At 41.9% G+C, this 72089-nt stretch overlaps 2 protein-coding genes and 1 pseudogene across 3 annotated transcripts in view; all 3 read left to right on the top strand.

The window, feature by feature from the left end:
• ccdc50 (coiled-coil domain containing 50) overlaps positions 1–9174 on the top strand; it is a 77421-nt gene extending 68247 nt beyond the window's left edge. The window contains 2 exon segments of the mRNA XM_034179892.1: positions 2009–2112; positions 7197–9174. Of these exon segments, the coding sequence (XP_034035783.1) occupies positions 2009–2112; positions 7197–7216 (124 nt within the window). The 3' untranslated portion in view covers positions 7217–9174.
• A 26119-nt stretch (positions 9175–35293) lies between these two features.
• On the top strand, positions 35294–44955 carry LOC117518093 (annotated as a pseudogene).
• A 4802-nt stretch (positions 44956–49757) lies between these two features.
• tab3 (TGF-beta activated kinase 1 (MAP3K7) binding protein 3) lies at positions 49758–69721 on the top strand. 2 transcript variants are annotated; one of them, XM_034179888.1, is made up of 7 exons: positions 49763–49920; positions 50433–50613; positions 53147–54377; positions 55558–55718; positions 57669–57762; positions 68228–68311; positions 68781–69721. In XM_034179888.1, exons 2-7 carry the CDS (start codon positions 50512–50514, stop codon positions 68924–68926), a joined length of 1818 nt encoding a protein of 605 aa, XP_034035779.1. In that variant the 5' UTR covers positions 49763–49920; positions 50433–50511; the 3' UTR covers positions 68927–69721. The 2 variants fall into 2 exon arrangements, with proteins under 2 accessions (XP_034035780.1, XP_034035779.1); XM_034179889.1 differs by lacking the exons at positions 57669–57762; positions 68228–68311; positions 68781–69721 and adding an exon at positions 56827–57071 and having other exon boundaries at positions 49758–49920.
• Positions 69722–72089: the final 2368 nt, after the last annotated feature.

The following is a 72089-nucleotide window of genomic DNA, read 5'->3' as shown; positions in this document are numbered from 1 at the left end:
ATTAGGCCCAACAGATCCTCCTTGAAACAGTCACCGTTGAAAAACCGCACATACAAACAAAGTTGTGCTGTATCAGAGCTGTCAGTTGACTCATCCACAGCCAGTGACATGAATTCAACTTTCTTCAACTGACTTAGAAAACGTCTGTGACTAAAACATCCAGTCATCTTGCAGCTGTTGTATCTGTACATTCTTTCACTGTTTTGGAGTCAGTCTGCATTTTCTTTTTAGCAAGAACCTGCAACACGCAGGGATGCTGCTGTTGTCTTCTGTTGCAGAGTGCAGCTACAGGAGAAGATTGCAGTGCTTCGCTTGTAGTTCATATTAAGTCCTTTTATTGTTATTTGATGAGCATCAGAACCCGGTGGATATTCATTGTCAAAACGGGAGTGAGCTGTAATGAAGTGCCTCTGCACGTTATATTCCATATTCACCGCACAACAGTCACAACACAGCAAACACATAGGATTACCTTCGGCATTTTCTACATGCACATATTCATCAGTCCAGTCATTATTAAATCTTCTATTTTTGTTGTCAACTTTACGTCTCTTCTCCGTTGAATGCGCCCGGTTGTCGTCGTCTTCTTCGTTTGAGTTTATTGGCGGTTTGCAAACCAATACGGTACATTACCGCCACCAACTGTTCAAGTGCCCGTAATGCCTTCACGTGAGGTGGGACTGTTTAGAAACAGTGCTGACATGCCATAAAGGATTCAACGTGCCGCAAAGCGCCACAAAGTGGCGTAAAATGCCGAAAATTGGCGAATGCGCTTTGTAGCGGCTTTTGATCGTGTATTTATTAATATTTATGGGTAAATGGGCCGCGGGCCGGTCCAAACTTATTAAAGAGCCGGTTCTGGCCTGCGGGCCACCAGTTGAATAGCCCTGGTTTAGAGTGTTATTTAGATGACAATAAACTTTGGAGGAAAACCATCAGTCTGACAACCGTGACGATGGGCAGATTTCAAAACACAAATGTTGATTATGCAGCCAATTTCGGCATGGGTGGAGGTGAAAAACAGTTTTTTCCAAGCTCTTTGGTCGTAATCAGCTGATATATATATATTTCTTTTTTTTTTTACTATCTGTGATGAGTTGGAAAAAAAAAGTGATGAGGAAGTGTGGATTTTTTTTTTTTCCTTAGAAACAATTTCAGATCTGAAAAATGACACAAGGGACTGAAAATATCAGCTATTTTAAATATTGTTTCCTTCTTGAATACAGTACTGTACATTAGTAGTATAACACATTATTATTAAATATTAAAACCATTCACACAAGAAGAAAATATATAGTCTTATCTGTCCATTTTAGTGAGATCATCTTTAAACTTATCCACCTTTACAAAACAACACATCTGAAAATAATTAATTCCTTCTTTCGTGGTTGAAGAAAACACCATTTGTGACGGGACTTTGGTGCCAGGTTCCGTTCTTGCAGCTGTTGTTAGCGAGCAAAAGCCGCTCATTAACGAGCCACTTTGTGTTGTAAGAAAAAGACTCGGAGCGCCTCGTGCTGATAACGTCTGAGTGCACGTGGTGACATTATCCCATGACCCAGAATACAATAAAATAATCTATATTAATCTAAAAAAAAAATCTGAAAATACTGTTTTGTCTCAATGTCAAGTGGAGCAGCCACGAACACTGTGCAAGTGCGCGCGTGTCAATATAAGTGTTCCACCTGCCATTCTGCCAGCAAAAATGAACCGTTCTGAGACCGATAACATGGTGCAGCTCCGACTGGAACCACAAGGCTGTTAGTAGCCTGTAAAAATCCATAAATTAATGGGACTATTAAAATAATGGTTCTCGTGCTGACGCCACTTCCTCCTTCTTCTCCATTGTCAGCACTCACCGGGAAGAACTGCGCACCAGGAAAGGATAAATTTCAAACTGTTGTTTAATTTTAGTCATAAATATTCATGAAAACATGGCATTATGTGTCACCTACACTTTAATGCCTAATGCATAATTAATTTATGTCCTGTCTGTTTTTCTTCTCAGGCCTCAGCACCCTCGTACACATGAGTATGAGAATGTGAGTTACAGCTACTCAGACCACCATGTTGCTCCCCGTGGCCCATCCAGACCCGAGGCTTATAGTAAAGGTACCAGAACTGCAAGATTTATCTTAGTGTTATCAGGGGAGGCTTGTTCATAAGAGCGATTTGGCCGATGCACTGCCAAATGGGAAAAGGGATTTTTTTTTTTTTTCCCTGTCTGAGTCTATCCCTGTTAACCCCCCCCCCACCCCACACACACACACACACACACAACACCCCTTGATTAAAGGTCAACTTTTGAAGACATTTTTCATTCTTCTGCTACTTACTATTATTATTGTTATACTTATAACAACTAAAATGTTTAAATCTGTATTAATCTGTACCCACGTTTTACTATAGTTCTGGGATAAGTTTAATTGATGAGCCATATTAAAATATAGTGCATTCGGAAAGTATTCACAGGGCTTCACTTTTTCCACATTTTATGTTACAGCCTTATTCCAAAATTGAGTACATTCATTTTTTTTTTTTATAAATTCCTCACAAACCACTCTCCCCCCCATAATGACAACAAGAAAAAAAGTTTTTTTGTTGTTGTTGGTTTTTTTTTTTTTTTTTTGCACATTTATTAAAAATAAAAAAACTAAGAAATAACATGTACATAAGTATTCACCTTTGGCAGCAATTACAGCCTCAAGTCTTCTTGAATATGATGCCACAAGCTTGGTGCACCTATCTTCTTTTGGCAGTTTTGTCCATTCCTCTTTGCAGCATCTCTCAAGCTCCATCAGGTTGGATGTGGAGCGTTGGTGCACAGCCATTTTCAGATCTCTCCAGAGATGTTCAATCGGATTCAGGTCTGGGCTCTGGCTGGGCCACTCAAGGATATTCACAGAGTTGTCCTGAAGCCACTCCTTTGATAACTTGGCTGTGTGCTTAGGTTCATTGTCCTGCTGAAAGATGAACCGTCCCCCCAGTCTGAGGTCAAGAGCACTCTGGAGCAGGTTTTCATCCAGGATGTCTCTGTACATTGCTGCATTCATCTTCCCTCAATCCTGATTTGTCTCCCAGTTCTTAGTCACCTCCCTAACTAAGGCCCTTTTCCCCTGATTGCTCAGTGTGGACGGGTGGCCAGCTCTAGGAAAAGTCCTGGTGGATTTGAACTTCTTCCATTTTCGAATGATAGAGGTCACTGTGCTCATTGGGACCTTCAAAGCAGCAGAAATGTTTCTGTACCCTTCCCCAGATTTGTGCCTCAGGACAGTCCTGTCTAAGAGGTTTATAGACAGTTCCTTTGACTTCATGCTTGGTTTGTGCTCTGACATGCGCTGTCAACTGTGGGACCTTGTATGTAGACAGGTGTGTGCCTTTCCAGATCATATCCAATTAATTGAATTTACCCTAGGTGGACTCCAGTTAAGCTGTAGAAACATCTCAAGGATGATCAGATGAGTTTAAATACCTGGGGTCAGCTGTCCAAAGTAATGGAGTGTGTGGCAGAGAGGTAAAGAAGAGTGTGCAGGCAGGGTGAAGTGGGTAGAGAAAGGTCACACGACTGACTTGTGGCTGAAGAATATCTGCAAGTGTGAAGGGAAACGTTTACAAGACAGTGGTGAGACCAGCTATGTTGTGTGGCTTAGAGATGGTGGCGTTAACAAGAAGTCTGGAGGCAAAGGTAGAGGTGGCAGAGCTGAAGATGTTTCCATTCTTTTTGGGAGTGACAAGAATGGACAGGATTAAGAATGAACATATCAGAGGGAAAGCTCAGGTGGGACAGTTTGGAGACAGAAAGGTGAAATTGAAATGGTTTGGACATGTGCAGAGGAAGGACCCAGTTTATACAGTGAGAAGGATGCTGAGGATGGAGCCACCAGGCAGGAGGAGAAGAGGGAGGCCACAGAGGAGGTTTATGGATGTGGTGGGAGAGAGCATGCAAGTGGTTGGTGTGACAGAGGAAGTTACAGAGGACAAAAGCGCCTTGGGGCAACTGTTTGTTGTGATTTGGCGCTATATAAAAATAAATTGATTGATTGATTGATTGACAAGGTGAGATAGAAACAATTGATCTGCTGTGGCGACCCCTAATGGGAGCAGTCGAAAGAAGAGGGAGTGGCAAGAAAATGATGCGATCAGCACAGCCACAGCGCACGGATTAGTTTACGTGGTTAAAACAGCCTCGTTAATATTTCCTCCTGCTGAACGAGCCATGGAGGTAAAATACACGTTAAATACTTTTCATCCCAAAGTTAACTTGCTTTAATAAATGTCATTGTTTTATCTCAAATGTGGGAGTTTGTTTGTTTACCAACACATTTGGCTTTAACAATCATTAACAGCCACACTGAGCTCTGACAGGCTAAAAACAGTTTAGAATGTTTGATTCGTGGTGCTTTTCATCCAGATTTTCATTTTCAATGGACAGATTTCAAATTTAAATTGTCTTGGAGTCAATAGGATCATTATTAAAGGGGTCACATTGTACAAAATCACCTTTTACATAACATTACTAAAGCCCCACAATTCTGAGTGTTTTCACAGATGTTCTCCTGATTAAAGATGAATTTATGTCATAGCTTGTGTAACACCACTGTGACATGTGTAACAGAAATGACCCAGATTCTCTCATTTTTCCTGAGAATATTACACACACGTCTATGCAGTGCTTTTCCATCGGAAAGTCACTATGGGCCCTTGGGCAAGGCCCTTAATCCCCAGTCCCTTCCAGTTTGAATAAGTGGGTTAACTTATTGTCGGGCCACTTCGTATTGATTAACATTTTGCTTGTGAACGTTCCTGGATACAGCTTTCGTCCTTAGTTTTCCACCTGTAATTTATGTAGCTCGGGGGAAATCTTTCTGTTGTATCCTGCTTTCTAGTAGAGGTATTGCTGTATGAGTTAATCAGCTAACAAATAATTGATGCGATTGTCTTGCATAATGTATTCACTAAATGGGTCGCCTATTATCATAAATATATTGTATATAAATATATATCGTAATTATTATCATAAAAATGGCCCCTCCTGGGAAATTTCTCCGGAGCCGTCACTGCGTGTGGTTGAATTTTAACTGATTTTTCTCAGTCACTTTGTCCTTTGATGACCTTCAACGCACACATATGCGCACACACACAGAGGGCCAAAAGCAAAACCCCCACACGTTCCTGCACACAATTTGTGATCACAAAGATGAGACTGAAAAAAGTAAGTTTAAAAAAGAATATTTGCGGAAAAATAAACTAAAATCTTGCATTTATTTAAAAAGAGCTATTTCCTTGGTAGGCACAACACAGTTGTTTAAAGATCATTAAGGCGGGGTAGTTGGAAAGACAACATTAATTCTTTCCAGACACGCCCTGTTCACAGTAACGTTGTTGGACGTTTTTACTTGGAAGAAGTCCAGTACACGCGGTGTGTCATATTTAGCTGTCTGATCAACATATCAAACGGGCAACCCTCAAGTCACAAGCCTGCTCATTGATCTTTTAGGTTGCCACTTGTAGTGTGTGTGTGTGTGTGTGTGTGTGTGTGTGTGTGTGTGTGTGTGTGTGTGTGTGTGTGTGTGTGTGTGTGTGTGTGTGTGTGTGTGTGTGTGTGTAAAAAAAAAAAAAGAAAGTAGCAAAACTTGGCAAGAATGTAAAGTTCATACGGTGCATCCCGAAAGTATTCACAGCGCTTCACTTTTCCACATTTTATGTTACAGCCTTATTCAAAAATGGAGTAAATTATTTTTCCCATCAAAATCCTACTTACAATACCCCATAATGACAACATGGAGGAATTTTTTTTTAATTTTTGAAAATTTATTAAAAATAAACTAATACGTCACTTGTACTTAAGTATTCACACCCATTGCTCAGTACTTTGTTGATACACCTTTGGCAGCAATTACAGCCTCAAGTCTTCTTGAATATGATGCCCCAAGCTTGGTGCACCTATCTTTGGGCAGTTTTGCCCATTCCTCTTTGCAGCACCTCTCAAGCTCCATCACATCGCTGCACAGCCATTTTCAGATCTCTCCAGAGATGTTTAATCGGATTCAGGGGGAAAAAAAAGAATTTCATCCACTTTTTTGTTTTTTTTTTCTCCCTGTCTGCATATACAGTAATGGTAAGTGCCGCACTAGCAGAACCATTTATAAACATTAATACCCATATATGCAATTTATTCTTGCAAGACAGAAGGTATGTAGTGCGTGAGTGAACGTGGTGTGTGTGTGTGTGTGTGACCCCCATCCACCCTTCCCAATCAGTCTACAACATCCTACTCAAAGCTAACCGACAACTTCTGTGAGGAAGGGCCGACCACCAAAACGACACAAAGACAGACAAGAACGAGAGACAAGTGGTGAAGGCAATAACTGTGACATGAGACACCGAGGAGACGGGGCTCCAACCATACAACATACCATGACAAACAACCACACATGAACAAACAGTGACAGCAACAGTCTGTTTTATAATTAGTGAGCATCCATACCCTAATCTAGGACACCAGAGTGTTAATCCCCTTAAGAGCACCCAAAAACCGAATTGTGGTGACGGCCACAAACACGCAACCATCCACACACAGAGACCCAGATCACAGCTAAAGATCAGATCACAGCCACTACTGTGGCTGGTGTGTTGGGCCAAGACAAGAGTAGAAAACCTTACCATATGACATGGACCACTCTGGCACGTCAGAAGCCATGCGGCTGGCCATGAACACGGACGGAAGTGGGTCCAGGACGCAGGGCCTCGGGGAACCAGGAGAAAAGGAGCCGCGGAAGGGCACAGGGGCCCAGAAAGGCAGCCCCCAGAGCCACCGGGCAGGACGGCAAACCAACAGGGGAGCAGCCCGACAGCGCTTTCATCCACTTTGTAATAAGGCTATAACATAACAAAATGTGGAAAAAGTGAAGCGCTGTGAATACTTTCCGGCTGCACTGTATGGCTTTCATTCAAGCACTAAACATGCAGGACAGACTGGTCTGGTTTGTCCAGTTGCAGTCATCTTGTTTGATACTTTTGGCAGGGTGTATCCAGGAAATAGGACTGTCCTTAAAGCAGATTTATGTTGAGGATATGTTGATTCTGCTCCTTCACACTTCCATAACTTCAGTATTTAGTGAGCTTGCTCACACAGATTTCTAGGTTTGTCTGTGACGTATCAAACAACTGAATGTTTCGTACATCTGTCTTTCCAGGTGCCTATTACAAGCGGTGACTCAGGCTGCCAACAGTGTCTGCGTGCTTTTTTTTTTTTTTTTTTTTTTTGGAACACCCCCTCCCCCAGCCATTGACCAAAGGCCTTGGGATTGGGACAATCTACTGAATTGGTAATGGGACTTCTCTGTTTTTTTTGTTTTTTTTGTTTTATTGTCCCCTTCGTAGTTTATGTAGGAGGTGGCACTGAGTGCTGAAACCACACTTTTTACTTTTTTAATTTAATGTTTATTTTATCTGACCCATCATCAAGACAAGCCCTGCTTTCTGACAGACTCCCATGATTCTTAGTTGTTAGTGTAGAGGAGCGCCATCCTTGTTAGCTGTGGTCATCGTGTGCTGATGTTTGTCACCTCTGTGAACCGTGCTGTCACAAGGGCTTAAAGCCGCCGCTGGACAGAACTGTGAATCTGCATTCCTTGCAACTCTTCACAGGATGTGCCTGTCTCCTCCAACACGGCTGCCACAGTGTCTTAGTTGCGCACACTCACATGGCAGCAGCTTTGCACCTCAAAGATATGCAGGTCCTCGCTGTACCACACCGTGTGAAGTGGGGGGGCTGGCTCTTCCTCCTTTATCCAGATGCTGGTTGCTTTGGCGCGTTCACCACCTGCCTCCAGCGCAGAAGAGGTGGAGCTTTTTTGATGACTCGCCAACTTTTAACTGGCTGCAGGCTGTGACTATTTCTGCTTGCAAGGGACGTTTTAATCTCATTACTCATAAAAGGACGATGAAGGGATGTTTGACTGTCCATGTATGACTTGCTGTTTCTATGTGCATGCTTACTGAAAGTGTACAACTGTGTACATGCATTTCAGCTTTATCGTAGATTGTCCTGCTTTCTCTGGCAACAGCAGAAGCCACAAAGAAATAAAACTTTGGGAAACAAGGAAACTGCTGTAAAACATTATTACTCCCATCCTATATCAAATCATTATTTGTGAACTAAAATGGTTGTGTGCCAAACCTGTTTTTATGGTAACAAAATGGAATGCATGTGCATTGCTTGTCTATATGAAAACTGAATTCATGCGTTTGCTGACGCCACAGATGTTTGTGTGATTTTTTTTTTTTTTTTATTTAAGTGTATATATCTGCTTTTTTTTTAAGTATTTTTATCATTTATACGATATTGTATTACTCATCATGGAAGTTACAGGAATTTCTTTGGTCTCTCTATCTTGTCATAGCATGTTAAAACATTAGTTTGCACAATATCAACTGATTATCTTAGTTTCTGTTCCCTTCAGCTTCCCTACTGTCCTCTGTCCAAAAATGTGGGCATCATTTCCTGCCTGTGGTAAAGGCAAACTTTCCTAGTGCAAAGCCAGACATGGCATCAGTTGGGAAAACTGGCATGAAAAACATTTCTGTTGAAAGGGAAAACTCTAACACTGTTGCCAGATTGGTGGAACAGATATCAATTTTACAGTAAAATCATGCAAATGCTGGTACAAGCACCAAATTTGGCATCATGAATCCCAAGATAGTACTTAGTAAATCTGGGCGATTAGCCACTTGAAAACCCAAGATGTTGGCCCTTTTCCAAGATGACCACCAAAATGTCACTTATTACAATGAAATCCAAGATGGCACCTAATTTCATGATGGCTGCCAAATATACCACAAAATCTTTTTTTCCCCCTCACAAAATTGTCATTACTTGTTTTGTGTGATCTTTCTGTGAAATTGTAGTTTTTTGGGGGGCATGCTTGATTTAATTTTTAATGTTGAAACAATTATATGACCTCTTAGTGGCATAAATTGCTATTTGTCTGTTGTGCCTGCAGATATTAAAAACTACAGTTATATTCAACACTTTACAGCTTTTAATAGGCCTACATCCAATAGTTTGAAGAGATGAGAGTGTTCCAAATGTGGCGGGTGGAACCCATTAATACTAAATGTAATAAACTTCACTCTATTATGTCTGTGTGCCAAATTAAATATTAGAAATGGCAATCTATCAAATAAGCATTTCTATGCAAAATGTCCATCTTGGGAAATGACCACCATCTTGAATTTTCAAGTGGCCAGTCGAGCAGATATGCAGAGTAATACAGTAGTGTTCAGAATAATAGTAGTGCTATGTGACTAAAAAGTATAATCCAGGTTTTGAGTATATTTCTCATTGTTACATGGGAAACAAGGTACCAGTAGATTCCGTAGATTCTCACAAATCCAACAAGACCAAGCATTCATGATATGCACACTCTTAAGGTTATGAAATTGGGCTATTAGTAAAAAAAAAAAAAAAAAAAAAGTAGAAAAGAGGGTTTTCACAATAATAGTAGTGTGGCATTCAGTCAGTGAGTTCGTCAATTTTGTGGAACAAACAGATGTGTATCAGGTGTCCCCTATTGAAGGATGAAGCCAGCACCTGTTGAACATGCTTTTCTCTTTCAAAGCCTGAGGAAAATGGGACATTCAAGACATTGTTCAGAAGAACAGCGTAGTTTGATTAAAAAGTTGATTGGAGAGGGGAAAACTTATACGCAGGTGCAAAAAATTATAGGCTGTTCATCTACAATGATCTCCAGTGCTTTAAAATGAACAAAAAAAAACAGAGACGCATGGAAGAAAACGGAAAACAACCATCAAAATGGATAGAAGAATAACCAGAATGGCAAAGGCTCACCCATTGATCAGCTCCAGGATGATCAAAGACAGTCTGGAGTTACCTGTAAGTGCTGTGAGTGTGTGTGAAGCTAATTTATGTGCAAGAATCCCCCGCAAAGACCCTCTGTTAAATAAAAGAAGAGGTTACAATTTGCCAAAGAACACATCAACTGGCTTAAAGAGAAATGGAGGGATATTTTGTGGACTGATGAGAGTAAAATTGTTCTTTTTGAGTCCAAGGGCCGCAGACGGTTTGTAAGACGACCCCAAACTCTGAATTCAAGCCACAGTTCTAGAAGAAAAAAGAAATCATGAAAAACTGTGGTTATACAACTAAATACTGGTTTAGTGATTCACATGATTACTAAAAAAGCAGTTTGAACATAATAGTTTTGAGTTTGTAGCGTCAACAGCAGACGCTACTATTATTGTGAACACCCCCTTTTCTACTTTTTTTTTTTTTTACTAATAGCCCACTTTCATAGCCTTAAGAGTGTGCATATCATGAATGCTTGGTCTTGTTGGATTTGTGAGAATCTACTGATACCTTGTTTCCCATGAAACAATAAGAAATATACTCAAAATCTGGATTCATCTTTTTAGTCACACTGCTATTATTCTGAACACTACTGTATAATGAGAATCACTATGACAAATTTGGTGTGTGTACCACCACATACATGCATGATTTTTTGCAGTATCTGCTACAATAGATCGGCCATTTTCTGTTCAGTATGAGTTGTTTGTGTGTAGTGGCAAATAAAGAGCAGACTCTAACTTTGAGTTAGCTTTTTGAGGTGAGCTCAGACTAATCAAATCTAGCATCAGTTCAAAGCTGGAGTTAAGAATGTTGCTCAATCCCTAAAGTTCCATCTTAGAATATTGGCGTGTCACACGTGTGACATGTTTGTGTGTTTATGTGCTGCATGGGATTTGAGATTTGTGCCATATCTATTTTGTCTTCAGGGATTTAAAGCTGCAGAAGCTTTTAAAAAACAATAATGCAATTGCCACACCTCAAGTGGCACAACCAGTATCCTCTACAGTGACAGCACCACCTTGTGGACCAGGAGAGAAACATGGCAAACTTATCCCAAATAAGAAATATTGATCAGGAGGAACCATCTTGTTTATTTGTGGATGTTGTGCATCATACATGATTTTGGGATTTGCTGTCTATGTCAAACACTGTTATAAAATTGTATTTATTTAATCTGGAGTTTGTATGAAATTGGCCAATCATAATTCATCAAAAGGATGACCACTTTATTTTTGAGGGGGTGGAAAACATCTCAAAAGTTAATAAAAGTATTTGCAAGGATTTTCGAATGGTTGGTTTATTTATTAATTTATAGAGATGTACTGAAACACATTCCACATCAGTTACTGTGCTGGGACAGGAATACTTTGAGGAATTTAATTTGTTTGGATTATTAGGACCTGGACAGGCTGACAACACTTTAATGACTTCCAATGTGGGTTTTTACACATTCTAAAGGCCAAAAAGGAGAATGATCCAATGACAGGATTTAAAGTACTCCTTCCTGATTGTGAACAGAAAATGTGTCGGCATCCAGGTCTTTGCGGGAATACTGTATGAAGCTGCGTGAGATCTAATAACTACTGTACACAGTCTTTTAAAAAAAAATATTTATTTGTGAAGGGACATATACAAAAACATTGAATACAGAGCTTGACTGTGTTCTCAGCTTGTGTGATGTCAAATAGCTTCCTGATGAGAGGTACTCTGATCGATGGGCTGTATTGTCTACCTTTCTAATAAATCATGCCACTGTTGGGGAAAGAACAGTCACACCCATCATGAGGTGAAGCACAGCAGGATGAGAGTGGCCGATTGGAGCTGGTTCACCAACATACCTCACATACTTCCTATGCATGTGGTAATACCACAGCCGTACCCAGCTATGAGTAGTGGTTAGTGGATCGAGAAGATCTGAAAACAAAATGCTCTACCCCAAAATGCTGATTGGGTGTTTGACATGCAGTGATGATAGCTGGATTATACCTAAAGCTCACCAGGGTTTGGTTGGCAGTGCGTCACTTACACTCTTGCTGGTTTCACTGGTCTACAGGGATGTTGCAAAAACTTGGTTTCTGGTCTCATAAGCAGCGTTACTGTTGCAAGTCCAAGCAGTAATTCCCAAGTGTAAATCCAAATATCGGATCTATACGTAGAGTAGCTCAACTCAAATCCAGTTCCTCTTTTTGGTGCACGTTACGCACACTACCAGAAACAATGACTGAAATTCTCAAGCACAGAACATTCCCAGGCAAAGTTTCCAGCTGTGCGGGCAACGCAATAACGGCTCCAAACACAAACCTACGAAGAACACAAAGTGTGGTTACCACCGTTGGCAGGTGGAAATGGGTCGCTGCCACGTGTGATCGTGGACCAACATCTGCTGTGTTACAGAACAAATACTACTTCGTAACTGCAAGCAAATATTTATTCATGTTGAGGCTGAAACTCGTTTGATGGTGTTGGACGGATTGTTTGACTGCTGACAAGAGTTGAGGCCCAGGAGGCTGCAGCAGGTGTTTTGCAAGGGCGAGACTGAAAACTGGAAAGAACATGCAGCAAAATCAGCAGCTTTCACATTGAGTGCAGTGCTTATCCGCACAGAAGAGTCCTCCCAACAAAGGCAGGAATTACATGTAAATTTTCAAAAAAAAACTAGTTTGGAGTTATTTCAACTCACCTGTCATGCCTGATGTCGTCTGATCGTGCAGGTAGCCCGACGGTGCTGCTGCATTCACTCAGTGTGACGACTCAGATTCACTGAGGACTAAACACTCGGTGTCTCACCTGGCAGGTAAAAAAACGAGTGCGGCTGTCTTATCAACTGGAGCACGCCGTGTTGAAACATGAAGACACACCCACTTAGAGAGAGACAGAGAGAGACTCGATTGCCCACAACTTTTTGTACACTTGTGCTTGAATCCTATTATGTAACATGACGATGAAACATTTAAAAAAAAAAACTCCAAACTTTTATATCTGTCTGGGACAGTTAAAACACGCTTGGTTTTCTTTAATCCACTATATTTGCATGTTTTGTTATTTTTCTTTGACCTTAGAAGGCCTGGGGCGCATCTGCAGGAAAAACCGGTAGAGGTAGTCTCAGAACTATTTTGTCAGAGGCTGAACTGATCCAGCCTTCAAACGCAGGGAAGCAGAGCTGTTGGTTTTATAAGGGAGGAGATCAGAACAGCCAATTACAGATTCTGTGTCAAAACGAAATTGTGAAATCGGATAATGAAGCTGATCGCAGTCAGAGGGACACCCAGACGGGTCCAAATACATTGCATTTCCAGGTTTGGTTTGTAGATTGCGAGGATTTTATGCCCTCGCTTAATGAAGGTTTTTTGGTGGGGGGGGGGGTATGTTTTCACCCTGTCTGTGTACCATGTGTAACCTTTTCCTTTCAGCACAATAAAGAACACCTGGTCTGATTGAATCCATTTTATGGTGGTGTATTGGGGTAGGCTAGAGGAAGGTTCCTTTTTATAATGGGTGTCATCTCTCTTCCATTATGTCCACTACAAATGCCATCTTGATTTCAATTTCAGTACAGTAACTAAAGGACATCTTGTCTGATTGAAACCAATTCTACCAGGGGACTTAAGGGGATAAAGAAAAATGATGTATTGCATACATGAGTACAGAGACATAAACTGATTTGGCCACTGACCCCGTCATGGCAGTGGGATGAGCCGAGGTGATCTTGAATCCTGCCGATGGAGGAGGCAGAGGGTAGAACCCATTCCCTGCAACAGACAGACACTGTGGCAGTGGATGGAGCGTCGGGCGGGGAACTGAAAAACACAAGAGGTGAGTGAGACACTGATGCTTTTAAAGGACATGACTGCATCCGATTGGTTTATGGTGATTGTTAACAGTGGCATGTGTTTAGGATCGTGGCGAAAGTCAATTAGCTGATTGTAAGAGATGCTGAATTGTGAGTCTTTTGATAGAATTTACACTGCGCTGCATTTCTTGGTGGTGTATTGGGAGAGGCTAGAGGAAGGATCTCAGGTATGGCCACTACAAACGCCATCTTGATTTTAATTTCAGTGCAATAAGTAAAGAATGCCTCATCTGATTGAAACCGTTTCTCTGAGGTGTGTTGGGGGAGGCTAGAGGAAGGCTCCTTTTGCAAATGGGAGTCGCCCATTATCTGATATGACGACTATGAACTCCACCTTGATTGCAGTGTCGGTACGGTAACTAAGAACACTTCATCTGATTGAAAACATTGCTTGGTGGGTGTATTGGGGAGGTTAGAAGAAGGCTTTTTTGAATGACAGTTAACACACCACATACCAATTGTAAGACTACAATCTTTCATCATACAAATAGACCATTTTCTATGTTTAAAGTGCCAGTCTTTAACAACTGAATTTAACAACACCTCTACTATAAGCTCACACACTAACTTACATACAAGCGGGGACATATAATTGCGTAGATGATTGCGTTGCATCCCTTTTTACTGCAGTAAAGTAAATGTCATCTGGTAGAGCTGATGCGACTGTGTTACATTAGCAGAGCTGCTTTTTGGCACCATAACTACAACCACTGCTGTTTATGCCCAACAAACAGGGATGTTGTGAAGATAAACTCACCCGACTCCCAACACTTTCCACATGGGAATCTGAATCTAAAGTCAGATCTCTTTTGAGGAAACCTGGACCATGTGAGGATTGTCAGTGAATTTTGGATCAGGGTTCTGACCCCGATAAGCGCTTAACCTGTGTAAAATGTTTCTCACAGCCTCTGCGGAGTTTGCAGGGTGGAGCTGACATTCGCCGCTCCTGGATTCTGTTGTGTAGACTAAAGCAAATGTTTCTCATCAAGGGGTGTAAAGAGGCAGCAGGCGGTTTGGCCCGGGGCGCTGTGAGCTGTGCCTGGTGCAGGAATGACATCGGACTGGTTTGGAGCAGCACCTTGGCCCACCTATGTAGGGAGTCACCCGAGTGTGCAAGCCAAGACAGTCCTCAGGTGCTTTGTTTAAGCTTGCACAAAAGGACGGAGTATCACTCAAGTTATTTTGAAATGACATTCGGAGCACTGCCACAGGTCTAGATCAAAGCAAAGTGATAAAAAAGTATCTACAGTAACCTACAGTGGCCAAAAATGTGTCCAGAAGGTGCTCAGCTGATACTTTAAAATCATTTCAACCTTTTCACTTTAACAAAAGTAAAATGTTAACATTTTCTATGTGATGACATGGATCCAAACAAAATCAAACCTTATGAGGACAACAATTAGTATAAAAATGTCATAGCACTGGAGGTTTCACAGAGTACATTTCACTGAAGTGCAGATCTTTTTACACATGCTGCTTTTTTGCACTTTCTAAATCAGTTCTTTTGTTTGCATCATTATCTGGCCTGTGGTGCTTTCTTCTGTGTTTTGTAGTCTTTAACTATGCAAATGATAAATAAATAAATACCAACAATGGATACTTTAATTCACTTGGACTGACTCATGAAGGCACTGGACAGACGTTTGGCAATGCTGATATCTTTGCAGGAGAAGGAAGGTCCAAGTCCTTACGGTCCAAGATGAAGCTAAATCCTCCACACTGTAGCTTTAACAAATACAAACAGTATTGCATTGTAAGGTAATATATATATATATATATATATATATATATATATATATATATATATATATATATATATATATATATGTATGTATGTATCTGTTTGGTACGACTGCATTTTAGGGCCACATAGAATTTTTTTTAGACTTCGAGAATAAAGTTGTAATTTTACGAGAAAGAAGTCATAATATTATGAGAATAAATTCGGAATTTTACGAGAATAAAGTCATAATATTACGAGAATAAAGTCATAATATTTCGACTTTTTTCTTGTAAAATTACAACTTTATTTTCGTAATATTATGACTTTTTTCTTGTAATATTATTATGACTTTTTTCTTGTAATATTACGACTTTATTCTCGTAATATTATGACTTTTTTCTTGTAATATTACGACTTTATTCTCCCCCCCCCCCAAAAAAAACCAAACAAAAAAAAAATTCAGTGTGGACCTAAAACTCCATTGTAGGTTTGGTGTAAGTAGTCCTCGAAACTAAGTGACTTTGAAACAGGACATACTGTAGTGCAGTTGTCCACCAGCTTCATTGTGGAGTGGAACAGTGAAGAAGTTTCTGAAAATGAAGATGTGAAATTTCAGCTACAGTTTGCCAGAAGGTACATGGGAGACTTTAGCCTAGATTTGATCAGTTTTCTTATATCAAAGTTGTTGCTCCACACAATCTTGAAGCTGTGACGGGTGATGCAACAGACAAATGTTGGGTTTCTCCGATCACAGCCAGTTGAGCCAGTAACTGCTTCAGAGTTGTGTTGTGGTAGCTTCCCTCACTTGTCTCTTCTTGCACAGTCATAGTTTTGTACCTCTGTGCTCACTGTGGCAAAACTTACGCAATACACATTCACCATACCTACATTTACAATCGCCCAACAAAGTCACAACAGTGAAACAAGCAGAAACTACTGAGGAAAAAACACAAACAGTTTTCCCAGACGTCTTTGCCCAGCTGTAGCTGCCCATAGTGAATGCTTCCACTGGTCGCCACATGCTGTGCATGTATGTGTTTTAGTTGGCTCAAAGCGTTTGTAGTTCAACCCAACCACCAGAGGGTGGCAGTATATGTGCAGAGGTACTCTTGTTCCTCGTTTTAACATGACCTACTTCACAAATATTGCTGTTTAATGTGATTAGAAGAAAACATGACTATTTCTGTTTTCAAGGGGTTTAAAAAATGATCAGTGACTACGATGGGTCGTCCGATGAAAACGAGAGTTCCTCAATTAAGGGACTCTAGTGAAAACAAGCTCGGGCTGCATTATTGTCTACTGAAATCAGCTCATTTTGTTTTGTCTCTATAACTTGCTTCTAACAGCCAGGTAACAGCTCTCATTGCTTGGAAAGGTGAGATTTATAAACCAAGCTGACCTAAAATTAACCATTGTACATTAAATTGACTTTATTGACGAGTCTGGCCCCTTTGAAAAGTGGTCAAAGCTGTTTTCATCGGCCAAAAATGGCCACCGGAGGGCGCTCGGTGTAAAGTCGGCGGCAACCACTGCAGTTTGTACAAACTGCTGTCGCGATACAGCATTTGTTTCTCCTTTTGTCTAGAAATATAACATGAGAGAGTGTGTGTGTGTGTGTGTACGCGCGCGCTTATTTAACCATATAATTAATTTATTACAGTGTTTTTGTACATCTGCAGTTGTTGCTTTTACATTGGAGCCGAGCATACTTACTGAGGGTCTGGATTCTGATTCAATATAAATGTTATTGAGGCGGACTGTCTTTCATTTTACTGTATTTATCTTATTTCTGTCTTAATCCTTGGCGACAGTCGTCGCTGGCGGTTCGTCAGTATTTTTTATTTTTCAAAGTAGCCACGAGGTGGCACTGTCTCCACATCACTTCTCCACACTCTCACGAGCGACACTAGCTTAGTTTATGACAAGCTATAAAAGTGGACACTCTCGTTTTGGCCGGGCAACTTTCCACAGTTTCTGGAAATTCTGTGTTAGTACGCGCCCGCGGCCGATGTGCTTGATGAATTCCTGCGCAAAAAGTAGTTCCTAGATAATTGTGATAATTCCTGTGAGATAATGAGTATAATTCTAAAATTTACCAGTAATAAAATTATAGAGAGAACTTAAGTTTTAAGAGTGGCTGTAATGGATGTAAACATTGACATTGAGTTTGATGTGGAAGAGTTCAAATCATTTTAAAAGATGTTGAAAACACTAACGGTTCATTCAGTAGTTCAGCGCAGTCCGAACCAAAATGGCGCCATGTTCTGTGTTGACGCCACTCAGTTAAGGCACTCTAACATTTATAACAGTGGGAGGTTTAAAAGTGTTCAGTTTGGTCAGGATGAATAGATATTTCTCCTGGGTGATGTTAGGAGAGTCTGTCATAAACAGTTGGTTAAAAATCAGTGAAATATGTCCTGCATTTATTTGAACCTGATTTCAATGATAACTATGTTGTTGTGTTCCAGGTAAGTGAGCACTTTTTAGGGCTCACTAATAACTGCAAATATAATTATACCGTAATTGTTCTTAAATTTTTAATTGTGTATACCTACTGTAGTCCAAGAGAGGCTTTGTATTTGAGGCTTTGTATTTCATCTTGACTCAGTGTCAAGATGAAATACAATTGCTTTCAATTCTGTGATGAGACTGAGTGAGTCAGAATGCGGTTTTAAGACCTGTCTCTAGACCAAGAACAGACTTGAGTACTACAACATTAGGTAAATGCAGTGTGGTCTCCCTGTTTCTAACCACAGGTGGAAAATATTGAGCTATCTACTTGATACATGCTGATTTTAGTCATCAATTTAATCAATAACTGATGGACAGGCTGACGTGTAAAGAGAAATAATGTTGGAAATAGTTAGCTAGATGCAGTTGGGCTAAACAGTATCATAGCCTAGCTTGTTAGCTGCAACATTGGCAAGAGCAAAATATGGCCCATATCAATAGACGTACATATTGTTACATTATACAGTCGTATTGTAACCTGTTTGGGCATGCTAATTTTAAGGTGGACACGTTAAAATAGACACCTTCAGAGTCCCATGGTCCTTTGCACATGTGGAGTGGTTCTGGTCGCGCGATAACATTGCATCGCACAGAGATTTGTTTCCTCGCAATTATCGAGAAATTAAGGACCTTCTGGAACAGGAATGAATGGCACATCACCTGGGTGTGATTCATCCTGGGATTTGGAAAAAAAAATTTAAATCTACGCATTATCTTACATTTGAATGCTTTTGGTGATTGCATGTCATGCTGGTTTATGTTTCTTTTCCTCATACGTGATAAGCGGTGATGCTATTTTCGTTATTTGCAAACAGTGTGTTGGGAAGGTGTCGTAGCACGGACTCACAACAGGGGGCGCAAATGAACGGACAATGAGTAAGCCAAAAGGTAACAATTTAATGTTGTGATATTACACAACGAAACGTGTCTTAATCTCACAGTCAATAAACACCAGGTGAAGTGTGGGCAGGCTCGAAGATAGAAGACGCCCGACGAGAGAGAAGCCGCGTCCCACACGGCTTGCACCACCAACGGCCTGAAGAACACCGGAGCCGCCAAGTCCCGAGTCCCCAGGTGGCCTCTGTCTTCGACTGTCGACCCTGGTACTGCTGGCAGAAAGCAGAAATATGATGTGTGAGTGTGAGTCCGCACACTCAGTAATATATAGTCCAGATACCGTTAGGAGGGAGCACCTCCACCTCCAAATCACACACACTCATGCAGCTCCTGTTTGTCCTTCTTCTGGGTCTTCACAGGATTACGGCTGCAAACAGACGTAAGTCACAGTTTAAATTCAGCAGAGAAATTACCTTGGTTCTGGTAGTCGATTTCTCGGCGGGGAGGTGGAGTTGCAGTCCGGCTTATATAGTAGTGTAGATGAGTGACAGCTGGAGTGATGAGTGACAGCTGTCACTTCCTCTGGGTCTGGCGCCCTCTCGTGCTTGGAGCCCGCACTCCAAGCAGGGCGCCCTCTGGTGGTAGTGGGCCAGCAGTACCTCCTCTTCAGCGGCCCACACAACAGGACCCCCCCCCAACGGCGCCTCCTGGCGCCCGACCGGGCTTGTCCGGGTGTCGTCTGTAGAAATTGGCCAGGAGGGCCGGGTCCAGGATGAAGCTCCTCTTCACCCAGGAGCGTTCCTCAGGACCATACCCCTCCCAGTCCACCAGATATTGGAACCCCCGGCCCTTACGACGGACGTCCAGGAGCCTGCGGACCGTCCAAGCAGGCTCCCCGTCGATGAGCCGGGCAGGAGGCGGCGTAGGTCCAGGTGCACAGAGGGGCGAGGTGTGGTGTGGCTTGATACGGGACACGTGGAAGACAGGGATGGATCCGCAGTGAAGCCGGGAGTCGGAGCTTCACTGCGGCCGGGTTGATGATCTTGAGGATGGGGAATGGTCCGATGTACCTGTCCTTTAATTTGGGTGAGTCCACACAGAGGGGGATGTCCTTTGTTGACAGCCACACCTCCTGCCCGGGCTGGTATGTGGGGGCCGGGGAACGTCGGCGGTCCGCATGGGTCTTGGCCCTCGTCCGGGCCTTTAACAGGGCAGAGCGGGCGGTCCGCCACACCCGGCGGCACCTCCTGAGGTGGGCCTGGACCGAGGGCACACCGACCTCTCCCTCCACCAGCGGGAACAATGGGGGCTGGAACCCCAAACATGCCTCAAAAGGGGAGAGGCCGGTAGCAGACGAGACTTGGCTGTTATGGGCATACTCGATCCAGGCCAGATGGTGACTCCAGGCCGCCGGGTGCGCGGAGGTGACGCAGCGAAGGGCCTGTTCCAACTCCTGGTTAGCCCGCTCTGCCTGGCCGTTGGTCTGGGGGTGGTACCCGGACGAGAGACTCACGGTGGCCCCCAGCTCCTTACAGAAACTCTTCCACACCTGCGAAGAGAACTGGGGACCACGATCTGATACAATGTCCGATGGTATCCCATGCAGCCGCATGACGTGGTGGACCAGGAGGTCTGCCGTCTCCTGGGCTGTCGGGAGCTTCGGGAGGGCCACGAAGTGGGCCGCCTTGGAGAACCGGTCCACTATCGTGAGAATAACGGTGTTGCCCTGGGACGGCGGGAGGCCCGTGATGAAGTCCAGGCCGATGTGAGACCAGGGGCGATGAGGCACTGGCAGGGGTTGGAGGAGTCCCGTCATCCTCCGATGGTCTGCCTTGCCCCTGGCGCAGATGGTACAGGCCTGGACGTAGTCCCGGACGTCGGTTTCCAGGGACGCCCACCAGAAGCGCTGCTGGACTACTGCCACGGTCCTACGCACTCCGGGATGACAGGAGAGCTTGGACCCGTGACAGAAGTCCAATACGGCAGCTATTGCCTCTGGTGGGACGTACAGTTTGTTCTTGGGGCCAGTCCCCGGGTCCGGGCTCCTTGTCAGGGCCTCCCGGACGGTCTCCTCCACGTCCCAGGTGAGGGTGGCCACGACAGTGGACTCGGGGATGATGGTCTCGGTGGGGTTCGACAGCCCCGCTTTGGCTTCTTCTTCGTGCACCCGGGACAATGCATCTGGTTTTTGGTTCTTGGTCCCGGGGCGATACGTGATCTGGAAGTCAAAGCGCCCGAAGAACAGAGACCAGCGGGCTTGCCTGGGGTTCAGCCGCTTGGCGGTCCGGATGTACTCCAGGTTCCGATGGTCCGTGAAAACCGTGAAGGGCAACGATGCCCCCTCCAGCAGGTGTCTCCACTCTTCAAGAGCCTCCTTCACCGCAAGAAGTTCCCGATTGCCGACGTCATAGTTCCGTTCAGCTGGGGTCAACCTGCGGGAATAAAAGGCACAAGGATGGAGGACTTTATTAGCCTCCACACTCTGGGACAGCACGGCTCCTATCCCTGAGTCAGAGGCGTCCACCTCTACTATGTACTGGCGATCAGGATCAGGCTGCACCAGAACTGGTGCAGTCGAGAACCGGCGTTTCAACTCCTGGAACGCGGCTTCGCACCGATCCGACCAGGCGAAGGGGACCTTGGTGGAGGTCAGGGCAGTCAGGGGGCTAACTACCTGACTGTAACCTTTAATGAACCTCCTGTAGAAATTTGCAAAGCCTAGGAACTGCTGTAGTTTCCTGCGGCTTGTTGGTTGGGGCCAATCTCTCACCGCCGCAACCTTAGCCGGATCAGGGGCGACGGAGTTGGAGGAGATGATGAACCCCAGGAAGGACAAAGAAGTGCGGTGGAACTCGCACTTCTCGCCCTTCACAAACAGCCGGTTCTCCAACAACCGCTGTAGGACCTGACGTACATGCTGGACATGGGTCTCAGGGTCCGGGGAAAAGATGAGTATATCGTCCAGATATACGAAGACGAACCGATGCAGGAAGTCCCGCAAGACGTCATTTACCAAAGCTTGGAATGTCGCGGGGGGCGTTAGTGAGGCCGAACGGCATGACCAGGTACTCAAAATGACCTAACGGGGTGTTGAATGCCGTCTTCCATTCGTCTCCCTTCCGGATCCGAACCAGGTGGTACGCGTTTCTAAGATCCAATTTTGTGAAAATTTGGGCTCCATGCAGGGGCGTGAACACTGAATCTAACAGAGGTAACGGGTATCGGTTGCGAACCGTGATCTCGTTCAGCCCTCTGTAATCAATGCATGGACGGAGTCCGCCGTCTTTCTTGCCCACAAAAAAGAAACCAGCACCCATCGGGGAGGTGGAGTTCCGGATCAGCCCGGCAGCTAAGGAGTCCCGGATGTAGGTCTCCATTGATTCGCGTTCCGGACGTGAGAGGTTGTACAGCCTGCTGGACGGGTACTCAGCGCCCGGGACCAAATCGATGGCACAATCATACGGTCGGTGCGGGGGAAGAGTGAGTGCCAGATCTTTGCTGAAAACGTCAGCAAGATCGTGGTACTCCTTTGGCACCGCCGATAGATTGGGGGGAACTTTGACCTCCTCATTAGCCGTAGTGCCGGGAGGAACCGAGGATCCTAAGCACTCCCGGTGGCAGGTTTCGCTCCACTGCGTCACAACCCCAGACGGCCAATCAATCCGGGGATTGTGCTTCACCATCCATGGAAAGCCCAAAATCACTCGGGAGGTAGAAGGTGTTACATGGAACACTATCTCCTCCCTGTGATTCCCAGACACAACCAAAGTCACTGGTTGTGTCTGATGTGTGATTAATGGAAGCAGGGTGCCATCTAGTGCTCGCACCTGCAATGGTGCCGGCAGAGCCACCAGAGGGAGCCCTACTTCCTTTACCCATCTGCTGTCCAGCAGATTCCCTTCAGACCCTGTGTCTATCAGTGCTGGGGCATGAAGGGTTAAATCCCCACAAAGGATTGTTACTGGGATTCGTGCAGATTTGCGGGGTTTTCCCGCGTGCGTGTTATGACCCACCCTTAGCCCAGTTTCTAAGGACGGGCGTTGTTGTTTGACCGTTTTAGGGCAGTCCTTCTGCATGTGCTCGCAAGAGCCGCAGACGAAACACTCCCCGTGGGCCAGCCTCCTTTGTCTGATGTTTGACTTTAATTTGGCCCTACTCGTGTCCCTAGCCTCCTCAGCAGGGGGAGCTGTAGCCACACGGAGCTCTCTGGCAGTGAAGCGTGGGGACGACGTCACCTTGTCGGAACCGGAAGGGGGAGGGACGACTAGTGCCCGGTCATGCCTCCCGGCCTGCTCCCGACGATGCTCGCTTAAACGGTTGTCTAAACATATAACCAAATCGATCAGCCTGTCAAATTCCCGCGGTTCCTCCTTGGCCAGTAGGTGCTCCTTGAGGACCGGGGACAGTCCATTTACAAAGGCGGCGCGGAGCGCAACGTTATTCCAGCCGGACCTCGCTGCCACGATGCGGAAGCCGACTGCATACTCGGCTGCGCTACGGCGCCCCTGTCTCATCGACAGCAGCACGTTCGAAGCGGTCTCGCCTCTGTTGGGATGATCAAACACTTGTTTGAATTCCCGTACAAACCCAGCATAAGACGTTAGGAGCCGTGAATTCTGCTCCCAAAGCACCGTAGCCCATGCGCGTGCCTCTCCTCGAAGCAAATTAATAACATAAGCCACCCGGCTAGCGTCCGATGCGTACATGACGGGGCGCTGTGAAAAGACGAGCGAACACTGCATGAGGAAGTCCGCGCACGTCTCGACACAGCCCCCGTACGGTTCCGGAGGGCTTATGTATGCTTCAGGGGACGGTGGGGGGGTTCGTTGAACGACCAGTGGAACGTCTGATACAGGCCCAGGACCAGCCAGAGGAGTGGCTGCAGCAGCGCCCTGATCGCGCGCTTCCACCCTGGCGGTGAGAGCCTCCACCCTCCGATTAAGGAGGACTCTCTGCTCGGTCACTAATTCTAACCGGGCCTTGAAGGCGGTTAAGATCTACTGCAGCTCACTCAACCCGCCTCCCGCTGACGCCTGCGCTCCTGGCTCTTCCATTGGCCGTTCAAGCTGGAGTTGACGCCCCTCGGAGTCCATGACGATGGCTGAGAAATCCTGTTGGGAAGGTGTCGTAGCACGGACCCACAACAGGGGGCGCAAATGAACGGACAATGAGTAAGCCAAAAGGTAACAATTTAATGTTGTGATAATACACAACGAAACGTGTCTTAATCTCACAGTCAATAAACACCAGGTGAAGTGTGGGCAGGCTCGAAGATAGAAGACGCCCGACGAGAGAGAAGCCGCGTCCCACACGGCTTCCACCACCAACGGCCTGAAGAACACCGGAGCCGCCAAGTCCCGAGTCCCCAGGTGGCCTCTGTCTTCGACTGTCGACCCTGGTACTGCTGGCAGAAAGCAGAAATATGATGTGTGAGTGTGAGTCCGCACACTCAGTAATATATAGTCCAGATACCGTTAGGAGGGAGCACCTCCACCTCCAAATCACACACACTCGTGCAGCTCCTGTTTGTCCCTCTTCTGGGTCTTCACAGGATTACGGCTGCAAACAGACGTAAGTCACAGTTTAAATTCAGCAGAGAAATTACCTTGGTTCTGGTAGTCGATTTCTCGGCGGGGAGGTGGAGTTGCAGTCCGGCTTATATAGTAGTGTAGATGAGTGACAGCTGGAGTGATGAGTGACAGCTGTCACTTCCTCTGGGTCTGGCGCCCTCTCGTGCTTGGAGCCCGCACTCCAAGCAGGGCGCCCTCTGGTGGTAGTGGGCCAGCAGTACCTCCTCTTCCGCGGCCCACACAACACAGTGAGTCAATCTGGAACCAGTCCAGGTGTGCAGGGGATGATGGGACCCTGAAAGACTCTATACAGATTCTGCTTGAAAATAAATTATTGAGGGAAAAAGCCATGGTTTAGTTCTCAAAGGGGATTATATTGAAAAATGAGCCACACATGATCTCATCTCACAGGAGCATCATGGTTAGCCTTGTAACTTTTCACCTAACCCACATTCTGTAAGCCTAGAATTTTTTGACTACAGTCCTTTTTGTTTATTTTTCTGTCATATAAACTGGGTACATTTGTAAAAATGAGCACATGACTTTCAAATCAGTAGCTGAAGTAAATGTAAATTTTGGCTTAATTAATGTTAATGACACGCCTTGTCCCAGTTTCCTGATGATTAAAGTAGAATGTGCTTCCTCTTAGTTTGTGATGACGGACGTCATTAGTGCAGTAACTGTATGAAGCTATTCAGGAAATATGGGCCCTCATCCTGTTCCCCTGGGAGGAAAACTCATTGTAGCCATGAATCATGACAATAACCTGCATTTATTGTAAAGGTGCAGCTGGGCTGTTTCCTTTAAATTGCTGATAACTACTCCCTTCTTTAACAGTTGCACAAGGCACTTTCATTTTTATTATCAGTCAGATCTGCTGTAAATAATCAAACCGGCATTCTGGAAGTACTTTGGCACCGCCTTCACAAGCTAAAGTTAGAAATTGTTGTCCAGAAAATCTTGCTCCAGTTTCCAGGGTAATGGCTTTGCATAAGATGTCACGATCAGAGATGGGAATTGAGAACCGGTTCCACTTGAGAATCAGCCCCATATTTTTCAATCCATCAGAATTGTAAGCATCAGACATGATCAATTCCTGTTATTAGTGCAGCAGATGTATGCATACATCATAAGAATCTGTCATTTTGTGATACAAGAACCAAGTTTGGCACAATGGTACTTCTAGCTCTACTTTTTGGGAATAAAAAAGCCACTTCAGTTTTCAGTATGGCGGCCTTTTTTATTTTCTCAAGATGGTGCCCAGAAATATGTATTTTCTTCATATACAGAAAAACTCGCCTAAACCGTCATTGTATAAACCGGATACTCACACTCACCGGACAAAAGCAAAGGTCCCAGTGTTTTTGTATGGTTTTCTGTGTAATAAACACAATATATACTGGATTTCGTATAACAGATAAAACAACCCATCCCATCGCAATGTATTTCCATTAAAAACCCCTCGCATGTACCAGACAGAGTAGTGTGGATGTGCCTAGTTGCTAGAGGAAAGTGGGTACCGTATTTCCTTGATTAAAAGTCAGGGTGTATATTTTTTCAAACCATGCTCAGACCCAGCACCTAAATGAGGCCAGCCGTAATTCAAGGCTGGTGATTATCAACAAAATGCTGCTTGCTGTCTGCACTATAATATTGTGTTAAGTTTCACACATATCCCTAGGTGTGGCAAACCAAAGACAACGGCTTTAGATCAGAGCCCTCTGCATGGCTGTGAACCCTCTCCGTAGCGTGGCATGCACCTGCTAAACAACAGAGACCACAAAGGCTGTGCTTGGTTACTTTATAATTTTCACTCATTCCTTTCCCATAGCTGATCTGCTCTGTGTAAGCCTGATCCTGTCAGATCTCAGAAGCTAAGCAGAGCAGGATCTGGTTAGTACTTGGATGGGAGACCTCTTTGAAACACCAAGCGGCTGTGTGTGTTTCTCCGGGTAAAACTGGAGTTGCGTCAGGAAGGGCATCCGGCGTAAAACTTGTGCCAATTACCAATGCAGATCTGGTTGTATCCGATGTGGCGACCCCGAACAAAACCAGGAGTAGCCCAGTGAACAACAACAACAACTCTTTCCTCTCCCATCATATTTTAAACGTTTTTGCAGTGCGCACACTGATTACATTTCAATCATGGATCAAATAGAGGAAAGTTTGGCAGAAAAGTCTGCAAATATGACCAACTTTACGACATGGATACAAAGATGCTCAAATGACCCACAATTTATGGAGGAAATTGCATATACCGTACTGTTGGTTTGGAGGTTGATGGTTGTATAAAGAAGTGGAACTCGTTGAGGGACAAATTGATCCAGAAAAACCCACTGTTCCTGCAATAAATTGCATTATAACACCCACCAACATGATGGAGAACTTTAAAAGGGTCATGCATGCATCGATGTCATTGCATGGCCATGGAGTTACAGAGTTGTAGAAGCATAAATCAGGCTTTAGGATTTTAAGGTACCACTCTGCTGTGGACTTGGAAAAAAGAGTGACTCGACCAAATGTAATCCTTTTAATGCAAGGTCAGCCTTTTTTGATAAAGGCTGTCTAGCTCTGTTGTGGAGTAGGTAGCTCAGTGGACAAGGTAACCTACGAATATGTAGACCTGGGTTCAAATCTGGGTGTGTCCTTGGCCAAGACACTTAATCTGCATTGGCAAAAGTCTAAGCAGTCGAATACTTTTTACTAATCAGGAATCAGGAATCACATCATCAATCTGGAATCTTGACTTTAATTTGACCACCTCACATACCACATGCACCATGTGACCTCTTCCCATTTTGTTGAGATCATGTTTTTCACACACACACACACACACACACACACACACGTTCCCCTGAGTATGAAAAGAAATGTATGTTTCTATTCATACATAAAATATAATAAGAATTTTTTAGGGAGTATTTTCCCCTGTCCAGGCGTGTGACGGGTGGTTACACAAGAACCAGGAAGTCTGGAGCATAAGAAGGAAAGAAAGTACAATTCTAATGAACATTTCCTGATATCAAGTGTTGAACACAGCTTAAAAAGACAATTTCTTAAAGATATTGCCTGCACCACCCAATGGAAAACGTTGGTGAAAAGAGTTCTGAAGTGAAACCTGTGACATTAACTGCAGGGATGTGTTTTGATTGAGGGCTATTTCAGGAAAGGGTGGACACTGATCCCATCTAACTGCTGAATGCAATGTGTTTACAAGCTGGCATCCCTTTGACCAAGTATGGTCAAACCATTTGTTAATTGTCTGGACAGAAATGAAGATGACATTTGTTTCACGTAAACACAAAGTTTTGTGCTGTATATTGTTGAGGAAAGGAACGACATTGAGCATGTTAGCGTTCACGTGTTTGGGTGTTGTGAAAGTGTAGGTACACGGACCCACAACAGGGGGCGTAATGAACGGACAATGGAGAAAGGTGAATAACAAGTTTTACTGTTGTGAAACGAGCACAACTAATACAACAATCAATAATTTGGGGTTTAAGCCGAAATCTGCTGGTGTCGTGTGGGCAGGCTCGAAGGTAGGAGACGTCCGTCCCAGTCGAACCGGAACCACCCAGATCTCCTCTGCCACCGAACCCCAGAAGTACTGGAACCGCCAAGTCCCGAATTCCCAGGTGGCCACTGCCTCCGCTCGTCGGATCCGGTACTGCTGGCGGGAGAGAGCAACAAACACACAGGTGTGGATGCGACAGCACCCAGTAAACGGAGAGGGGAGAAGCCGCCTCCACCTCTTGTCACAATAAAGCAGGAAGGTGAGTACTTATCCAAGTTATTAGCTTTCAGTAGTCAGCTGTCCTGAAAAGGTTTAACAAGTTTTATCAGATTATACAGAATATACTTGCAGAGAAGGTTACCTCAATCTTAAGGCGATATCTCGGCACCGAGGTGGAGACGACGTCCTGCTGATATACCCCCGTGCTGAGTGGAACAGCTGTGTCCAGTGATGGGTGACAGCTGTCAACCTTGGCTGCTCCCGTAAGGCGGCAGCGCCCTCTGGTGCCTGGAGCCCGCACTCCAGGCAGGGCGCCCTCTGGTGGTGGTGGGCCAGCAGTACCTCCTCTTCAGCGGCCCACACAACATTGGGTCGAAGATGTGCTGAGAAGATTAAAGCCTAACATGTGTTACACTCAAAAAAGTAATTTAGTGGCTTTATATATATCACAGAAAGAACCAGCTATACTGACTTAATAAAATCTCTGAAACACATTGTGTACCAAATGAAATGCCTAAAAAAAATTAAGTTAATTTTATCTTAACTTTAGTTTTATTATTTGAGTTTATTTCACTGAAATAAATTTGCATTTGCTTAACAAATTATATTTTATTAAATATACTTAATTTGTTTGGTAAATTTCATTCAGAATATTTGGAAAGGATTAATATACTTAATATTTTTACATAGATTTACCAAGATCATCAAGTACGATATATTTAAATGATTTCACAGCTTTTTAATTTACTCAATATTTTTAAGTGTAAAATGTTTCACCAAAAACTGAATAGAACACAGCAACAGTTTTTGGAGTGATACTGTCAATTTTATAAAATCACATTCACATTACAGACCAGCTAAAGCTACAGTGTGTTAGGATTTAGGTGTGTTATTAGAATAAATGACGAATAGCATTCATAAACATCTGTTCTTAGTGCATACAATGAATCGTGTTTTCATCATTTTAGAACGATGCCTTCATACCTACATGTGACCAGGCCCCCTCATGGAGGCCACCATGTTGATACAGGAGCCCAAAAGGGACATATTTACTCTGTCTTTCACATTTTGCAGCAATGGTCAGTGTTGTTGTTGTTGCTGCAAAATGATGCAAAATACATGATGCAAAAAAATAAAAAATCTGTGGTTGCTTCACTATATACGAGTACTGTCGTACTGTCTGCCGGTTGCTTGTGCAGACTAACATGTCTGAGAACCTTCATTTTTGTGGAATGGAGGATCATACATATTGCTTATCACAAGAGAGGGCAAAGGAGCGTGAATCCCTGTCGACAAAGGCGCAAAAATATGAAGGGAAACAAAATCATCACCGGTGACAGCATAATGCAATCTGTAACCTCACCACTTGATGACACTAAACCCTAAACGGTGTAGCTTTCACATATTATTTTAAGGTTTTCCACCTTACTTCTGGTCAGATCAGTTTCATTCATCACTCACACACTCACTCACTCATCTGCAATCAGAATTCAGCTTTCTCTGTCAGTGATTTGTGATGCCATAATGAAAGAATGATTGAATAAAGAGATGTTTTTGTTTTTTTTTGGGCGGGGGGGGTTGCCATCCAAATTTTTATCATAACTTAGCTTCCCTTGAGACAGAGGTGTGTCTGAACCTTTGCCTGGCAATTTGTACACCTCCGAAGCATTTGTGATGATGTGATGCTCTATTTAGTTTGTATATTTATCAGAGTCAATAGTATATAAAAGAATCAGTGATTAGGTTAACACCCCCCCCCCCCCCCCCCAACATAACAACACAGTACACAGTAAATTTTGCAGAGTAAAATATACTCAGGATAACATTTGGTCCCAGTCTAAATAGAGTAAAATACACTCTATTATAGAGTGAAATCAGCTCTACTGTCTTGTCAAATCAAGTGTTTCTATTCCAATAAGAGTTGATTTTACATTGTGATAGAGTTGATTTAGCACTGTAATAGAGTATATTTAACTCTCTTTAGACTGGGACCAAATGTTATCCCAGCAGAGTATATTTTACTGTGCAAAATTTACTGTGTAACAGCTGCAGAATTGCAGTTGGTCACTCAGTAATAAAATTAGTGTTAAAATCTAATTAACCACAGGCTGTTTTTCTTATAAATTGCATGAGTCCCCCCCCCCCCCAAAAAAAATTATACCTTTGCAAAACTGAAATGTCATCAAATATTTTTTCTATTTATAATTACTGCCAATGTAGTCGGGGTTGTCTTCCCAAGATATTCAATTTATTTTTTCAATTTATTTTATTTATATAGTAACAAATCAGAACAATACTGCCTGAAGATGCTTCGCAGGAGTAAGGTCAAACCTTACCAACCCCCCAAGCAAGCACACAGGTGACAGTGGTAAGGAAAAACTCTCTGTGGTGATAATGAGGAAGAAACCTCAAGCAGATCTCAAGATATCTCAAAATATATCAAGAAGGCCTACTCTGAGTCAGATCCAACTTGGTGATCGAGGTCAGAGTTCAAGGTCAAATTTCGGAACCAGAGTGAACTGTTTGAAAGTCCATAACATTTTGAAGCTTCGTTTAGTCAAGGCAACTGGGCTTCTTGTTTAGCTGGGAAACCTTTCGCCAATCATCCAAGTGGCTTCGTAAGTCTGGGATGGTTAGGGAATACCCACTTTCAGGGACACCATCCCAAGGTTTACAGAAATCTTTCTGTTAATCCAGCCTTTGGGGAAGTTATTTGCTGGTTGGATTTTGGAGTGCCGCTCCTTGATGGTTGCTATGGTAACTGTGGGCGCACCTGATTTCTTTTGGATCTTTGCAATCAGCTCACCTGGAGTGTGAAGTGGTGGATACAAAAAGGGGTTTTGTAGCGTGAGGGGGGGGACTTCATTTCATTCCACTTCACTTCACGGAGAGGAAAGGATTCGGTGGCGGAAGGCATGAAGAGCAGCTGGTGAGGAGAGCGACTGGATAACGGGAGTCGTGTTGACGTTGATGTTACTGGTTCCAGCTGAATGCTCGCGCCGGAGAAACGCCATAAACGTGGATTATCCGCAGCGGCAGGGGAGAACCCTGCCGTGTCTGTGAGTACGCTCTCATGTGTTTGTGAGGTGGTGCTTTTAAGCAGAAAGTTGGAGTTTCCCGCGGGGACAGAGGTGTGTGTGTGTGTGTGTGTGTGTGTGTGTGTGTGTGTGTGTGTGTGTGTGTGTGTGTGTGTGTGTGTGTGTGTGTGTGTGTGTGTGTGTGTGTGTGTGTGTGTGCGCGTGTGTGTACGGAAGGCGAGGTGACGGAGAGAGACGTCAGGAGGAGAGACGAGCGACGAGGGGCGTTACGTGCCACAGCCGGGGAGGAGCCTTCCCTCGGCTGAGAGTGCGTCGTGCCACGTCGGAGGAGAGGAGGACACGCCCCTAAGGTGACAGTGGGAAAACGTCCGTGGATTAGTGGATGTTTGGTCGGGTCCGGATTGGTTGTCTCTGCTCGTTGACTGTTCGGCTCTGCTGGAAGTTGTGGTGTTTTTTTCTTTTAAGAATTGTATTTTAAGATTTCTCTTTTTTACTCTGTAAAATTGGTAATAAATTAATATAAGGTTTGCCTTGTTTGGTCACTCCAGCTCTATTTGACAATAACTAGTAAATTGGACATTTTGTGCTTTAACTCATTATTCAAAACTTACAATAATACATAAACCTTGCTTACATGTAGGTTTCAGTCATCCAGGCGAAGAGCTGAATCTTCCAATAGTTTAGTCAAGGTTGAAGCTTCAGCTCTTCACCTGGGAAACTGAGAACCTACAGAGTTATTGCCATAACATTTTCTGTACATACCTGATGAGATTTAGGTTTTGGAATCACATGCTCACTGAACTTTCTTTAAATCTCATTTGTAAAAGATATTTATCTGCTTCTCATTATTTGCTTTTAAACAAAAATCTTACATTTATTTATATATATATATATATATATATATATATATATATAGTGAGGAAAAATAAGTATTTGAACACCCTGCAGTTTTGCAAGTTCTCCCACTTAGAAATCATGGAGGGGTCTGAAATTTTCATCTTAGGTGCCTGTCCACTGTGAGAGACATAATCTAAAAAAAAAAATCCGGAAATCACAATGTATGATTTTTTTATTTATTTATTTGTATGTTACTGCTGCAAATAAGTGTTTTAACACCTGTGAAAAATCAATGTTAATATTTGGTACAGTAGCCTTTGTTTGCACTTACAGAGGTCAAGCGTTTCCTGTAGTCTTTCACCAGGTTTGCACACACTGCAGCAGGGATTTTGGTCCACTCCTCCACACAGATCTTCTCTTGATCAGCCAGGTTACTGGGCTGTCACTGAGAAACACGGAGTTTGAACTCCCTCCAAAGATTTTTCTATTGGGTTTAGGTCTGGAGACTGGGTAGGCCACTCCAGAACCTTGATATGCTTCTTACGGAGCCACTCCTTGGTTATCCTGGCTGTGTGCTTCGGGTCATTGTCATGTTGGAAGACCCATCTTCAATGCTCTAACTGAGGGAAGGAGGTTGTTCCCCAAAATCTAGCAATACATGGCCCCGGTCATCCTCTCCTTAATACAGTGCGGTTGTCCTGTCCCATGTGCAGAAAAACATCCCCAAAGTATGATGCTTACACCCCCATGCTTCATAGTAGGGACGGTGTTTTTGGGATGGTACTCAGCATTCTTCTTCCTCCAAACACGACGAGTGGAATTAAGACCAAAAAGTTTTCTTTTGGTCTCATCTGACCACAACTTTCTCCCATGACTCCTCCAGATCATCCAAATGGTCATGGGCAAACTTAAGACGGGCCTGGACGTGTGCTGATTTAAGCAGGGGAACCTTCCGTGCCATGCATGATTTTAACCCATGATGTCTTAGTGTATTACCCACAGTAACCTTGGAAACAGTGGTGCCAGCTCTCTTCAGGTCATTGACCAGCTCCTCCCGTGCAGTTCTGGGCTGATTCCTCACCTTTCTTAGGATCATTGATACGCCACGAGGTGGGATCTTGCATGGAGCCCCAGTCTGAGGGAGATTGACAGTCATGTTTAGCTTCTTCCATTTTCTAATAATTGCTCCAACAGTTGATCTTTTTTCACCAAGCTGCTTGGCAATTGCCCAGTAGCCCTTTCCAGCCTTGTGGAGGTCTACAATTTTGTCTCTGGTGTCTTGGGACAGTTCTTTGGTCTTAGCTGTTAGTAGTTGGAGTCTTACTGATTGTGTGGGGTGGACAGGTGTCTTTATGCAGCTAACGACCTCAAATAGGTGCTTCTAATTTGGAATAAGTGGAGTGGAGGTGGACTTTTTTGTTTTTCGATTATGTCTCTCACAGTGGACATGAGATGAAAATTTCAGACCCCTCCATGATTTCTAGGTGGGAGAACTTGCAAAATCGCAGGTTGTTCAAATACTTATTTTCCTCACTATATATTAAACACAACACTTGTTTTTACTCGCATTTTTCATGAGCAAAACTCAAAGATCTAAAATATTTTCTATATACACAAAATATGTCTCTCAAATATTGTTCGAGTCTGTCTAAATCTGTGTTAGTGAGCATTTCTCCTTTGCTGAGATAATCATCTCACCTCACAGGGGCGGTATATCAAGATACTAATTAGACAGCAGGATTATTGCACAGGTGTGCCTTAGGCTGGGGACAATTAAAGGCCACTCTGAAATGTGCAGTTTTGCTTTCCTGGGGGGGGGGCTAGAAAACCAGTCCGTATCTAGTGTGACTTCTATCTGCCTCATGCAGTGCAACACATCTCCTTCGCATAGAGTAGATCAGGTTGTCAGTTGTGGCCTGTGGAATGTTGGTCCACTCCTCTTCAATGACTGTGTGAAGTTGTTTGATATGGGCAGGAACTGGAACACGCTGTTGTATATGCTGATTCAGAGCATCCCAAACATGCTCAATGACATGTCCGGTGAGTATGCTGGCCATGCAAGAACTGGGATGTTTTCAGCTTCCAGGGATGGTGTACAGATCCTTGCATTATGCTGCAACATGTGGTAATGGTTATGGATGAATGGCACAACAAGCGGCCTCAGGATCTCATAATGGTATCTCTCAATTCAAAATGCCATCAAGAAAATACACCTGTGTTCGTTGTCCATAACATGTCTGCTCATAACATGTCTGCTCATACCATAACCCCACTGCCACTATGGGCCACTTGATCCACAGCGTTGATATCAGCAAACTGCTCACTCACACAACACCACACACGTTGTCTGCCATCTGGCCTGAACACTGAAAACCAGGATTCATTCATGAAGAGAACACCTCTCCAGTGTGCCAGATGCCATCGAATGTGAGCATTTGCCTACTCATATCGGTTACAATGACAAACTGCAGACAGGTCGAGACCTTGATGAGGATGATGAGCATGCAGATGAGCTTCCCTTAGACGGCTTCTGACAATTTGTAGAGAAATGCTTTGGTTCTGCAAACCGATTGTTGTAGCAGCTGCCTGGGTGGCTGGTCTCAGATCACCTTGGAGGTGAACATGCTGGATGTGGAGGTGCTGGACTGGTGTGGTTACATGTGGTCTGAGGTTGTGAGGCTGGTTGGATGTACTGTCAAATTCTCTGAAATGCCTTTGGAGACGGCTTATGGTAGAGAAATGAACATTCATTTCACGGGCAACAGCTGTGGTGGACATTCCTGTTGTCAACATGCCAATCACATGCTCCCTCAAAACTTGCAACATCTGTGGCATTGTGCTCTGATAAAACTGTACATTTTAGAGTGGTCTTTTATTGTGGCCAGCCTAAGGCACACCTGTGAGGTGGGATGGATTATCTCAGCAAAGGAAAGTGCTCACTAACACAGATTTGTAAACAATATTTGAGAGAAAGAGGTCTTTTGTGTATATAACAAATGTTTCAGATCTTTGCGTTCAGCTCATGAAAAATGAGAGCAAAAACAAAAGTGTTGTGTTTCTATTTTTGTTCAAAGTACAATGTTGAGAACAGCCCAAACAGCCCCTTCTGGGAATCATTTCTGTGTGGTTGGCAGGATGTAATTTATAAATTGCTCTGGTAGCAGCTTGGACCTGCAGGTGGAGTGGAGACTTGGTGTGTCATGCGCCCTGAACTTAAATAGCCACTGCAGCGCAGAGCGCACTACTGTAACTGTCCCAACAACTGCTGCAGACAATTAAATCAACATCATTAAAAAAAAGAAAACAAACAATCTGAGGGGTTAAACGACTCAGCCACACCTTTTTCCTCCTTAATCTCTGAGCTCCACCGCTCTGCTGGATGTGATGGCCAGCTCTGGGCTGCAGCTGCTTGGGTTCCTGCTCTCTCTGGCCGGGATCAGTGCCACACTTACGGCTATTTTTATGGTGGAATGGAAGAAGCAGCATCAGGGGAAAGCATACCGAAACTACGAGGGTTTGTGGATGAGCTGCAGCGGTGGCGAGAGACTAACCTGTGAACTGTACAAGTCTCTTCTAAAGATACCAGGTAGGTCTGCCAGAAGCTGCTCGTGGAGAAACCAGAAGCTGCGCCTGCTTTGAAAGCATGGCATTATGCACGCAACAGTGTTCACTGCATATTATTATTACATTTCGTATTCATATATAAATATATCATTTCATAACATAAGCACAATATTGTATTTACTGTCAAATTCACAAGTATTTGGACAATTACACAATTTTTCTGAGTTTGCCTAGCTGTGCACGACCACAGGAGTTGAAATGAAATAAACCAGTGTGTTTAGTTTACCAAAAAATACCAGTCAAACATCAGGATTTTCTTTCACCAAAACATCAAATCTAGGCTTGCATCTCAGATGTATCTTCTGGAAAATTGTAGCTGAACTTTCAGGTCATCTTTTTAAGAAAATTCTCCTTTAAACCACTTCATCATGACGCTGTATAAGTGGTGATACAAAATGCAAAACATGCACCATGCACAAGTTCCCCAATCACAGCCACAGAAGCCTATAACATTCTCTGGGTGTCTTGGTGTCTTTCCTCACTCTTCTCTTCTTGCACAGTCACTCAGTTTTTGAGAACTCTCTACTCCATACAGATTTACCATAGAGTGCCGTACTGTTTGTATTTCTTAATTGATGAAAATAAAATCCAAGGCATATTCAGTGACTTGGAAATGTTCATGTAGGAGGTGACCAAGAACACGATGTTCACTCTGTAAGAGCTCCAGCATTCCTCTGTGGAGAGAGGAGAACCTTTCAGGACAATCATCTCTGCAGCAATCCACCAATCAGGCCTGTATAGTGGAGTGGCCAGACAGAAGCCACTCCTTAGTAAAAGGCACATGACAGCCCACCTGGAGTTTGCCAAAAGGCACCTGAAGGACTCTGAAAACCATGAGAAACAAAATTCTCTGATCTGATAAGACAAAGTCCCCTCATTACCCCATCCCCGTAGAGATGGTGCCTGCTCCCAGACCACCAATAACCAGCAAAAATCTATTTAAGCATAAAAATTCAAAAAGAAAAATAATATAGCACCTTCAACTGCACCACAGACTAAAACAGTTAAATGTGGTCTATTAAACATTAGGTCTCTCTCTTCTAAGTCCCTGTTAGTAAATGATATAATAATTGATCAACATATTGATTTATTCTGCCTAACAGAAACCTGGTTACAGCAGGATGAATATGTTAGTTTAAATGAGTCAACACCCCCGAGTCACACTAACTGCCAGAATGCTCGTACCACGGGCCGAGGCGAAGGATTAGCAGCAATCTTCCATTCCATCTTATTAATTAATCCAAAACCCAGACAGAGCTTTAATTCATTTGAAAGCTTGACTCTTAGTCTTGTCCATCCAAATTGGAAGTCCCAAAAACCAGTTTTATTTGTTGTTATCTATCGTGCACCTGGTCGTTACTGTGAGTTTCTCTGTGAATTTTCAGACCTTTTGTCTGACTTAGTGCTTAACTCAGATAAGATAATTATAGTGGGCGATTTTAATATCCACACAGATGCTGAGAATGACAGCCTCAACACTGCATTTAATCTATTATTAGACTCAATTGGCTTTGCTCAAAATGTAAATGAGTCCACCCACCACTTTAATCATATCTTAGATCTTGTTCTGACTTATGGTATGGAAATTGAAGACTTAACAGTATTCCCTGAAAACTCCCTTCTGTCTGATCATTTCTTAATAACATTTACATTTACTCTGATGGACTACCCAGCAGTGGGGAATAAGTTTCATTACAGTAGAAGTCTTTCAGAAAGCGCTGTAACTAGGTTTAAGGATTTGATTCCTTCTTTACGTTCTCTAATGCCATATACCAACACAGTGCAGAGTAGCTACCTAAACTCTGTAAGTGAGATAGAGTATCTCGTCAATAGTTTTACATCCTCATTGAAGACAACTTTGGATGCTGTAGCTCCTCTGAAAAAGAGAGCCTTAAATCAGAAGTGCTTGACTCCGTGGTATAACTCACAAACTCACAGCTTAAAGCAGATAACCCGTAAGTTGGAGAGGAAATGGCGTCTCACTAATTTAGAAGATCTTCACTTAGCCTGGAAAAAAGTCTGATGCTCTATAAAAAAGCCCTCCGTAAAGCTAGGACATCTTACTACTCATCACTAATTGAAGAAAATAAGAACAACCCCAGGTTTCTTTTCAGCACTGTAGCCAGGCTGACAAAGAGTCAGAGCTCTATTGAGCCGAGTATTCCTTTAACTTTAACTAGTAATGACTTCATGACTTTCTTTGCTAATAAAATTCTAACTATTAGAGAAAAAATTACTCATAACCATCCCAAAGACGTATCGTTATCTTTGGCTGCTTTCAGTGATGCCGGTATTTGGTTAGACTCTTTCTCTCCAATTGTTCTGTCTGAGTTATTTTCATTAGTTACTTCCTCCAAACCATCAACATGTCTATTAGACCCCATTCCTAAAAAGCTGCTCAAGGAAGCCCTACCATTAATTAATGCTTCAATCTTAAATATGATCAATCTATCTTTATTAGTTGGCTATGTACCACAGGCTTTTAAGGTGGCAGTAATTAAACCATTACTTAAAAAGCCATCACTTGACCCAGCTATCTTAGCTAATTATAGGCCAATCTCCAATCTTCCCTTTCTCTCAAAAATTCTTGAAAGGGTAGTTGTAAAACAGCTAACTGATCATCTGCAGAGGAATGGTCTATTTGAAGAGTTTCAGTCAGGTTTTAGAATCCATCATAGTACAGAAACAGCATTAGTGAACGTTACAAATGATCTTCTTATGGCCTCAGAAAGTGGACTCATCTCTGTGCTTGTTCTGTTAGACCTCAGTGCTGCTTTTGATACTGTTGACCATAAAATTTTATTACAGAGATTAGAGCATGCCATAGGTATTAAAGGCACTGCGCTGCAGTGGTTTGAATCATATTTATCTAATAGATTACAATTTGTTCATGTAAATGGGGAATCTTCTTCACAGACTAAGGTTAATTATGAAGTTCCACAAGGTTCTGTGCTAGGACCAATTTTATTCACTTTATACATGTTTCCCTTAGGCAGTATTATTAGACAGCATTGCTTAAATTTTCATTGTTACGCAGATAATACCTAGCTTTATTTATCCATGAAGCCAGAGGACACACACCAATTAGCTAAACTGCAGGATTGTCTTACAGACATAAAGACATGGATGACCTCTAATTTCCTGCTTTTAAACTCAGATAAAACTGAAGTTATTGTACTTGGCCCCACAAATCTTAGAAACATGGTGTCTAACCAGATCCTTACTCTGGATGGCATTACCCTGACCTCTAGTAATACTGGGAGAAATCTTGGAGTCATTTTTGATCAGGATATGTCATTCAATGCGCATATTAAACAAATATGTAGGACTGCTTTTTTGCATTTGCGCAATATCTCTAAAATTAGAAAGGTCTTGTCTCAGAGTGATGCTGAAAAACTAATTCATGCATTTATTTCCTCTAGGCTGGACTATTGTAATTCATTATTATCAGGTTGTCCTAAAAGTTCCCTGAAAAGCCTTCAGTTAATTCAAAATGCTGCAGTTAGAGTACTGACAGGGACTAGAAGGAGAGAGCATATTTCACCCATATTGGCCTCTCTTCATTGGCTTCCTGTTAATTCTAGAATAGAATTTAAAATTCTTCTTCTTACTTATAAGGTTTTGAATAATCAGGTCCCATCTTATCTTAGGGACCTCATAGTACTATATCACCCCAATAGAGCGCTTCGCTCTCAGACTGCAGGCTTACTTGTAGTTCCTAGGGTTTGTAAGAGTAGAATGGGAGGCAGAGCCTTCAGCTTTCAAATCAATTTTATTTATATAGCGCCAAATTACAACAAGCAGCTGCCCCAAGGCGCTTTATATTGTAAGGCAAGGCCATACAATATAAGGCTCCTCAGGCTCCTCTCCTCTGGAACCAGTTCCCATTTCAGATCAGGGAGACAGACACCCTCTCTACTTTTAAGATTAGGCTTAAAACTTTCCTTTTTGCTAAAGCTTATAGTTAGGGCTGGATCAGGTGACCCTGAACCATCCCTTAGTTATGCTGCTATAGACTTAGACTGCTGGGGGGTTCCCATGATGCACTGAGTGTTTCTTTCTCTTTTTGCTCTGTATGCACCACTCTGCATTTAATCATTGGTGATTGATCTCTGCTCTCTTCCACAGCATGTCTTTTTCCTGGTTCTCTCCCTCAGCCCCAACCAGTCCCAGCAGAAGACTGCCCCTCCCTGAGCCTGGTTCTGCTGGAGGTTTCTTCCTGTTAAAAGGGAGTTTTTCCTTCCCACTGTCGCCAAGTGCTTGCTCACAGGGGGTCGTTTTGACCGTTGGGGTTTTTCCGTAATTATTGTTACAATATAAAGCGCCTTGGGGCAGCTGTTTGTTGTGATTTGGCGCTATATAAATAAAGTTGATTTGATTTTGAAAGTAAACTGGAGGAAATTGGAGGAAACTAGGCACCATCCCTACATTTATGTATTTTGTTTTCACTTTGTAAGTGATGTGCAGGTGTTTTGTTTTTGATGGAAAAAATGATAAATGTTTAAAAAAAAAAAAAAAGAATTGTTATATTTAGTTTGGCGGTGAAAATGAAAGGACTGTTTGTACAAATCCTAAACAGTTATAGTGCAGCGGCTAAGAGAATATTTAGAGAAAAATCGTGCAAATGGTGATACAAGCACCAAAGTTGACACAAATACTCCTTAGACATTACTCTTTTGAACAAACCGACTGGCCACTTGAATTTTCAATAGGGGGCCAGGTAGGGGTCAATTGAAGAATTACACAGGGGTCAAAATTAAAAAAGCTGAAATCAATCAATCAATCAACTTTTTTCTTATATAGCGCCAAATCACAACAAACAGTTGCCCCAAGACGCTCCACATTGCAAGGCAAGGCCATACAATAATTATGAAAAACCCCAACGGTCAAAACGACCCCCTATGAGCAAGCACTTGGCCACAGTGGGAAGGAAAAACTCCCTTTTAACAGGAAGAAACCTCCAGCAGAACCAGGCTCAGGGAGGGGCAGTCTTCTGCTGAGACTGGTTGGGGCTGAGGGAAAGAACCAGGAAAAAGAGATCGATCACTAATGATTAAATGCAGAGTGATGCATACGGAGCAAAAAGAGAAAGAAACAGTGCATCATGGGAACCCCCCCACAGTCTACGTCTAAAGCAACATAACCAAGGGATGGTCCAGGGTCACCCGATCCAGCCCTAACTATAAGCCTTAGCGAAAAGGAAAGTTTTAAGCCTAATCTTAAAAGTAGAGTACTTTAACTTTTGACCCCTGTACAAACTGAAACTGACCTTTGTCACCATTTTTGCTGGTTTTACCCCATAACTCCTAATCATTCAGTCATAGATAGCCCAAGCTATACCTTTTTGGAATCTTTACGATCACACAAATAATGTGGTGTAGTTTTCAAAATGATTTCAGCATTTTTAATTTTGACCCCTGTGTAATTCTTCAATTGACCCCTACCTGGCCACCTACTGAAAATTCAAGTGGCCAGTCGGTTTGTTCAAAAGAGCAATGTCTAAGGAGTATTTGTGCCAACCTTGGTGCTTGTATCACCATTTGCACGATTGTTTAAGTTATCTGCTGCACTATTAATGCTGTACAGCTAATGTGATATTTTTGTTAAAGTCCTTAAAGTTGTAAATCTACAAAAGGTGTGTCACTGTCCAAATACTTATGGACCTAACTGCATTTTCTACCCTTCTGTGTGCGTCCAGCTGAGGTCCAAGCAGCCAGGTCAGTGCTGCTGCTCAGCATCTTCCTGTCCACTGTGGCAGTCATGGTTTCCACTGTGGGAATGAAGTGCATGTGCTTCATGGAGAACAAAAAGGAGAGCAAAGTGGCAGCAGCTGTGGTTGGAGGAATCATGTTCATGAGCTCAGGTGTGTCAGTGCTGCTCCTGGCTCTAGGGGGCACTGAAACCAAACTATACATCAGTAATGCTCCACTCATCATCATCATCAGTTACATCTATATATTAAAAGACTAGTGGCCCCTCTGTGCGTGTGCATGTGTGTGTATGGCTTCGATCACGGGTTGAACAATGGGGAGCTGATGTTTGTCATTTGGTATGCTTATGTATTTTGGGTCAAGGATGAACGCCAAAACAGAATGTTGATAGGACTAATATTTTTGCTAACACACTGAAGAAAGGACATTGATAATTACATTCTGGACTCACACGCCATTCCAAATCATTATAGAAACTTTGCAGAATTTATTACCACCCTTGAAAAATGTCAGCTACCTATTTTATAAAACACCAAGAGCAATAGGGGATTAAGGACCTCGCCCAAGGGCCCTTAGTGATTTTCCAGTCAGTCTGGAATTTAAACAGAGGATCTTCTGGTCTCAAGCCCAATGCCTTAACCACTAAACCATCACCTCCCCGAAACACTACCCAAATCTAGAGCCCATGGATCCCCACAGGCAATGCGCTAGTTGTTTTTTATTGTGCTAATAGTTTGTCCTGAAGTCACATCACATGTTCCTTTTTTTCACAAATAAACAACATGTTGAAAACTGCATTGCTGGAAAATGGACACTGCTGTGAGAGTGATACAAAAGCACAATGATCTGCAAACTGTAAGAATGCCACTAAAATGAGTGTTTCCTTTGATCACGTTTAATGACCATCATCATCACCTCTTGGTATGTCAGAGTAGTTGTTCTGTCCTACTATGGATCTCATAACCTGCACAGGTAGTTGGAGAAGTGTGATTCAACTTTACATTGATGGGAATATTGAGCACCCTGTCTGTTCTTTTATAGCTGAAGTTCACTTATTTACCACCGTATTAAGACACTGTTAGCGATCAGGTTTGTGACTGTTCCAATTGAGAGTTACATCATATAACAGAAGTTACTTTTTACACCTGGGTGATTCTTAGACTACGGGCACTTATTATGTCCTTTGATCATATTGTATGAAAAACAGAAAAAAGTGGAAATTTCACACTTTTATAGTTATCTTTACAATGAAAGTGTGTTAAGAACTTTGTTCTAGTAGTCTATGATGACTTTTTCACCTTTTTCAGCATCATTATATGCAAATATTGCCATTTTGTGCTTGTCCCACACCCAGACTTTTGATCTTCAGTGATAAAAATGAATGGTAAAGAAACGTTTTTTCTAATGTTTTAAAATATCTCTGAATAAAATATCAGTAAAATAATCAAAACATAATTGGGGTATTCAATGTCATACAACTGTTGTGATTTTTTTAAACAAAATGTAGTTGTCCCACACTATTGCATTTCCACCACAACACTGTAATGTCCCTTTAAACAGTTTGTATGAAAGATTGTTTGGGTAGTTTCTATGGAGATAAACAGTGACATCAGAGCACATGTATATAGCGCCAAATCACAACAAACAGTTGCCCCAAGGCGCTTTATATTGTAAGGCAATGGTGTGGTGGAAATTACATTTACAAGGCCAATAGTGCCCGTAGTTAAAGAATCACCCACTTATTACTGAACAGGCCATGCAATACGTAGATTTGGTGCATCTATAGCACACCTCTAAATGAACTCAAACTACATTTTGATGAACCTTACACTGCATAGCTGTTAATGTGTTCATGCATTTTATATTATTTATTTACTATGGGGACTACTTCCTGGCAGAACTTACCTGGATCCCCCCATCATCCCAACTTTTTTCTGATATGGGGTTGTACAGCAAGACTGGACACTAAATCAATCAATCTATCTAGATAGAAAGTGTGGCTGGGGACAGTACAAACCTTTTCGCTAGTGTTGCTAATTCAAATCACTGCTCAAGACTATGTCAAAACCTATTTTGAACAATGTTCCAGAATATGTAACAGAAGGAAGACATCACTATGTGGGCAAATATGGGATGAAATATACAACAGATGAGTGAAATAGAATGGGAAACTAAAACCAAAATTAAACACTAGATAGACCACGTGGCTGGGGATAGGGCCAAAACCTTTCCTTGCTTCTATGAATTGCTGCTATAAATTTGACCTTGCTCTGGATAATTTCAAACCCTATTTTGAATATTGTTCAAGAGTCTGTATTAAAAGAAATACATCACTTATTGAACTGTATGGGGCCGCAATATGTCACAAACTGATTCAAAAGCTTCCAGTTGATTTGGTGTTGAAATATTGAAACATAAGTGAATGACCTAGGATCTAACTGTTTTTTAATTTAATTTTTAAAGGATAAAGGCAGCACAAGGTCTGTTCGCGCTCTAGCATGTACTGTGCATCCAGAAAGGATTCACAGCACTTCACTTCTTCCACATTTTATGTTACAGGCATATTCCAAAAATAGTGAAATCATTTTTTCCCTCAAAATTCTACACACAACACCCCATATTGACAACATAAAGTTTTTTGGAATTGTTTTTTTTTGCAAATTTATTAAAAATTAAAAAAATAAGAAATCACATGTACATAAGTATTCACACCCTTTGCTCAATACTTTGTTGATGCACCTTTGGCAACAATTACAGCCTCAAGTCTTCTTGAATATGATGCTACAATCTTTTTTGAAGTTTTGCCCATTCCTTATTGCAGCATCTCTCAAGCTCCATCTGGTTGGATGTGGAGCATCGATGCACAGTCATTTTCAGATCTCTCCAGAGATGTTCAATCAGATTCAGGTCTGGGCTCTGGCTGGGCCACTCAAGGACATTCACAGAGTTGTCCTGAAGCCACTTCTTTGATATTTTGGCTGTGTGCTTCGGATCATTGTCCTGCTGAAAGATGAACCCTTGCCCCAGTTTGAGGTCAAGAGCGCTCTGGAGCAGGATTTCATCTAGGATGTCTCTGTACATTGCTGCATTCATCTTTCCCTCATTCTGACGAATAACCCCCAGTTCCTGCTGCTGAAAAACATCCCCACAGTGTGATGCTGCCACCACCATGCTTCACTGTAGGGATGGTGCCTGGTTTCCTCCAAACATGATACCTGGCATTCACACCAGATAGTTCAATCTTTGTCTCATCAGACCAGAGAATTTGGAAAAAGTAAAGCACAGTGAATACTTTCTGGATGCACTGTACGGTGAATTTTTGTAAGTGATCTCTAAACTAATTCCCAAAAAACAGATTTATCACAAATAAACCAGTTGTGAAAAGTGAGTTGAGCACTTGATTGCTAACAATGTTTTAATATGACTTGGGTTGTAAAAAAAAAAAAAAGACTTCATCCTTTAACGGTACACAGATGTATTTTTTCTTTTGCAGGTATGAGTTTTCAAAAGCAGTATTTGTGAGCTGGCTTGGAGGCATCCTTACGATGGCTGGGGGCACTTTACTGAGCTGTCGGAGATGTTCACGTTCGTCCAAGAACCCCGCTCACCTCCATGTGGCCCCCGCCCCCGGGAGTCAGTATGTGTAGTGTGGAGAACAGGTGCATGCGGGGCATGTGGTTAACTGACAGAGCAGGGCATGATGGGAGGTGTGTAAAGGACTGTGTGCAGGTGCACCTGCATGAATCCACTAATCACTGTCTCAGCCTGGGTGTTACAACTTTACATTTCATTTGTTTTTAACTTGTTTTCAGGCATGTTCGTGGCCTGTCATCATTCACAGTCTGTCCCTCTCAGCTGACGTGTTTCCGCAGAGGAGAAACTAGGGAATACTTTGAGGCTTAAATTACGAAATGTACTCAGCAACTATGTGAATGCAACACTTTTATTTTCATTCACATTTTTTATAAATTGAAGCAAATGATCTAAGGTTTCTTCGGTGCACACAAAAGACTTATTTCTCTTGAATTTTAATCACAAATTTCGTAAAACCTGGGTGTGAGCATTTCACCTTTGCCCAGATAAATCATCAACCTGGTGTGTGTGTCATATCCAGATGCAGATCAATGCTCTGTGGGCCAAGCAGGTTTTTGGTACAACTTAAAATGACTAAATAAGATTTAGAATCCCAGCTCAGTATACCATGAGCAATACAAAATGTATGGTGGCCATCCCAAGTGAGGTCAGTTTCAGTTTGTACGTTATTGGTTGATATAATACAGTTAATGAATGGAATAGTTTGATTGCATTGAGTGCTGGGTCTCCAAAGTAACTTGTCAATCAAAGTTGACATCCATTGGATTCTGGAACTAATCAGGATGGTGCAAACTTCCTTTTTAAAACCCTTTTAGCTTAACCAATAACTTGAATCACTTCTTTTTTCTTTTTTTTTTTACCAAAATTGGAGCAAATTGATGTTTGACCACTGTACAAACTGACAAACTACCTGTCACCTTTTTTCTACTCAAACCATTACTATTTAATGTTTTAAATAAAAAAAAATATATCATTAGTAATGCTAAACAAAAATACCGAAACATTAAGATTTTTTGACAATTTTTTTAACAAAATACCATGTTGTACCATTGTTCATAATAGGATAACAAGTGCATAAAATACGCATCAGTTTAGGTTTTCTGTTTAACTGTAAAACACTTCATTATATTATGTTATCTAGTATCCGGTGTATTCCATAATGATAAGAAAACTACATGAAACCATTATATTATATTAAATTATGGACACACAGAAAAATACCTAAATATTAAAATGTTCAATACTACACATCAAGCAAAACAGTGGTGGCATTGTGAAACCATACACAACCACAACAAATGCTAAGGTTTATAATAGAGCACTCTACAGTGCACTCTACTCTCTCATTTATTGGACTGGAAATCGTCACATCTGGCAACCCTAGTTAGGCGACACAGTGAACAGAGAAAGACGCAAACAGGGCTGTACCATTTCAGGGAATCGGGGCGGGGGTGGATGGGGGCTTTATATTAGGCAAAAAAAAACTGTTAATTTGCCCCAATTAAGTAATGGGGTAGGGGCCTACACAATGTTTAAAGACAAAAACGATGGGCCTATTCATAAATAATTCGTATTGATTTTGAAATGTAATAATGTAATAATTTCAACACATTTTTCACTCAATTGGAGGCCCTGCAAACTAGTGCAACATGGTTGGTGCCCCACGCAGGCTGCGTAGTCTGCTTATGCCGAACGGCGGCACTGGCCATTGGCTCACCTCAGCCATACATGCGAACAAAACTTTTGCTGCCTGCTCCGGTGACTCAGCAGGTGCATAAAAAAGTGTGTCATCTGCATAGAGTTGGCAACTGGCACTGTTGCAGGATCCAGCTAAATCATTTATAAAGATACCAAACAGCAAGGATCCCAGTATAGAGCCCTGTGGTACGCCCTGTCGAATGTTTAAAAATGAGGACTTATCTTGGGCTACTTTAACACACTGTTCTCTGTCCTGAAGATATGATGCAAACCAGTCCACTGCCTCCAAAGAGATGTTAAAAGATGGCATTTTAGATAAGAGCAGGCTGTGAATGATCATTTTGAAAGCCTTTTTAAGATCTAAAAATACTGCTCCTACCACCTGACCCCTATCCAAGGACTTTTTCACGTTCTCAACCAAACAGCATTTTGCTATTTCAGTTGAATAACCAGATCTAAAACTGCTGTGGGTGGAAAAGCTGATTGCTTCCAAATGGTCATTTAATTGTGCAACTACCATTTTCTCAATCATGTTTGATAGAATAGGCAAAATTGATATGGGCTGGTAATTGCACATGGAGTCCTGATTTCATTTTGTTTTGTAAACAAATGTGAATTTCAGAGATGAGGATTTACCTCGAAAGGCTTGGGTGTGCCGAGGCCTCACAGTCTCTGTTTGGTCAAACCAAAAATCAAGCACGAAAACAACTTCAGTGAATGAATGGACAGGATGTAATTACGCAGGCAGGCCAGTATTTGTCTAAAGCTTTGTCTGCCCTTAGGAATTGTTAGGACATTGTTTGATCTTTTCTTTGGAGACCAAGTATTCATCACAGTCAAAACTATTCCATTTATTAATCCTATTAGCTCAACCAATAATTTGCACCACTTTTTACCAAAATTGGAGTAACCTGTACAAACTGAAATTGACCTTTGTCACCATTCTTGCTGTTTTTACCCCATAACTTCAGAACATTCAGTCGTAGATAGTCCAAACTATACTTTTTTGGACTCTTTATAATCAGACAAATAATGTGGTATATGATTGGAGCATTTTTAATTTTTGACCCCTGTGTAATCCCTCAATTGACCCCTACCTGGCTGTCTATTGAAAATTCAAGTGGCTAGTCGTTTTTTTCAAAAGAGTAATGTCTATGGAGTATTTGTGCTGAATTTGGTGCTTGTTTCACCATTGGAACAATTGTTTCAGTTATCTGCTGCACTAATTGTGCCATTTGCCCTATTGAGATATCCCATAATCCCTTGTGCACCAGAGAGTCACTGCAGTCAAAATAACATAGAGAAATCACATGATGACAATTGCAAATGAACATTATACGACCAAAATATAATATATGCTTTTCATCACGTTAATAAGACACTGCATGCATGAGACCCTGAAAACTTGCTAAAACAAATACTCCAAATAATCCATGTCTGCTACGTTTAACCTGTGTAAATTTAATAAACGCAAACCAAATTTGAGACATTTTATATGTATTACTCTGGAACAAACTGGACAAACAGTGTTGTCAAGGACAATAAGCAGGACGTCAAAGAGCAAACCTCACGTTCCCCCAGAGCGACATGAACAGGAAGCGATCGTCGCTCACAGCAATTCCCATTGAAAATAAGAGTTTTAGGCACAATATGCAAAGAGTTTTATTTTGCGATGTTAAAGCTGTTGTGTGCAGCGGTTAAAGTGCAGCCTGATCAGAGCGTCTCAGTGTATTTCTCAATGTTAATGACATCTCGCAGAGCGGCGAACTCTGAAGTTTTGCAAGATTTTGCAGGATTTGAAACCTCAATAGGGCGAATGCGCAAGCCATATCCCAAAATTGAGGTCAATCTGACAAACAGTCAGAGAGATATGTGATCCACATACTTGCACTCACAGAGACGTTTCTTGCTTCATAGATGGATATTAAATGACAAGGATCTATTTTGGACAAAACTGCTCAAAGATAGGTGTACCAAACTTGTGGCATCATATTCAAGAAGACTTGAGGCTCTAATTGCTGCCAAAGGTACATCAACAAAGTATTGAGCAAAGGGTGTGAATACTTATGTACACGTGATTTCTTAGTTTTTAATATTTTTTTAATTAAAAAAAACCTTTTTATGTGTCATTATGGGGTGTTGTGAGTAGCATTTTGAGGAAGAAGTGAAGTACTGTGAATACTTTCTGGATGCACTGTACATACTAGAGCACATACAGACCTTGTGCTGCCCTTATCCTTTAAAAATGAAATTCAAAAACAGTTAGATCCTAGTTCATTCACTTATGTTTTAATATTTCAACACCAAATCAAGTATTGAGCAAAGGGTATGAACTTACGTATGTGTGATTTCTTATAGTTTTTTATTATTAATAAATTTACAAAAATTAAAAAAATATTGTCATTATGGGGTGTTGTGAGTAGACTTTTGAGGGGGAAAAGTGAATTTACTCCATTTTGGAATAAGGCTGTTGCATAACAAAATGTGGAACCTCACACGCTGTGAATACTTTCCGGAAGCTCCGTATATGGAATGATCTACCTCTTTCTGTTAAAAACGCAGACTCAAAAGAGTCCTTCAAGTTCAGATGTGAACAGCTATTGCTTAACAAAATGAAAAACAGAGAGGAAAATGGTTTTAATACTTCTGATTTTTTTTTTAATCTGGTGTATTATTGTGTTTACATGTCGTTTTCAAATTGAGGTTTGTATTATATTATATTATTAGATATTCTGCCAATACTATACATTATGATCCTGCCAGTACAGGATTTTTGAATTTGAATATTGTTTTATAATTGGTTGAAATGAATGTATTCTAATGCATTTGACAATTTCATATGATGTGTTAACGTTCTATTTTTTTTTCTTTTTTTTTACCTAAGCATGGACATCTATGGGTCCACGATTGACATGAGTCACAATGTGACTTTCTTGTGCTCCCTGCTGACATATTAGTATGATTGTCTTGGTAAAATAAAAACCAATCAATCACAATTCATAAATTATTTTAGTGTATAATAAAAACGTCAATAAAACATATACATATACATAAACATATACATAAAAAGCACACATGGTGAGAATATATATATATATATATATATATATATATATAAACCGAGAACATTTGACGTTATCGCGATATTTAGCGAGTTTTTATGTGCCTCAGCCGCAGGGGCCCGACGTTGGAATGCGAAACTACAAGTTTTATATCGAAAACAAAGATTAACAGTCTTCACTGTACCATTTGGAATATATTGACCGGGCTCATCGGTTTTCGGATATGGCCCAGGACGCGGGAAATCCTCTTCAGAGATGGTAAATATTATTAAGCTGCAGTCGTTGACTTTAGCCTGCTAATCTATCAACAACCGAGCAGCTTGTGACAACTGACCAGCTACGATTAGCATAGCAATGAAGATAGCTGTTATAGTGTTGATGAATGTAGTTTGAGTTTGTTTTATGTAACTGGGTAACGTTTTACGAGAAGTGTCTCTTCGTCAGGCAGCGTTTCCGTAGTGGTAATATTATACTGTGTCGTAGCCAAACAAGACACAACTGTGGTTGTTGGGAGGCTATCTAACGCTGCTAATTAGCCTGCTAGCTAGCAGTGGTATGTGTCGTCGTTGCTCAGGTGTGTCTGGCAGTAACAACAGAATCACGGGAACACTGTTGGCGCTGCTGCTAATGTTACTTCATACCGGGAAAGCTGCTTGCTTGTCCTGATATGCTGACGTTCTTTTTGAAATCTTGCTTTGACGTGACAGACAATTTGCAAGCATGATCGTTTCAAGACTTCTGATAAGTTTCTCTTTTGTCTGTCATGTCAGTATCTTTAGGGGATGAGACGACGTCGGGTGATTTGGCATTTGCAGCTTTGGGCTTGCTGAGGCTCGGTGCTGGCTCAGGATGGCACAGGGAGGCTCTCAGCTGGACTACCACATCCTGCAGGACCTCAAACAGCGTTTTCCTGAGATCCCAGAGGGGGTGGTGTCTCAATACCTTCTGCAGGTACACATGCACACTCGTCCATATGCCAGCGAATGCTGCTTGTAGGCTGCTGGAAAAACAATGCCACTGTCAAATTGACATACCCTTTGGTATTTTTTATTTGATTTGTCTGAGGAATTCGTAATCATTTCCAACAAGACCCAACTTCAGAACTTACACATAAAGTCAGTTTCTCTGCGCACAGTGTCCCTCCAATAAAAAAAATTACACTTTCAATTGGCAGTCATTAGTTATATGTAACATAGAGTAGGTTATGTCATCTATGTCGACAATGGTTACTTATTTTGTGAAAAGATTCTGGAGAATTATGTAGAGTTCTGAGGTCTGTAGAAGTGCCTTTTTTTTTTTTTAAATTGTGACAACAACAAACTTGTAGCTTTTACCCAGGGTTGGGGTTTAGATGGCCTAAAACCTGTTTTTTGCCAGGACACTAGCAAAACCTTGCCTAAAACCAGTTTTAGCCATGTTCTTCACCGCTTGTTTGGCAATTGTAGACTGGTATACATGCTATCTATATGGCAAAAACACAAGGTCAGTAGCAAAGTATGTAGAATTTTAGTTTATGGGGGCGGGGGTAAATTGGCACAATAGTAATAACGAGCGATGAGCTTTTTTTCTGCTTCTTTTGAAGTAGGTGTGATAGAATTTGGATAATTTAATAAACTTTTCCAGAATTACATTTTGTCACATTATGCTTTTGCCTATACTGGAAAGTATAGAGCTCCCACATATCCCATACATATGGATCTAACTATACCAGTCTTGTCACAGAATTTTGTTTTATTTAAGTATCCTGATGTGGTTATTTTACTTTTACACAGATTTCAAATATATAGTTTCCTATTTTATATATGTTTTGTATTAAAAACGATGTAAAACCTGTTTTCACAAGGATGGTTTTTGCCAAGTCTTAACTGAGTTTAACGATGGTGCGTCTAAAAGCATCTGAATAAGAATAGGTTTTATTCGCCAAGTATCCACAAGAATACAAGGAGTTTGACTTCGGTTTGACCTGCACTCTCTCTGTACGGATGCATAAATATACACTAAACACTGAATAATTCACAGTAAAAAAATGTGCAAGTAAGATAAAAGAGCAATAGAGAAACAGGTTGAAGTTAAGTTGTACATGAGTATATCAATTAGTGAGTGTTTTGGCAGATTAAATTGTTCATCAGTGTGATGGCCCGTGGAAAGAAACTATTCCTGTGTCTCGTTTTGACGTACAGCGCTCTGTAACGTCGACCAGAGAGGAGTAGTTTATACAGTGTGTTCAGGGTGTGAGGGGTCTGCAGAAATGTTACCAGCTTGCTTCCTGGTGCTGGACCATTGTAAGTCCTGGATGGAGGGCAGGCTGGCTCCAATTATTTTTTGAGCACACCCAACAGTTTGCTGTGCCTGTCATGTTTGGAGGCAGAGGGAAACCAAATAGACATGGAGATGCCCAGGACAGACTGTCTGACAAAGTGCATCCTCTGCTGTGCCTTTTTCCTGATGGAATCTATGTGGGAGGTCCACTTCAGATCTGCGAAAGAGTTGCATCCTGTCCACAGTGTACCCTGCCTCACGCCTTATGACTGCTGTGATATATGTGTCAAATGACTAGTTACACAAAGAGACTGAGGGGTACAACTTGCTCTGTAAGGGAACATCAGCTATGACACTGTGGCCATGTGGTGCTCTTCCCTGTGTATGATCCAGTGCGCAGGTGCATCATTATTCTGAACACAGCTGGGAAAAGTTAAGGGGGTGCCTCCGTATCTCTTGTGAGATGACTGCTTTTGGTCAGGTGGGAATGGATGAAGTATCTTTCTGAATGGGTGCCAGTCAGCAGCACCTAGGGTATTTCCGTTGTATGGTGCATATGTGGCAATATTTGGCAGACCTGACCTCAACCTGACTCTTAACAATCACTGATGTTTGTTCATGTGCTGGTCTTCATGGAGCACTATATCCCAGACTCTTTGACTCATTCTGTGATAGGGCAGTGCTGGTTCAGTTGTGTTCTTTACAAGCTGTCTATTTTGTTCTGTGTGGTGTGTTCTCTCCACCTAACATATTTTTGGTTTTAGAGAACAGTGATATTGGCACAAAAGAGTAGACACAAATGTTATTACTGTGTTCTTTATTCATTGCAGTTTAATATAGTCATAGTTGTAAAAAGAAGGTAGCATTCCCCAATCACCTGATTTCAAAATAAGGTGAGCTCACATTCCCAGGGAACTTTTGACCATTGCTCTTGCAGTGTAGAAATAAAATGCACCTTACAATTTTCATACCTAACAGGTGTTGGCAACAAAACCCTCAGTGTTTCTAAAATTGACAGGAAGCTTCATTTACAGGACATAAAAGTCAGCTTAATATACTTTACAGTTCTCTGAAAAAAAAAAAAAAGGTTAAATCAAAATTCTTTCAAATATGAGGAGTTCTGTTAATACGCCTGACCCAACTTGGGCACCAGTGTAACTGTTGCTTATGAAGTTGAGTGTTCTTGTTCAGTTCACCAGTTTGACACTTTCTTCTCTTCTCCCAGAACAATAACAACCTGGATCTCTGTTGCCACCTGCTGGCTCAAGAGAGTAATAGATACTTGTATGGAGACTTCCACCACAGTCCAGAGGAGGGACGCCTCAGTCAAAACCATATGCTGCATATTAGCTTGGGCTTCCCAGGTTCGGATGCAGGCAAGACAAATGGAGCGGCAGTGGGAGTAGGTCGATCCTTAGTGCACAGCACTAGTGACAGTCATATTGAGCCCCAGCGCCCAAGCTATCCAGAACCTCTCTCAGCCCCTGCAAACATGGCCCCGTCCCCAGGTTACAATCCTTTTTTCATGACTGATCAAAGTCGCTCAGCTAGCACTCCTACACCTCCACCAACCATGCCGGGTATGTCTCCAACCTACTCCCCTGGCTCGCGGTACACTATGAACCCAATAACTGTCACACTTTCACAAAGTATACCCAGTGTTCCACAGGCCCTGCAAGTTACTCCAGGTCCCTATGGTAGCAATAGCAACACCACACTATATATGCGCCCTTCGCCTTCCCAGAGCCCCCAGCCAGCACCCTGGCCCTCTTCTGGGACACCGGTGTATCCGCATCAGCAGTCCCCCTACAGTACTCCCACATATGGTTCACCTTATAGCTCCCCACAGCATCAAGTCCAGCCGCAGCCTCAGCACCAGCAATATGCCTTTCTCCCTATTAGTTCTCCAACACTTCCCAGCATGCCCTACCATCACCAGCAGCAACCCCAGCAGCAGCAGCCAGTTTACAGGCCCTATCACACAAAAAGCTCCCTCAAGAACCAAATTGAGATTACCTTTGAGGGACCGCGCCCTCGCAGCAGCTCCCCTGTACATAGTCCCCACCCTCAGGGAAGTATTTACATGGCCACCAGCCCATCGCCAAGCTCCCCCTCAAGGGGCACTAGTATGACTGGACCAGGGGCAGGTTCCTTCCATCCTGGAATGTACCTCCAGCACCAAGGTCCTGCAAGACCTCGACCTGCCTCCTCCCCACAGCCAGGGCAGTCACCATACACTTTCAAGATCAAAGTATCTCCAGGAGGACAGGCACAGAAACCTTCTAGCTCACCTCCTGTGGGAGAGTCTCTTCTCAACCTGGTAGACCACGGGGAGCGCAACGCTACACCTGCACCCATCCTGCCCATCTCTGCTTTGCCAGGAACTGTTGCCAGTCATTTTGAGCAACTACCACGACGTTCAAGCTCAGGCTCTGATGACTATGCCTATACACAAGGTAGGAAAAATGCTTCCTCCTATTCTGTGCGTGTGTGTGAGAGACTGTTTTCAGTGTTGTTCATGCCAAAAATAAGTAATCATCCATAGTTTTCACTGACCTCTTAACAATAAGAACAGTTGATAAATATTAAGATGTTGCCTGTGACAGACCTGTGGAGTGCAGCTAGTCCTATATGAAAAGGTTTCATATTCCTTTTTGCTTAGTCAGCCATGCAGATGAATCCTCATTTGTAATCACTCTGAGAATGTGACAGTTCTTAGAACTACATTCACAAGCACTTAATTGTGCACTGACATATAGTTGTTGGAGTCCTTTGGTTTTATTGAGGTTTAACAAAGTTGTTTGTACCATGAAGGCTGAATGACCTGTTGCATTATTCAGTCAACTCATCTTGTACTCGGAGACTTTCAGATTTCTTTCAATTACAAACAGTGGCGGTTAATCATATCTCAGTCAAGAACAGCAAAAATTGAGTAGCTTTATAAATTAGCTATTTAAGGACTTTTATGTCTGATTGTTTTAAAATGGACAGGTTCAAGGGGTGATTTAGATGTTTTGAGCCTGACCCACAAAAAGTAGGGCGTGGTTCTCCATCTTTTGCATTCTGAGAAACCAGAATTTCTCAAGAATGTATGAAGTTTTCACTCACTGGGTGCAGTGTTGAGAAAAAGTAAATCTGACTACTTGTAGTGCAAATTGCTTCTAATGATTTGTAGCGATTGTTGTCTTTTCACTGTTTTATGTTGCATTTATTGAAGTTGCTGTCACCCATCATTTTAGCATGTAATAACAGAGTACTGCTGAAATAAAAACACTTTTTAATACCATGTTGTTTTCTTTGTATATTCTGTATTTTTTTTTTTTAAATGATACAAATATGGGCTGCACTCTAAAAAATGTATTTGTCTCATTTTTTATAGACATTATCAACACCACAGTTTATCCACATTATAAATATCAGATTTTTAACTTTAGGTATTTTGCACAGTAATCTTGGCAGTAGCGTACCTCCATTGTAGCAGAATGTTTGGGGGGTTTTGGCAGGTGGGGTGGGATGTTTATTTGTTTTTGTTTTTCATCTGTTTTTTTGCTTCACACATCTTAAACTGCTGCTAAGTTACTTCTCTCAAGAATGTTCTACGTACTTTGTAAATATGCAGTGCATTTGTTTCTCCAGCACTTCTGCTTCACCAACAAGCCAGGATGGAGCGTTTGATGAAGGAGCTGCTGTTGGAGAAGCAGAAATTGGAGCAGCTAAAGGCTGATGTCAACAACATGGAATATGATGCCCTGCAGAGACGTTTTCGACGAGTCAACTCCACAAGTCTTATTCCCAGAGTAAGCACCAGTCACGCTTACATTCACATCATACTTACAGTATATTGATGACCTACTGGAGATGTTCCACCCCCTTGTTTAGTACTGATCCAATATGTGTAATTTATCATTGAGACAAATTATAACTCTGATGGCTTATTTATCCTGACCTGCAGCAGATGTGTTAGGAAAATTAGAGAAGTAATTTCATTCTTTCTAACATTAGCGGTCACTTGGGTAAAGGTTGATAGTTTACGAATAGTACAAGTCTGTCCAGATTGTAGGTAATTTCATTGTAATATGACAAAATGCATCATAGTGCATTTTGAGTGACAATGCTGAGGATGGTTTGGTCTTGCAGTTTTCCATAGAAAATGCTTGTTTTTACTCTGGGGAAAAAAAAATTTAAGGTGTGGTTGAGCTGGCTTTAGACTGTAAACAGATGTCTTTCATTCATCACAGAGCATGTGTCTAATTTATTAATATAGTTTTATACACCAATGATTCCTTAAATTAGTGTCTTATTTAATTGATTAAACTTGAACTAATTAGTAGAATACTCATTTATTTTTGTCAGCATTTTTACCCAGGGTGGTTCCAATACTTATCAGATACACCCTTGTTCACATTCTCTAAGTTGCACACAGTCTTGCTTGAAACCCACCCAGTACAATGACAGTGTGTTAATAGATGACCATTGAGTTACACCACTGAAGCTGTTGGGGATTCAGGGCCTTGCTTCTTTATTTTTGGCTCCATCTTGTCTTTAACAAGCCAAAGCCCACAGACTAAAGCAAAACTTACTTATGTCGGATGTAGCGTTTTTTTTTTGTTTTTTTTTCTCAGATGTTTTCCTTAAAGAATAATTGATGGATGGATGTGCTTTATTGCACCAAAACTGGGAAATTCTGAAAGGCACTTGGGAGCAGACATCAAAACGATTTAAAAAGCAGAACGTGTATGTATGTCTGTGATCAGCTAGTTGCCAGCTGTAGTCTTTGCAGACACTTTTAACAGTCTTAGGTGATCCTTGTTGTTGGACATCATTTTGATTTTTGAGTGGAACTGAGCAGGTCCTCTTTGGGAACATGTACTAATGCTTTGCATTGCTGCATCCAACACCTCCCAGAAATTCTTTGGGTCCTGAGTTGTGATTAACCAGACAGAATAGCAGCCCACCTTGTCTGTACAAAATGTAGTCATCTATCTGCTGCACCCAAGTGTTAGTGTGGGTTTCCCCTCGGAATAGTCTCGTAGTACCTGGTGACCTTAGCATTGAGGCTCCTCCCACCTGGGTGTATGGTTGAGCAGTGTCACAGCAGATGCTCTCTCATGGTACACATAATGTTCCTCCTCGTTTCATGACAAATTTGGGTTTTTATGAAACGCCAAACATCAATGTTTCTGCAGCTACTAAAGGTATTTTGGATAAAATGCAATTAATGGAGCTGCTGCTGCTTCTTCTTCTTGCCGTTCTATAGAATGTGGAAGTATTTGTTGTCTGTTGAATGGACAGGCACATTCACTGAATGATCAGACTTTCTTTGAAAGTTTATTATTGATATTATGTACTTGGAACTAGTTCATGTTAGAGTTCTGTGTAAAGATGCTGTTGAATTTATATTTACATATACTCAGATTGTTGAACTTGCAAAAGGTCACAGACAACCCTAGGCTGTGAAATTGTCTAAATGTCTTGGTGGGATTTTGGCTATTGAACTTCTTTATGCAGTGTCCACAGAAGAACAAAAACCCTTTAAATTAATCAAATCTGAGCAATGTGTAAATGACTATTGTATCTCATTTATGTTCCACATCTACATTAAGTGTACTTGAATGGGAGATGAATTCAGAGATTTATGGATCATTACTATATTGTAAGTCACCATACAAACTTAGAAATAACAGAAAATGTATTCCAAATACTTGTGGTCGTCTATTTTTCTCTAAGTGATGTATTCATTGCTGCAGCCTGAAGAAATGACCCGATTGCGAACTCTGAACAGAAAACTTCAGATTGATATCGACTGCACCCTGAAGGAGATAGATCTACTGCCATCTAGAGGTACACATACACACACACACACACACACACAACTGTACATTGCTGCACATAACCCTTTGAAGTGTGTCGGATTTACTTGAAGACATTGATCTTGGAAGAGCCAAGCCCAGGAGCTGAGAGAGTTTGATTCAAAGTGATGGATGAGGCTCAGTCACTCTGCATACAGATGCAGCATTTAAAGGCGACTGGCTGCTTGCAGCCAAAGCTCATTGGACCTAGTTACATAGTTAAACACAACTCACACTTGAAATATCCCTAAGGACATTAGGAAAAGTAATTATGTTGACCAGAAGTGTTGAAAGTGAAAACAAGCAGCTTGCTTAAAAATGTGACTATATGCTCAAAATTCTGCTCACTGTCACAAAAAAAAAAATGAGCTGAAGTTTTGATGGACAGGAACGACATTAAATTGCAGTTCCTTAATAGACTGCAAGCATGTCTCCTAGATGTAGATGCCACCCCTTGAGGTGGCCACATATGCTCCATTCTCATTTAGAGCAGTAGAAGAAAAAAGACGACATACAGACACGAGGCCAGCACAAAGCTCCTTTTTTGGGGCGCGGGGGGCGTTGTTGTAGTTCGTGTTCATGGAAATGTTTTCTAAAAAGTTATTTATTTTTATGTGTGTGTGTGGTGGACTTTTGTGCTACATGCTTGTTTTGCAAGCATCAACAAGTGTGCACTTCATCATAGAGCCACTTTGAAGCTGATAAAATGCTGTTTTGCATCCGTTGTTGCCAGCACCAGCAGGGCTGGGACCCCTATTTTATACATATAAAACTATGATTGTGAAGAAGTTCTTAATCTGGATTTGTACTGTGAAGGATGAGGTTTGAAAATTAATAATAGTCAAGATGAATCTCCTTGTTCTGAAAGTATTATTAAAGGGAACATATCATGAAAATCACTTTTTATCTACCTTAAATATGTTTTCACGTGTTTGACTTTTAAAATTAAATGTCTAGTGTTACTGTAAACATCATTTAGGATAAACACAGCTTGTTTTAGAGATGTGTGTAAAATACAATGTGTCACACACATTTGTTTCATAGTTTGAGATACCAGGTCGTTATTGTAAATAAGAATTTTTGTCTTAACTTACCCGGTTAAATGAATAAATACTAAATATGTTAAAATACACTTTGTACTGCTTTTTCCTCAATAAGCTTCCCTCTTGTGTGTTGACTCAGTTTTTGAGAAATGTCTACTCCAGATTTACCATTCAGCATGTTTGTATTAAAAAAAAAAAAAAAAATAACAATAATAATAATAATGTAAAAAAAAAAAATGGTTCAAGACACATTCTGTGATTTGGAAATGATCATGTCCATCATGTGTATCCCTTCTCTTATCTTGGGGAAAAAAAAATGTGAAAAAGAGTTTCAAACCCAGTTTGTGCAATTTATAGGATCTGAAATTGGAGGCACAGTGCACAACAGTGGGTAATTCCTTACTGGTTAATGAATGTTTGGTTTTTTGTTGTTGTTAAACCCCTTAAATAAAGGTGATGCTGCGAGCACATCTTGTTCATTTTCAGTTCCATTGTCAAAATACTTAGATACTGTAAAATTTCAAAATTCATACATTTACTGTATCACAGACACAATATTTTCCACAATAATCACAATATGACACAACACAAAATGGCTAAAGAGCTCCAGGCTGACTTGGAACAGTCTAGGGTGGTGGATCAGTCCATACCATATGTCACCCACTCAGCCAGTCCCTCCACAAATTTGCGATGCCAAGATTTCAACATTTAATTCAATATTCGGTTTCTAATAATCTTCCTATATATAGACATAAGAGATATATCCGTCTATCTATCTCTCCATATATGTACATATATATTGGATGAATTCTTGAATTAATTGTTGAAATCTTGGCATTGTAAATTCCTGGACAGTCTGATTAATCCAAGTAGGAGTCGGTGGGCGAATGCCAATGTGGAGTGAGTCTCTTATTGAAATAAACAGATAAAAATACAAGACTGTTTGCAGAAACTTTAATAGGTATGTCAGTCTTTTGGGGATAGTGTTTTATGCACAGATGAAACCAAACTAGAGCTCTTTGGGAATGCTGTGCATCGATGTGTTGAAGCTCATAAATAAACAAATAACCTAGCTACAACATGGTGGAGGTTCCATCATGCTGTGGGTTTGCTTTACTACCTCTGGAGGAATTGAATATATCAAACAAATTAAGTTAGAATATTACAGAGACATTTTAGAGAGAAATATGTTGTCTGTTGTCAGAACAGCATGCTTGATGTGAAAGTCAATGGCCTTTGGCAGGACAACAACCCAAAGCACATACACAACAGGACAAAAGCAAAGAGTAGAGCATTTTAAACTGGCCAGCAGTGAGACATGACCTATGTTGCATTTAAAAACCTTTGAGCTCACATCTGTGGCTCTGTAAAGGATTCCTGTAAAACTGTTTCATCACATGTGGTGGAAGAGTGGTAGAACCTAACAGCAAACTGAATGCAAGAACCTTCTAGGTCGCGCAAAGAAACATTTAGAGGCTATTATTGCGACACAAGCTCCTGCAACCAAATAATTGTCAACGGTCTTAATAATTGTTAAAATTTTATGTTTGGAATGTTTCACTATTATGATAGATTTTCTTTCCTTTGTTCATTAACAATGAACATTTTAGTAATTATTCTGATTATACAGATTTGGTCAGTTTGCATTTATGACTGAAGATACTCTGATTTATATCAGAATCGGAATCAGAATTGCCTTTATTGTCATTGTAATTTGCATTACAATGAGATTTGAGTGCAACTCCAAAAAGGTGCTTTCCGTGGTGTGAGTAATATAAATATAATATAATATAAAAGATAGTGAAATTTTAACGTTAAATTATTCAGAGTATATGTACAACTAATATAAACATAAGGTAAAAAATCAGATGTGGACCAAGTAAAATGTAAAACGAGAATTATATACAACTGTGGAATCATATTGCACAGGAAAATTGCACATGGTTTACAGATATTGCACAAGAAACTTGAAAGGTGCGGATTAGAGTGATTTGTTATTGTTCAGTGCAGTGATCGCTCTGGGGAGAAAGCTGTCCCTGAGTCTGTTTGTCCTAGTTTTGATTGACCTATACCGTCGGCCAGAGGGTAGTAGGTCAAACAGGTGGTCGCTGGGGTGGGATGTGTCTTTGCTGATGCTGGCAGCTCTGCTGAGGTAGCGAGAGCTGGCAGTGTCTTCCAGGCTGGGCAGAGAGCAACCAGTGATCCTGTTGGGTATTTTCCTCCTCCAACATTCTTAAAACCTTTGATAAGACAAACAGAGTCAAGAAACACCAGTGAGACAGAAAGTCAAATTAATCACGCGCGGAGTGCGGCCAGGCTGTACACCAAAGCTGCACTAAAGTCTGGCCTGTGCTCCCGCTCTTTTTATTAGAGATGCCCTCATTACATCATAAAACTTGTCCTAAGGGGGGGGGGGGGGGGACAACGCGAGACAAGTTTCTTCCCGTAACATACACACATACGTCAATAAGCGCAGCTGTAAGGACAAACAGTTTCTTTCTTTTACTCTTATCGTCGGAGGTCAGCACATCTCGTTCGTCTGTTGCAGTTATCAGCTGTTGTGCATCTGCCTGGAGTGTCCTGGTCTTCACACTAAGCATCACGTCACAACAGTCAAAAACAACCTTCAGGTCTATTACTCCAGTTCATGACTGACCCGTCATGCTTCACTCCCAGTCGTTAGCGGCTACAAAAACAAGTTGTATAATAATAAGTACATCCAGCTCTTCATTCCCAGTTCAGATTGACCCCAGCATGCTAAACAAGGTTGAATAACACATACATTCTCGGGGTTAGGTGCAAACAGCACAACACCGTTTTCATAAGAAAGAAGACGAAGGTACAAATGTTAACAGTGATAACATATATATATATATATATATATATATATATATATTATATATAAAATCCTTAACATTTCCCACCTGTTTATCACCTGTTAAACATATAGTAGGCATCACCCAGCTTAGTTAGTTAGTTTATTAACTTAGTTTATTCTGTCCACGTTTTATTAATTGAACACCACCAACAGATGGAAGATTCGAATCCAGCTGCTATTTGATCAACCAGTTTATACTCGTCAGGCACTCCTCTGGGGACTCCTATTGCGTCAATATATGTTGGATTTCCTACTCCTTTCCAATCTCTTTTTACTCTATGTCTGGCTATGCCTTTCTGCCAATCCTCAGGAATAAGAGAGGCTGCATATGTCGTAACGTCTTCAGGGGTCATGGGTAACAATAATGATATTAATGCACAATAACCTGACACATTTCGTGGCAGTCTGTCAAAGATTCTGTTATCACCACACCACCACCATACATCACTTCGGCTGACTGGTATAAATGAACCGTTTTTCTGTATTATTCGACTACACCACTTGTCTTATTACTTTTTCAGCTAAAGCTTCATAGGCTAAGAGTGTGTTAACTCATCACGTCAACAGTTCAAGCTTGAACTGGAGTTGTGAGCTTTTCAATACTTCCTCATTTTCAGCACAAGCAGCTGAATTAGTTGCTTTAACTGCAGCTTGCTATCTGTTTAAAGGTACGGCTGTAACAATTTATACAGACAGCCAGTACGCTTTTAGCACAGTGCATGTGTTTGCAAAACTGTGGGAAGAGCGTGGAATGGTGACATCATCTGGAAAGCCAGTGACTCATGCCACACTCCTAACTGCACTACTGAAGGCTGTGAAATTGCCTAAACAAATTGCTATATGCAAATGTGCGGCTCACACCAAGGGCTCTGACAGTATTTCAAAAGGAAATGATTTTGCTGACAGAGCAGCAAAAGAGGCAGCAGCAGCTTCTTCTATTTTTGTTGTACAGGAAACCACTCCAGATTTGCATTTAGGTCATACACTGCTTGCTGACATGCAACAGCAGGCAACTGAAAGAAAAACAGATGTGGATAAATAAAGGAGCTACGTATGCAAATGATTTGTACGTATGCCCACAAAAGAAACCCATATTGCCAAAAAATATGTTTAAATGGGCAGCTATTATGAGCCATGGCGTGACGCATGTCTCATCAGGGGGTATGATATCGCAATTGCAATCTATTTTTTGTCTTTATGGGTTCGATGCATATGCAAAACAGCATTGTAGAGCATGCATGACATGTGCAAAACACAATTCACAAGGCAATTTGAGACCCCAAAGAGGCAAATTTCCAACACCACAATATCCCTTTCAAGTGATTCACATGGATTATATACAGCTGAGTAAACATGAAGGGAAGGAATTTTGTTTAGTCGTAATTGATGCCTTCTCAAAATGGGTAGAATTGTTCCCTACAAAACATGCAGATGCACTTACAGTGGCTAAGGCATTGTGCAAAGACATCATTCCACGATTTGGAATACCAGAAACAGTTTATTCAGATAATGGAGCGCATTTTGTTAATACAACAGTGCAATACGTAGGAGAAGCGCTACAGGTCAATCTCAAAAATCATTGTGCTTATCAACCACACAGTGCCGGATTAGTGGAAAGGACAAAGGGCACAATAAAAATAAGATTAAGGAAATGTATAGAAGAGACAAAACGAACCTGGATTGAATGTTGGACCTAGTAAAATTGTATATGAGAATACACCAACACCATCAGGGTTAACACCATTTGAGATACTTTATGGACGACCATATCGTCTACCAATTTGACATGGATACTAAAACAGCAGATGAGGAACAAACATTAGCAAATTTTATGAAAAAGACATTAACACAGAAAGAGATAACTTAAACACATTTACTGCAGAATAATTAGGTGAGGTGGTTAACGACACTGTATCCTAGCAATCATGACTGAACTACAGCAGACCCCGGAGCGGCGTGCTCAGCGCCGCCGCTGCCGGACTGTTGGTAGGGCAGCCGGTTGCGTTGTGATCTTAGTGTGTTTCGTGCTCCTCGGATTCCTGGCCTGGTGGTTGACCCAAGAATTGCAGCTCACTGTGGACCGAGCCAGAGAACAACGCAAGCAACGTCAGAAGAGGTTTATTCATAATGTGAACGAGACAGATGGACACCCTCATATATACCATACTAATATGTGGTACAGATATGTTCATTTATTGGCTATGGAATTACGTTACTAATTGTTATGTTTGTTTGCAAATACCTATATCCTCAACACACCCAGCTCTGACGGCTAAACCGTACCCTGCTAGGGTGACAGAATGTCTTATCATACGGATGCATAATCAAACTGTATTTCGGGGGCAGTTCTAACACCACTTGCCTCAGTGCAACCACTTATATGATAGGGATTTCAACAGAGGACGTACAAGCGTGCCCAAGTGCTGCTCCATTGACTAGACTGAAGGGAAACGCAAAAATATCATCACGTTAAATTGTCATCACAACGGCCATTCCCAAATTGCTTTTACGGGACAGGGAATAAAACTGTAGGTAAAATTAAGAAACGTCTGTGTACCCAAACGTATGTTTTATCAAATAATTTAAGCCTAGCCAAAACATATGTGGATGGTACTTATCTTCATCACATTGGACGGGGATGTAATTATACAGGCTCCTGTCCATGGGGAACGGATGAATCATGTGCTTGTTAGTAAGTTTTTGCTACCACCTGTAAATGGTACTCCGGTGTATGATGACATCTATTGGCTTTGTGGTTCCAGACTGTACATGAGTCTCCCACCAAATTGGGGTGGTGTGTGTGCACCTACCCAGGTGACTGACCATACATATGTGGTAGGACCTCCACAGAGAAGAATGGCAGCACCAGACGGAGGAGATTGATATACCCAGATGTGTTACCACATGATCACATGTGGGGCTCGGATGTACTAAAGGACCAAAAAATTGTGGTCTGTAGGAGATAAAATAGCACATTCATTGTTCCCCTGGATAGGAGTGGGAAAAAATTCATTAATGATTGAAACTCTGAATTATCGATTGGGTCTGTTCATGAATGTAACTAAAAAAATAGTAGCAGCTCAAAACACTGAAATAGATGCTTTACGTACCATGGTGATGCAAAATCACATGGTTTTAGACTTGCTTACTGGTTCACAGGGAGGAATTTGTGTTCTGCTGAACACAACATGCTGTACTTTCATCCCAGACTCCATTCATTCAGTGGATATGCAGGACGCATTGGAAGAGCTGAATAAACTTCGTGATGCAATGCATAAAGACACCCTAGCCGTGAACCGGTGGAATCCCTGGTCCTGGTTGACTTCAGGACCATGTTGGCAGTTACTATTGAAAATGGTGACACCAGTGATTATAGTCCTAATTCTGATTGGACTTTGCATGTGTTGTGTGATCCCTTATATCAAAACAATGGTTGGCAAAATGGTGTCAAATACATTTGTACAGTGTAATCTGGCCTTCCAACAAACTATGCCAAAATATCAAGCATTGAAACAGTCAGACCTTAGTGGAGAAAACTATAATGACTGTACTGAGAATTATGATGAATTATCACATCTTCTTCTGCCTTACCTACAGCTTTCTTTTCCCTGCTTTCTCTAATCGTCGCTTCTCTGCTCCCTTCTGTCTGTTCTCTGCTTCCTCCTCCCAAAATGCCACTAAATCTGCCCCTACTTTCTGCATCTTTTCTCATCACCTTTATGTTGCTGTTCTAACTCCTTCTTTAGCTTCTGTATACTGATCAGGTTCAGTCGTCCGTCAAAGTCATGTTTATTTATCCAGGTCTCCAATTTCTTTGTTGCTTTTGGATTTTTTTTTGCTTCCATAAATTTCCAGTCGTCAGTTGATAAATTTTCCTTATTTTTAGACATCTTACCCCCCATTTTTATTATCCCTTGTTATAATTTGGACTTCAGACGGGGGGCACACCTAGGGGTGTTCTAAATCTGAAGTTTTCACACTTTCTTTGGACGTGACAATTAATTTGCCGTCGTGTGGTTGATTCCTTTCACCTCCCCGTAGGAAGCGGAATCACTTGCCTCTGCTTCCACACGCACGGTTGTCACTAACGTTGTCCAAAGTATTACACTTTCACACAGTTATTTACACTTACACAAAACACTATTTACACATAGAAACACTTTTAATAATCGTACGCGTATTCTTATGCCAGGGGAGCTCGCCCTCCCGTGAAATTTAACTAATGTCCTGCATTAGGGGACTCCGCCGTCCTGCCAAATTTAACTGCTTTTTTACAGTGCACGTATTTCTACCCGGATTTCCTTTACGTATTAAAACAGAGGAGTCCGTATCCTCCTTCCGGAATTTAACTACGTGCGTCCCTCGCAACCGTAGAGGAGTCCGCCCTCCTTACAGAGTTTAACTGTGTTTCATTAACAGACGATTCTGTACATCGCTTACGGAGTTTAACTGTTTTATGTGATCACTTTTATCCCCTACCGTTACGCGTATATAAACAGAGGAGTCCGCACCCTCCTTACAGAGTTTAACTGCTTTGCATTAACAGACGATTCTGTATCATCGCTTGCGGAATTTAACTGTTTATGTGATCTGATCACCACTCACTCAGTACTGTTACAAAGAAATTTTACTCACTGACTCGACTTCCTGTCTGTCTTCTTCGGGAAAATCTCGTCAACCAGACGATGCCAACGGTGGTCGACAATTGCAGACACGATCAATCGATCGGACCTTGGCCAAGGATTTACGTCTGGACTTGACGACCTCCGCTGGACACCTCCGGTATTGTTGAGATCCCGGACGAGCCCCCAGTCAATGTTGGGTATTTTCTCCTCCAAACATTCTTAAAACCTTTGATAAGACAAACAGAGTCAAGAAACACCAGTGAGACAGAAAGTCAAATTAATCACGCGCGGAGTGCGGCCAGGCTGTACACCAAAGCTACACTAAAGTCTGGCCTGTGCTCCCGCTTTTTATTAGAGATGCCCTCATTACATCATAAAACTTGTCCTAAGGGGGGGGGGGGACAACGCGAGACAAGTTTCTTCCCGTAACATAAACACATACGTCAATAATCGCAGCTGTAAGGACAAACAGTTTCTTTCTTTTACTCTTATCGTCGGAGGTCAGCACATCTTGTTCGTCTGTTGCAGTTATCAGCTGTTGTGCATCTGCCTGGAGTGTCCTGGTCTTCACACTAAGCATCACGTCACAACAGTCAAAAACAACCTTCAGGTCTATTACTCCCAGTTCATGACTGACCCCGTCATGCTTCACTCCCAGTCGTTAGCGGCTACAAAAACAAGTTGTATAATAATAAGTACATCCAGCTCTTCATTCCCAGTTCAGATTGACCCCAGCATGCTAAAACAAGGTTGAATAACACATACATTCTCGGGGTTAGGTGCAAACAGCACAACACCGTTTTCATAAGAAAGAAGACGAAGGTACAAATGTTTAACAGTGATAACATATATATATATATATATATATATATATATATAAAATCCTTAACAATCCCCTGGGCCATTTTGATCACCCTCTGCAGCGCTCTCCTGTCTGCTGATGAGCACCCCCCGTACCACGCTGTAATGCAGTACGTCAGGATGCTCTCAATGGTGGCTCTGTAGAACAACAACAGCAGCTTCTCCTCCAGATTGTTCCTCCTGAGCACCCCCAGGAAATGGAGTCACTGCTGGGCTTTCTTCACCACCACTGTGGTGTTGGCAGTCCAGGAGAGGCATGTCAGAGAGCTGCACTCCCAGGAACCTGATGGAGCTGACCCTTTCCACACAGCCCCCTTGGATGTAGAGCGGGGCTGGGTCAGCCCTGTTCTTCCTCAAGTCCAGGATTATTTCTTTTGTTTTTGTGGTGTTCAGTGGCAGTTTGTTAGCTAAACACCACGCTGTCAGTCGACTGACCTTGTATCTGTAGTCAGTCTCATCCCCTTCTGAGATGAGCCCAATCACGGTGGTATCATCCGCAACTTTATGATGGTGTTTGTGGGATGGTTCGGAGAGCAGTCGTGTGTGTAAAGGGTGAACAGGAGGGGGCTCAGTACACAGCCTTGAGGGGAACCGGTGCTGAATGTGATGGTGGGGGCCAAGTTTCACGGACTGTGGGCGGTTTGTGAGGTAGTCCTTGATCTACTGGCAAATGGGGGTGGAGATGCCCAGATGTGTTAGTTTCTGAGCCAGGATCTCGGGGATGATGTGGTTGAAGGCTGAGCTGAAGTCCAGGAAGAGCAGCCTCACATAGCTCCCCTGGTGCTCCAGGTGGCTCAGCGCAGTGTGGAGAGCTGTGGTGATGGCGTCCTCTGTGGAGCGGTTTGCCCTGTAGGCAAACTAGTGGGGGTCCAGAGTGGGAGGCAGACAGGCTCTGATGTGCTGAGAGACCAGTCTTTCAAAGCACTTCATGACCACAAGTGTAAGTGCAACAGGATTATTTATGCTGACTTCTTTGGGAATGTGTGTAAAAATCAAGTGGTGCTAATAACATTGCCCAGGACTGTGTCTGATTTCTGTTTTCTTTCACAGGGAAGTTTGACCCAAAAACATTAAGCAACTTTTATGCTAACATTCAGCCCGGTCCAGTTGTGCCACCTAAGCTGGGTAAAAAAGGTGAGAAATGTTGTCTACTGCAGTTTTCAGAACACAAAAGTGCATCTTGAAACTTCAGAGAACTTAATAGTCAAAACACAAGTTTGGGTTTCCATGCACAAAGTTAGGCAAACTCTGGTTTAACACTCAGATCTTCTTGTTTTGTGTGTGCCCCCCCATGGAACATTTCCTTTGACAATCGAGACCCCTGATTTGACAGACTTTAGTTCACGGGAGCCTGTGCAAATCTGTTGGCATGGAAACTAGATGTGAAATGTTGCTATTGAGTGCATACTCATGTCTGTCAGCGTTTATGCCTGAAGGTTTGATTATTGAATGCATGCCTCATGCCTGTTCCTCAAGTAGCAGCCACGGCTTATTCTGCCACTGAGATGACGACAGTCACGTTATTTCAATCTTCCCTTTGTCACATTGATTAGGGTGCCTCACTTTTTTTTTTTTTTTTTTTTTTTTCCTCTGATCAATTTAGAAGAGGAGCAGGACTCCAAACCAGTTGTGGTACCCCAGAGGGATGAAGACTTTGAAGGTGCCCAGTGGAACTGTGAAAGCTGCACCTTCCTCAACCACCCTGCACTCAATCGCTGTGAACAGTGCGAGATGCCGCGCTACACCTGAACTTCGCATTGCATTCTACTTCCCGGCCCAGCACCGTTAATCCTTGGATAGTAAAATACCCAGTTCTTCAGACTCTGCAGCTCAGAACAAAGTTTTGCCCATGTCGAGGTTTACTCCTTGTTAATCACTATGTAAGTCTCTCCAGCCTGCTGAGGAAGAGCCACTACCCCTCTCTGCCCACCTGTCCTGGTCTCCTCTCCTCAACTACCCCTGTGCACTTTGATCTTTCTTTTTCTACTCATGGATGATGATGATGATGTCTTTTCCAGGATGGCTGGAAATCCTCTCATGGTGAAGGTGTTAGGACTGATGTGCTGCCAGTCTAGCAGCAGAAATGTAAAAGCGATTTAAGGATTAAGAAATGGAGCTATGATTTACCTGGTGAACATTCCGTGGAAAACAATCGACTGCCTTGTTTCCATATATGCACCCATTCCTGAACTGAAAATTGAGGCACTTCAACATTAAAACAGGAATTTCAACTCCCTCTGGTAGTGGATCAATGAAACCATTGGTATACAAGGTCTGAACAATGCAAAATGTAGACTGTACACTGTATCTGGCTCTGTATGGGAGCTCGTTTCACTGAATGAATGCTACAAAGACTTGCATATCAGTATAATTCTGATACTTTTATGCATATTGTGTATTGCCTGTACTGTGTTTGGAAGATGTTGAGTTCCTGTGCAAATGCCTCAACTTGCTGTACTTATAAAATAAAGGAGCTGATTCTATGTGATTTGACCATGTAGAGCTGGTATGTTTTTAAAGGGTCATACATCAAATAACTCAAAACGTGGTGTCTTGTAGTACATTTATTATTTGTCACACCAGTAAAAATCAGAAATGGGAGTAAACGGAAGCAACATGCACACACACTCACTTTGATTAATGTTGCAACAGTAAGTATCTGACTTTGATGTGAGGTTTAGACAGTCATTACTGAAAAGTTCAGTGCACATCCTGGCTGCCGACTTCATGACCCCAGTTGTCCTCCCTTCCGTTTTGAAACATTCCAGCTTCAGTTTGATCGTGTACATGCCCTTTCACATAATTTTTGTGAATTGGGTTCACAGCAGATTGTTAAAGCCAGATTTTGTTTTTCCAGTAACTGATACTTTGCAGTAAGCCATTACCCATTTGGAATGTTTAGTTTTCTTAATTATATACATGATTCAAACATTCACAATATGATGCTTATACAAAACTATTCACCTCTTTACACTTTTCTATGTATTTATGACAACAGTTTAATAAAAAAAAAAATCACATTTCAGTGTGATTCAGATGATCACGTTATGGTAAATGTGATTTTAAATATTTCACATTTTAACCTTTATCCTAAATTTCAGATGTTAACAGTGAGATTATCACAGTGTAACATGATAAATGTTCAAATGTGATTTAGACAGATGACTACTTTTTTTTCTGTACAAAACGAACAACTTTGTACAATAATTATAAAAAATCTCATTTAATAAAAGATAAATACAAAGCTAAATAATGGATTACATGTATTCACCCCATGCAAAATAACGTAATGGATCACTTTTCCAGCCAGTTGGTTTTAGAAGTAGCAGTTACTGTAATTAAGATCAGCTGTGTTTTGTTTGTATCTGGATCATCCACTGTGTAATGACTCGAACACAACACGTAAATGTAAAAATGAGTGAAAAAGCCCAAAACGACTGGATACAAGAAGATTTGAGTTACTGAATATCACTTAAATCAATCTGTAATTCTGTCTGGAGGTGCCTGTCCTCAAAAACTGAATGATGATGCATGAAGGAAATAACTCAGACTGAGTTGGTGAAGTTACATACAGTAGTGTTCAGAATAATAGTGCTATGTGACTAAAAAGATTAATCCAGGTTTTGAGTATATTTCTTATTGTTACATGGGAAACAAGGTACCAGTAGATTCTCACAAATCCAACAAGACCAAGCATTCATGATATGCACACTCTTAAGGCTATGAAATTGGGCTGTTAGTAAAAAAAAAAAAAAAAAGTAGAAAAGAGGGTGTTCACAATAACAGTAGTGTGGCATTCAGTCAGTGTTTGTCAATTTTGTGGAACAAACAGGTGTGAATCAGGTGTCCCCTATGTAAGGATGAAGTCAGCACCTGTTGAACATGCTTTTCTCTTTGAAAGCCTGAGGAAAATGGGACGTTCAAGACATTGTTCAGAAGAACAGCGTAGTTTGATTCAAAAGTTGATTGGAGAGGGGGAAAATTATACAGAGGTGCAAAAAATTATAGGCTGTTCATCTACAGTGATCTCCAATGCTTTAAAATGGACAAAAAAAAAACCTGAGACACGTGGAAGAAAATGGAAAACAACCATCAAAATGGATAGAAGAATAACCAGAATGGCAAAGGCTCACTCATTGATCAGCTCCAGGATGATCAAAGAGTCTGGAGTTACCTGTAAGTGCTGTGACAGTTAGAAGATGTCTGTGTGAAGCTAATTTATTTGCAAGAATCCCCCGCAAAGTCCCTCTGTTAAATAAAAGACGTGCAGAAGAGGTTACAATTTGCCAAAGAACACATCAACTGGCCTAAAGAGAAATGGAGGAATATTTTGTGGACTGAGAGTAAAATTGTTCTTTTTGGGTCCAAGGGCCGCAGACAGTTTGTGAGACGACCCCCAAACTCTGAATTGAAGCCACAGTTCACAGTGAAGACAGTGAAGCATGGTGGTGCAAGCATCATGATATGGGCATGTTTCTCCTACTATGGTGTTGGGCCTATATATCGCATACCAGGTATCATGGATCAGTTTGGATATGTCAAAATACTTGAAGAGGTCATGTTGTCTTATGCTGAAGAGGACATGCCCTTGAAATGGGTGTTTCAACAAGACAATGACCCCAAGCACACTAGTAAATGAGCAAAATCTTGGTTCCAAACCAACAAAATTAATGCCTTGCAGATGTGACGAAATCATGAAAAACTGTGGTTATACAACTAAATACTAGTTTAGTGATTCACAGGATTGATAAAAAGCAGTTTAAACATAATACTTTTGAGTTTGTAGCATCACCAACAGATGCTACTATTATTGTGAACACCCCCTTTTCTACTTTTTTTTTTTTACTAATAGCCCAATTTCATAGCCTTAAGAGTGTGCATATCATGAATGCTTGGTCTTGTTGGATTTGTG

The sequence above is a fragment of the Thalassophryne amazonica genome, chromosome 10 (assembly GCF_902500255.1).
Source record: "Thalassophryne amazonica chromosome 10, fThaAma1.1, whole genome shotgun sequence".
Taxonomy (NCBI): domain Eukaryota; kingdom Metazoa; phylum Chordata; class Actinopteri; order Batrachoidiformes; family Batrachoididae; genus Thalassophryne; species Thalassophryne amazonica.
This window is presented reverse-complemented; position numbering and strand designations above follow the sequence as displayed.

Excerpts from the sequence above, each read along its gene's own strand:
- tab3 (XM_034179888.1), top strand. The coding sequence starts at position 50,512 with ATGGCACAGGGAGGCTCTCAGCTGGACTACCACATCCTGCAGGACCTC. Across the intron at positions 50,614-53,146 it reads TGTCTCAATACCTTCTGCAG|AACAATAACAACCTGGATCT; the intron begins GTACACATGCAC and ends CTCTTCTCCCAG. Across the intron at positions 68,312-68,780 it reads ACCTAAGCTGGGTAAAAAAG|AAGAGGAGCAGGACTCCAAA; the intron begins GTGAGAAATGTT and ends TGATCAATTTAG.